Source organism: Benincasa hispida, chromosome 11, assembly GCF_027475165.1.
Source record: "Benincasa hispida cultivar pf3 chromosome 11, pf3_genome.v1.1, whole genome shotgun sequence".
Taxonomy (NCBI): Eukaryota; Viridiplantae; Streptophyta; class Magnoliopsida; order Cucurbitales; family Cucurbitaceae; genus Benincasa; species Benincasa hispida.
In genome coordinates this window covers 40505216-40577304 of record NC_143488.1, presented here as the reverse complement: position 1 = coordinate 40577304, position 72089 = coordinate 40505216, and the positions used below count along the sequence as shown (strand labels likewise).

The 72089-nt window shown below is 31.0% G+C and overlaps 1 protein-coding gene and 1 long non-coding RNA gene across 8 annotated transcripts; one reads left to right on the top strand and one right to left on the bottom strand.

Annotated features, from left to right (window-relative positions):
- Nucleotides 1-28139: 28139 nt before the first annotated feature.
- LOC150032644 (uncharacterized) lies at nt 28140-31722 on the bottom strand. Of its 7 annotated transcripts, XR_016524733.1 has the most exons (8): nt 31431-31584; nt 31154-31330; nt 30732-30909; nt 30326-30527; nt 29281-29589; nt 28981-29177; nt 28644-28743; nt 28141-28562 (listed from the first exon to the last, which is right to left on the bottom strand). It is a non-coding gene; the product is annotated as an uncharacterized LOC150032644 (long non-coding RNA). The 7 variants fall into 7 exon arrangements; XR_016524730.1 differs by adding an exon at nt 31704-31722 and having other exon boundaries at nt 28140-29177; nt 31431-31561; XR_016524729.1 differs by adding an exon at nt 29888-29984 and having other exon boundaries at nt 28140-29177.
- An 18330-nt stretch (nt 31723-50052) lies between these two features.
- On the top strand, nt 50053-50674 carry LOC120091851 (beta-1,4-xylosidase). The gene has a single exon (XM_039050001.2). The coding sequence runs from the start codon at nt 50140-50142 to the stop codon at nt 50473-50475; it is 336 nt and encodes a 111-aa protein (XP_038905929.1). The 5' UTR covers nt 50053-50139; the 3' UTR covers nt 50476-50674.
- Nucleotides 50675-72089: the final 21415 nt, after the last annotated feature.

Here is a 72089-nt window from a genome sequence, read left to right as displayed (position 1 = left end):
TTGATTATATTCATTCAGACTATTGGGGACCTTCCAAAGTTGAATCTATTGAAGGCAGTAGGTATTTTTTGTCTATAATTGATGATTACTCAAGAATGACTTGGGTTTTTATGATGAAACATAAAAGTGAAGCCTTCAAGAATTTCAAGCAATGGAAGATATTAATTGAAAATCAAACTGGGAAGAAGATCAAAAGGCTGCGAACTGATAATGATCTGGAATTCTATGGATCTGAATTTAATGAGTTCTGTAAAGCTGTGGGGACTGTTTGCCATCACTGTTAGGAATACTCCACAACAAAATGGGGTTGCAGAACGTATGAATCAGACATTGTTGGAGAGAACAAGATGCATGCTCTCTAATGCAGGGTTTACTAGAAGATTTTGGGCAGAAGCAGTAAATACATCATGTTATCTGATCAATCGTGGACCTCACACAGCTATTGATTGTAAAACACCTTACGAGGTGTGGTCTGGTAAGCCTGCAGATTATTCTTTATTAAAAGTTTTTGGTTGTACTGTCTACTATCATGTTAATAAGGGTAAATTAGAACTGAGAACTAAAAAGGGTATATTTGTGGGTTTTGGGGATGAAGTTAAGGGTTATAGAGTCTGGTCACCTTCTGAGAATAGAGTCATACATAGTAGGCTGTGATATTTGATGAAAATTCCATGCTAACTCAACTGTAAAGCCTTTTGTGACGTCTACTGATGTAGAAGAAAGTAGTAGTGTTGATAAACAGGTGGAGATGCAATTCACTTCAGCCAAGTATAGCTCGTGATAGAGCTAGAAAGAGTTAGTGTTGGACCTCGTGTGAGGTATGGTTTTGAAGATATGATTACTTCTGCGTTGCAGGTTGCTGAAGAGGTGGATCCTCATGAGCCATCCACCTATAGAGAAATTGTATCATGTGGTGAGTCTGCTCAATGGCTTGTTGCTATGGCGGATGAGATGGAATCTCTCAACAAAAATCAGACTTGGGAATTAGTTAAACGATCTACGAAGAGAAAAGTTATCACTTGTAAATAAGTCTTCAAGAAAAAGGAGGGAATATCACCTTCAGATGGCGTTAAATATAAAGCTTGAGTTATTGCTAGAGGGTTCACACAAAGGAAAGAAGTTGATTATAATGAGATATTCTCACCAATAGTCAGACATATTTCTATCAGGGTGTTACTAGCTATAGTAGCACATTAGAATTTGGAACTTGGACAACTAGATGTGAAGACAACTTTCTTACATGGAGAGTTGGAGGAAGAGATTTATATGACCCTACCAGATGGGTTCCAGTGTCCGGTAAAGAAGATTATGTTTGCAAGTTGAAGAAATCTTTGTATGGGTTAAAGCAATCTCCAAGGCAGTGGTACAAACGATTTGACAGCTATATGATTGGACTTGGCTATAACAGAAGTCCGTATGATTGTTGTGTATATCACAACAAAGCTGATGATGGTTTGATCATTTATCTACTTTTATATGTAGATGGTATGCTCATAGCTGCAAAGTCCAAGTCTGACATTCTGAAATTGAAGAATCTTCTCAGTGTTGAGTTTGATATGAAGGATTTGGGTGCTGCTCAGAAAATTCTGGGTATAGAGATTTATAGGGATAGAGATAAGAATAAGCTCTTCTTATCGTAGAAAGGATATATTCAGAAAATATTGTCCGGGTTTGGTATGTCATCAGCTAAGCCTATAAATACTCCTAGTGCTGTAAATACTCGTTTGTCATCTGTGCTTTCACCACAATCTGAAGCTGAGAAGGAGTACATGTCTCGAGTTCCTTATGCTAGTGTAGTGGGAAATTTGATGTATGTTATGGTCTGTACTAGGCCTGATCTTGCCCATGTTGTTAGTATTGTCAACAGGTTCATGGATCAGCCTGGGAAGGAGCATTGGCAAACCGTTAAAAGGATTTTTTGTTACCTTAGAGGTACGCCTGATATTGGTCTCGTTTATGGGAATTGCATAGAGTGTTTGGTGACCGGTTATTCTGATTCTGACTATGCTGGAGATGTTAACAGTAGGAGGTCTATGACTGGTTATGTGTTCAATTTGGGTGGTTCTGTTGTTAGTTGGAAGGCAACCTTACAGCCTACAGTTACTTTGTCTACTACTGAAGTAAAGTACATGGCCTTGACAGAAGCTGCGAAAAAGGGAATATGACTGAGGAGGTTAGTTGGTGATCTTGGTTTGCATCATGACCAAGCTATTGTATATTGTGATAGTTTGAGTGCAATATGCCTAGTCAAGGATCAAGTTCATCATGAGAGAACTAAGCACATAGATGTAAGATATCACTTCTTAAGAGGTGAGTAGAGAGTTAAAGTGATGAACATTGGTACTCCTGATAACCCTGCTGATATGTTCACCAAACCGGTCCCACAAGGATAGTTTCAACATTGTTTGGACTTACTGAATGTTTTGAATTGTTAGTGGTCCCCTTTGTGGGACACTTTGAGGCATAAGGGAGAAGTCTAGGTACGTCTGGCAATATTAATTTATGTTGCATTTGGTACATCTGTTATCCGGGAGAGAATTCAAGTCAAGGTGGAGATTTATTGGAATGCCTTGAATTTGTTTGTTGGCACTTCGAACAACCAAGTACGAGGTTCTCACAAATTTATTTTTTTGTAGTTATTTACAATTATGACCCTAGGGTTTAGAGTAGTGTGTTATATAAACTCTCTAATCCTAGAGGCGTTGTTTGATGTAATTTTTTGAAAACATTCTCCCTAGTAGTGAACCACGTATATCTGTGTGTCGATCTTCTCTATCTCTATGTTCCTTTTTGTGTTCTTTAATTGTCAATTTCGTAACACCTCTCAACGAAGATGAACGAAGAGGCAAAGGTGGAGAGGGATGCAACTGATGAACGGAGAAGCAAGTAGAAAGGGGGAGATCTCAGTAGAGTGGTACGTGACGGACAAACGGAGAAGCAAGTCGAGAGGGAAGTGACCGAAAAATGGACGAACGGAGAGAACAAAGTGACGGAGATCCTAGTAACAACTTTGATCTGCTAGGGTTTGAAGAAGAAAGCATATTTATAAATCGAATTATAGATCTAGGTTTTTAAAACCCATCTCTCGATAGCCTATTGTGAGCCGTCAGGAGTTTGGACCAAATCTTCAAATGGAATTTCAATAAACTCAAACCTTCAAATGGAATAAACGGAGACCACTACAACTATACACACAAGCATAAAAAAAACATCACAAAAGAAACATTTAAGACATTTATATAATTGAAAACCAATAAGTTGTAATGAGAAAGCTAAATCAACTCATATAAATCATACATACAATATCAAAAGAAACAATTAAGCCTTTTGATGGTGGAATAAGAATATAGAAAAAATTGAGGGTAAAATGGAAATACAAAAAATGAAAATGAAAATCTGAAAACTTTTGCCATATCTACCCAATCTAAAAAACCAAGCTATATTTGTAATTATTCTAATTAATTTTGCCGTCCATTACAATTTCAAAAAATAATAATTAAAACACATAAAAATATAGATCAAAATGAAACAACCCTACTTTTAGAAAACACTGAAGTCGAACTCAAATATTGGTCTATAAGATCAGAATATTTAGACCCCGTTTGGTAATCATTTGATTTTTTGTTTTTATTTTTGAAAGTTAAGCATATTTCATCCACATTTCTAATTGAATTCTTAGCTAAATTCCAAAAACAAAAACAACTTTTTGAAAGCTACTTTTTTAGTTCTCAAAATTTGACTTATTTTTTTCAAACCATTGGTGAAAAGTAGATAACAAAGGAAGAAATTTAGAGGTAGAAGTAATACCCATAAGCTTAATTTTCAAAAATAAAAATAAAAAATAAAATTATTAGGAAATGAGGCCTTGGTTAATTACAACTCTTTTTTTCCCTATTTGATACAACGGATAGGAAGATATTAGGTCAAGACCATTGTCGAAACAAGGAAAAAATGCATCCTTAAAGATTTTGAGAGAACATCTCTAAAAGAACCAAATATTCCATATTCAAAATAGATATTCAAGAGCTTTCGTCCCTAAATTAACTAGCCTTATAGGAAATAAGACAATTAACTAGTTAATTTCAAAATATTAATTAAACATTAATTAATCAAAATTAGTCGATAAATAAATATTAAAATAAAATATATCAACTATTCTATAATTCTCTACGTCACATAATTAGCAAAAATTATCTTTCTAAAAGAAACAAATATGGATAAATGGAAGATAATTAAAAAAAAAGATAATGCAAATGCCATATGTTTATAAATCTCTTGGAAATAAACTCAAAATATATACTGTTACGTTATTTTTTCGAATGTGATATTTCTTGTATATCCATATCCACCTTATAATTATGTTTAAGAAAAATATGAAATTTCTAATTCTAATATATATAGTAGATAGATGTTTTGAACCATGTTACATTCTCCATCTCCTCCTAAGCTTCCAATGCTGCATTAAAACAAATTAGTACGGAAAAAGAAATTACATGTAAGGATTGGAGTTTAAATAAGAAAATGTCACATTTTTACATTATGCCATGACCAGGGCCGCAAGTGAAACCTACGATTTTGATATTGGAAGATCCATTGTAAAGAGATACAATCATCACCTATATCAAAATTAAAAAAATAAAAAGAGAGAAGAAATTAAAATCAATAACAATAATAATTATTATTATTTTTAAGAGTAATAAGAAATTGTTACCAGTTTCCATTATGGAGTTTCGAATAAGAATATTGTTTGATTTAGAAATGTCAATTCCATACGTGTTAAGGCTATCTTCGGGAGTAATAATGTGAATGAAATAATGGCATCATTCTAAGCTTCTATGGAAATATTATTTTTGCCACTGTTAATGTGTTTCGTTTCCTTTTAGGTTGAAGAGCATTGCAATTAAGGAAATATAATGCGCACAAAACCATATACTATAATTAATATCCACATTATAAATAGGAATCTTTTTTAAAATAAAAAATTATTTAAAAATATTTACACTCTATAGTAAAAGTTTTTACTATAAAGTGTAAATAATTTTAGGATCGGCCAATTGACCAGTTCCTGTAAAAGTAACGAGCTAAACAATTACATTTAAATTTCAAAGCTGAAGTTACAATTCATCTATACTTATTACAAGAAAATAGAAAGATGTTACTATTTGTTAAAACAATAAATAATATGAAAAAGTTGGTTTTTTAGCTTACCCATTGTGTAACCTCCTTACAAACATACATGTGTATATAAAACAGATCTGAAAGGAAAAATAGAGATGACATAAGAAATTTGAAAAGATCGGAAACACCTTAAAAAAAATCTTTGGAATAAAAGAAGAAACTCATACCTTTGACTGTGGATGTAAGTCTATTGGACCGAACCACTATAATTCTTGTGCATATCTTCTTCTTCTCTCTTTATCTCATAAGTTGCATGCTCATTTTCTTAAAAAAAGAAAAAAATAAAAAAAAATAAAAAAATCTTTAATCTACATGAAATGACCAAGAACAAGAGAGAGAAGTTAGAGGGCTTTAGAACCGTAAGTGAGAGAATGAAATTGACATAATGGGAGATAAGATTGATTACCTGAAATTTTTACTCGATTTATTTTTCTCTGTTATAGCTGAAGGTTAATCACATATAGAAATTTCTTGTTTTTATTTTAACAGTTCATTTTAACAGTTAATCGGGTCATTTGAGTCATTTGTTTAAAATTTTGTTCTAAAAAGAAGCACAACGTAAATATGGAAAAAATTTATTTAATTATTTTCATATATTGAATTAAGATTAACAACTCAATTTCAATTTAAATAGTGAAAATTTTCTTTTCTAAGAAACTGTTTTTTAGAGTTGTTGAAGAATAAATTATTCAAAAAAATATTGGAATTAAATAAAATTAAAATCAATATATGTATAAATAATTGTGTTATAAATAATAAAAAATATATATTTTAAAAGTAATAATAAATTCAGGTTGGTTTAGGTTGTATTAGGTGAACCCTTGAACTAATCCAACCCATAAAATTTCCATTTATTTGAACCCAACTCAAACTGCATTGGTTGGATTGAGTTGATCGATTTTTTCGGATCATTGGAATTTTTAAACACCCCTAACTATCAAGATGAAGGGGAAGGAAATTGGTGGAGGAGAGGAGTAAACGTTTTTTTTTATAGAAAAACTTGACACGTGTTGCAATCTGGTAAAGACACATTTCTGGTCTGCAGGAACCCTGTAGCCGCAGGCAAGTTTTACTCCTTTATTATTACTAGTTTGTTAATGTAACTCAATTACAAAGGTTTAAACCACAATTTATGTGTGAAAAAGGTTAAATTAAATCGATTAAAGTGAAAAACTATTTACAATTTACTATAAGATTTTTATTAATAAGTATGGGTTGCATATTTTATCAGGGGTGTAAAAAGCTGACCCAAACCAGTAAACCAATTCGATCCAAACCAGTTTGGTTCAGGCCAGTCGATTTTGAAACAAAATGAAAAGGATCCAAACCAAACTGATTCAGGTTGGTTTGGTTGGATCCACTGTTTGCCCGAACCCACAAAAATTAGGTTAGGGTTTTTAACTTTTCCTCTTTTTTGTTTTTATCGTCACAACTTCCTTCCCTCCGAAGGAAATCCATCTCTCTCTTCAACCTGTCTCCCTTCAAATGAAACCCAAAGAAGAGGAAAGCCAAGAAAACCAAATGAAACTCATTGGTGAGTACATTATGACAAAATTATGGAAATACAATTCAACCCTTTCGTAATATAATTCAATTTTAAATTGTACATCGCTAAGAAGAAAGAGTTATAAATTAAATTAGGACTAATTTGATTTAATATCGAATTTGGCTAATTGGTCTATTGAATTTTCTAATAGGTTGAGGAGTTGACAGATTTAGTATAATTAATTGATGTCTAATGAAAGAAGTTGCATAGTAAACTCTCTCTTGTTTTATAAATTAGATAGACTCCTATTCTAGATTATATTTACCTTTTTATTTTAATTTCACGCATATATCTCTTCCACACAAAACCCCCTATTTACCGCTTTAGTTAGAAAATTAACTTAACGAAAAATATCGCACTTCCCTGTGGATCGACTCGGACTTACCACTGTTACTACATCTTTATAGTGATACGAGTAGTTCGGTATTTACAAATTTTCTTTTGATCAAATTTGAAGCTTATTAACGACATAAGTTTCGGACTCTGTCACTGACTGATGTAAAATAATGGTTAGCAGTGCAATTCCAAATGAAAGATTTGGGAGAAGTGCAGTTTGTTCTTGGGATCCAGATCTTAAGAGATCGTAAGAACAAATCTTAATACTATAGGTCATATGAGAGAATAAACTATACATTGTATTATATGTGATATAATATAAACTATAGGTTATGTATTATATGTGATATAACATATATTTTAATATAATATAATATATATATATATATATATATAAGACTTTTTTTTTAATTAAAAAAGGTAACAACTCCCTCAACCCCTTTAACCTCTCATATGTGATAACACAGAGGGACAACTGACATCTTCGTAAGTTTTCAACCTTCGTCATCTCTGTGAATTCTCTCAACCAATTTCTAAAAAAAAAATTACTCTCCCTTCACCAAAATTAAGAAATAGAAAACTCACACCTCTCTATTAATTCTCATCCTTGAGAATAACGAGGAGGATTTGTGGTGGTGTTCATTTTGGACAAGTGTTGTTCGTGTTGTTGAAGAGAAAACGTGAAGATTTTGATTCCTCAAGGGTTAGTCTCTTGATCCCTTTCTCCTCTCTGTAAATCACAATAGAAAAGTATGCTTAATTAATATTAGTTTATCTTAGTTTCCATCACTCTGAATGTTGTGTTCTGTAAAACGAAATCAGGACACAACGACAATCAATTACTTTTGTTTCGAGATATTCCAAACCCTTCAAAAACAAATTGGCTAAAACATCACGAATGTTTTTTATCTTCTTAAAATCTTAAAAAACATCAAGAACACAAAAAATGTATATTAATATAAAACATATTTGTAATACAAATTTGATGATAAAACTGTACTAAAAAAAGAAAAACAAATAGATGAAATACTTTATTTAATGAAATGGATGACACTTGAAAAAAAAAATCTTTGTGATTAAAGAGAAGCACAAAAAATACAAACTTACTGGGTGTTCCAAGATATATATATGAATATACAATGAATTTATTGATTGTATTTCATAATATCCCGATAAACAAATCTTTACTCATCATAAAATTTAGAGAGATGACAAACAATACTTAAAGAAAGAGAAAATAGATGAAACACTTTATTTGATAATGCTGTTGTTGCAGCCAAATCTCGTGGAAAAAATAGAGAGATATCCGAATACAAAAAAATAATAATAAAATGCAAACTTATTAGGTGTTCCTAAATGTATATGAAAATTAAATATATATATATATATATATATAAATTATTGAATTTGTTTCGAAATGTCCCAATAAATAAATTTAGGCACATCATACCTAAGAAAAGAGAAAAAAAAAAAAAATGAAATACTTTATTTGGTATCAAGTTTTTCAGTATCAAAATCTCTTAAAAACCTAGTGATTAAGGACAGACATACATAAAGATACATAAAAACTACAATTATTATATGCTTTATTAAAAAAAATATAGATAATATACCTTCTTTAATAGTTTTTCACGGTCAAATGTGTAGATTCAAAATTGTTCTAATTGTATAATCATCCACTACTGACATTGGTCTTGATGAAAAGACGTGTTTTGTTGGAGAAATCATGCATTGTACCTAAACAAGGGGCAATCACCAAATGGTAGTTAATTTATGCATTTTCTGTAGAGGTAATTTGAAAAGATGCGTTTTAATAATATATGGGTGTAAGGTAAAATGAGGATTTAAACGGGAGAGAGGATTCTTCCTCATTGCCCCTTCTAATATAACAAGTTGGAAGATCATGCAATGCACGTGATTAAAATTTTTATGACATAAAATTTTAAGATATAATTTAAATTTGATTGAATATTCATTGAATTAAATTAGCAAAGGTTAACATGAAATGAAATAATTTAAAATGTAAAATTATATAATTGGAATACAATTTGTAAAGTAAAATTGGTGGAGAGTGACATAAGAATATAAATTACTTTTATTATGGGGGAGTTCTTTGATGGTTATTTTTTTGGGGAAAAAAAGAAAAGGAAAATAATATATTTTATAACAATTAAATACCTTCATTTAATTAAAAAAGGTAAATAAATATTTAATAATTTTAACATTGAATAAAGAAAAATCTCTTTGTAATCAAAATGGAATGTTTTTCCTATTATATTAGGATCGAATCTATTAAATCATTTTTTAAAGAAAATTATAATAACTAAATCTTCTTATGTTTTAAAGATTGTTTTAAAGTTTTTTTTTTATGTTGAAAATATGATTTTTTATGAATCTTTTTTTGCGTATGCGACTAAGATATGAATTTTTGAAAAGAAAACTAAGAAAACAACAAAGTCAAAAGCTATGATTAGACTAAAATGTCTATTGAAAAAAATAAATTCACCTTCATATTTTATTTTATTTATACTAAAATATAAAATTTCAAGAGCTTTTAAAACATTTAAATACAATTAATAAATATATAAAACTATTACAGTAAATAAAGATGCAAGAAGAGATAGATGAATCAAATTAAAATACACAATAATTTAGTTGAATTATTGAATTAGAATAAAATTTTTGAAATATAATTGATATGAAAGTGACATAATAACATAAAATATTATTTTAATTATGGAGTAGTTCTTTGATGATTGCTTTTTGGAAGTAAAAGAAAGAAAAAAAAAATATTTTATAAGAAGTATATATCTCAATGTCCTGATTAAAGGAAAAATCTCATCATAAATTTTTTTTTATATGCATGGAACACAATTTTATGAATCTTCCTGTTTTGACCCTTTTTTCTTTAATGATATAGACAATTTTTGTGAATTTTATCTTGAAATTTGATAAGTGAAATTGAATTTTTTTTTTTTTTTTTTTTTATCATTAAGATCCCAAATCATAATTTTTTTTTTTATAAAAAAAAAAGTATAATAACTAAATAACTAAATCTTCTCCTATTATTGTTTTAGTTTTTGTATTGTTACTCAAAATTAACTTTTTAAGTTGATTGATACATGATTTTAACATATCTTTCTTTGAGTATGCCACTAAGTTAAGAATTTTCAAAAAGAAAAGTATAGACAACAATGCCAAAAACAGTGATTAGGGAAAAAAAAACTACCATCCTATTTTAAATATTTTAATTTATTTTTCTTAAAATACAAAACTTCCTAATGGCCAGTTTAAACAAAGTTTGAGCAACTAAATCAAATATTAAGTTTAAAAAATCAATCAAATAATGCTCATAAAAAGAACTATGTATATGATAATAATATGGAAATAATTGAACTTATTAATTTTAAAAAATCAACAAAAAATTTAGACTAAATCTATAATGGTAGATTGAACTAAAATATCTACAACAATTGATTTTGGACTGAGGGTGGGAAGAATCTATAATACCGCTAGAACCTATAATGCCATAGAAAGAACTATGTGTATACAATAATAATTTGAAAATTTGAACTTACTAATTTAAAATCTTAACAAAAAAAAAAAAAAAAAAAGTTGACTAAATTTATAAGGGTAGATCGAACTTAAACATCTCCAATTCTCCAATAATGGATTTAGAATTGGAAATGAGAAGAATTTGTAATGCTTGTAGAAAGAACCGTGTATACAATAATAATAGGGATATAAATTTAGAAATTATGTTTAGATTACAGATTTCACAAACTATTCAATTTCAAATCACAAAAAGACAATTTACCAGGAAGTGTAGACATACAAGAAGGAGGCTAATGCCATGCTTCACTATCTTTACTATTCATTTGTAGAGATTTGAAGGAAATGTTTGAAACATGTTGTAAATATGGAGAAATCGAGTGGGTTGCCAATATGTATCAAACACAATCGCAACAAACAATTACATGAAAAGGTGAGAGTAAATAGAATATGTGGGATGAGAGGGTAGTAACTAACTAAGAGATGAGAGAGTATAATGGGAATTTGCTTAAATTTGGAGGGCAATATGGGAAGGTAAAGATTCTCTCAATTAAACCCTTTAATATAGTATAGGCATAGATGAACAAAAGTATATTATTATTTCAATTATTTCTGTTATGTTCATATATAATTATAATTTATAATATAGTCATTTAAAATTATATATGATTTAAATTGCAATTAATCTTGTTTAATCTAAACTTTTTTATAAATTTTTTTTTTAAAAAAATAATTGTTATAAGAAATTGAACCAATTAAAATTTGAAATAAATGTGAGAAAATAAATTTATAGAATGAAAAAATTGAGATGAGTGAGGAAGATACAAAATTTTTAGGAAAACTAAAATCTAAAAACTCCATCTCATAGCTTTAGCACTAACTTAAAGTAATTCCAGCTAGATTAATAACTAGGTTGTTTACCAAATTAGCTTATCTAATTGGACAATTAAAAGTTTGAGTCATAAAAAGTTTCAAAATATATCTTGTATAAATTCTTTGTACGGAAGTGATTTTGAAATTGTTAAAATCACCTTTGTCATATTTAAAATTATTAGAAAATACACTTTTAAATACAATTTTCATATTATCAAAATTAATTTAAATAACTAAAAGTATGTTCTAAAATAATTTTAAATATAATAAAGATGATTTTAACTTTTTCATAATCTGTCTCAAAATGTCCTTAAACAAATTAATGAAACAATAATTTAAACACTTGTCCAAAATTCTTATAATTTTATTTTTAATAAAAAAAACTTTTTGTTTTTGTATAGAGATTAGAGACCAAGTTTATTTTGGATAATTGATATCCACACCATTATCAATATTCCACCTCTGCTATAATTGACTATTATATATTGATGACTTTCACTTTAATTGATAAAGATGAATAGTTGAAGAAAGCCACCTTGCAATTTAGTCCCAAGGTCAATAATGTCTGCCAGTGGTTGGTAACTATATTGAGAAGTGTTGAAATCATCTACCAGCATTAATTGACTATGCATCAAGATCTAATACAAGTTTAAAATATTGATTTCCATAAAAATATTAAAATTTTAATAAAAATATCAATAAAACGTTGATTTCGATTGATATTTTATGATTTTCAAATAAATTAATACGTCTTATATTTATATTAGTGACATTTTGATGAATTTTTTTTTTGTGTTTCGTAGATTTTTTCTATGATATAACAGAAATATCGACGTTGTACTCATGGAAACGTAGAAATGTTAATGAAAATATCGACATGTCGATAGAATTATAATATTATGCTATAGATACATTTTTTCTTAGACAATACGTGTAGTAGAACCGAACGTTTGATATCAAATTTTATATTACAAGTTTTAACATGGACTATGGATACATCCTATTATATATTGCTACCTTATATAGTCAAAATAACTCTCAAATTGATTATATATATATGCCCAAGGATTAGTTCAACTAAATCATCATTAGGGATGTTATCTATTTTTATAGTGTCACAAGTTTTTCTTAGTGCAATAATTACGAGATGGAGGATTGAACTTCCGAAGAGGTCGTGTCAATATCACTGAACCAAACTCATTTTAATAATGCAAAAGGTTTTAATAGTTGGTTAAGTAATGTTTTTATTTTGACATCTCTAAGACTTACTTCAAAGTCCCTGTAGCCTTTAAAGTAATTCTTGGCAAGTTTGTTTTTAAAAAATGAAATAAATTACTATTTGGTCCATTTAAGCTTTAAACCTGAATAAATAGGTTACGGTGTGTGCTAAATAGAATAATGAGTTGTTGGAATTAAATAACAAGAATGAGCAAAGTAAATCCACAATTACAATTTCCATAATTTTTTTTTGATAATTTATATTTCTAAACAATTATTTAAATGTAATATCATAAAAGCTTTCAACTTAAATTTATGTTTTATTTGCTTTATGTTACAGTTAAGTATAAGAATATTTGTTAACAAAAGAGAGATAGGTGCAATTTTTTTTTTTAATATGATATTATTAAACAAAAAATTGGTGGTATTGAATTAATCAATTTGAAAATTTTAGGATATAGAATTTGGTTGTATAAGAAATATTATAAATTAAAATTAACATCAAGACCACTATAAAAGTCAATGAGCTTAGTTTTAACTATCATAACTTTGTACTATCAACTTTGAGATCTTAGGTTTGATCTATTCGATCTTAGTCACTGAATTTCGTTTGGTTTATGGATAGTTCTAAAATTTACATTTTAAATCTCTATTATTAATTATTTTTTGACGAGCGAATCCCTAAACTTTTTAAAATAAACTAAAAAGGTACTTGATTAATTTTTTATTATTCTAAATAATAATTAAAAAAAATAAAACTATGAGAAGAGTGTGGAGGGAGGAGGGAGGAGAGAGGAAAGAGTCAAGTAATTTTTTTTATTATTTTAATTATAATTTTAAATTTAAAGACTAAAAAGGCACATTTTGAAATACCAAACATTAAAGTAGGGAGAGATAATGAAAATAAATGGAACCACCATAATTGACATTGAACATGAATAACAATTACAACACAAAACATGACCAAAGATTGTTCCAAAGGTAAGTTTTTATTCTACATTAAAAAAGACAAAAAAAAAAAAAAAAAAAAACCATAGCTGAATAGTTATTGATGGGAACAACTGATTCTTCATGTTGTTTTTTTGTTTTTCAAACACAAGAGCCATCAACACAGTTGCATGGAGAGCACTCAGAGTTAGTTTTGCAAGGCAAAAGTGTAGCAGGACACACTCTGGCTGTGTTTTCTCCACCGTCAGCGCCCGGGAGCTGAATCGCCTCATCCACGGCGGCGGTGGCAATGGCGGATCGAGCCATAACCACCATGATAACAACCATAGCCATCAAAGCAACCTTGTTTTTCATCTCCATATCTCTTTTTCTTTATGCTCTTTTTGTTGCTTTCACAAGCCTGTCTTTATAGAAGAAAGTAGCAGCCAATCATGAAATTTTGAGCCAATGAAAACTTATCCATTTTCATAATTTAAACATTAAAAAAAAAAACAAAAGTCTCTAATGGTGTCCTCACCCTTCAATTTTGTGAGTTTAATAACCCCTTTAATTTATTCCATAATTATTATTTTTTTTCTAATTCACAAAATTTATTATATGTGCATGAAATTTTCAATTTTGTATTTAATAAGATGAGTAATGATCGACGACGGCCTGAAATGACTAGTAAATGATAATGAAAGGAGGGCAGAAAAGGTATTAAAAGTATTTTATAAATATTAATATAAATCTTGTAAAATTAATTATAAGGACAAAATAGTAAAATGTGTTATACGATCTTTTTCATTTTTCGTGGAGCAAAGGTTAGGTGCAACCTCCATACTTCCCTTTCTTCTATACAAAATAAAAAAGATAATGAATAAATAAAACGATTTTTTTAAAAAAATAATTTATTATATGACAATTTTTTATTAGATAGCTCTCTGCACAAAGATAGATTAGTTGTTTTAGTTGGACAAAGATAGATGGAATCAAGAAAGCACCTAATTTTTTCTCTTTTTAATAGTATCAAATTTGAAATGAATTTTGTTCCAAATGTACATCAGGAATTTGAAATTTCTTTCAATATATCACATAAAATTCTAAAATTTGAAATAATTTTTTGTTCAAATTCTAACCCAACATTAAAATCTAATATATATATATATATATTTTTAATTATTATTGTATGATAGATATATATTTTGTCATTTATTATATAACTCTTATTTATCAATAAGATGAGGTTGATGAAAAAGAAAACTCATCTTAAAATAATATTTCCATAGTTTTAGTCTAATCAACTTCTCCAAAGTATAGACTATATTTTCAATTTTTTTTCCGATCTGCTATCCTTTGGTACACCTAGTTTTGAATGTAAGAACAAAATTGTTTGATTGTTTCTATAATATTAAATTTATCACAATCTATCTATTTAAATTTTTGGATTAATTAGTAATTCAAAATTTAATATCGAAAGACGAGTGGTCTTGAATTTGAACACCTAAAAAATCATTTCATCTCTAATTAATACTAAATTAAGTGATATAATTAACTTGATATCAATGTTAGAATATTAATATAATATTAAATTTACTATAATTCATCATCTTTTATATACGCGTTGCTTCGACAAAGTATCGTTTTTTAAAAACGATTTTGTTTGGATTAGTACTCAATTTTTGAGAAGTCTTGAAATGGCTCATACTAACCAACATTGACTTTTAATACATACCAAGTTTGTTGGGCTTATATATATTATGATGTAGACATATATATCATTTTATTTTAACTGATACCTACTCATATCCACGATAATACATCAATAGTAGTTTATTAATAAGAAAGTCAATTTTAACGTAAAATTCTAAATCTACCATTGATGTTAGTAGTTTGTTATATTTAAAGATTATATATATGTAACACTATTTGATTTCGAGTATAATCTCAAAAAGTGTGCTACATAGCTATAGAACTAATAAATTAATCGTATATATAATCACGAAATCATTTAACAGACTAAATAAAAATCAAAATGAGGATAACTCAATTGATACAAATTGTGCAACCTCCATTAATATTATCCTGCTTCGAAAAGCAGGGTATGGGTAGATTTATTGTGGATTAAACATAGAGAAAAGAAAGGGAAAAAAAAAAAAAAACAGAAATACAAGGAAACATGAGTGCTAATGACAAATCTTTCTCCATTCTTCTTCCTCTTCTTTTTGCTTTTCAAATGCAGGAGCCATTAACACAATAGCATGGAGAACACTCAGAGTCAGTTTTGCAAGGCAATATCATAATAGGACAAACTCTCGGAGGCAGCGGTGTATCGTAATAACTCGCTCCGCCGTTGGCCGGGAGCTGAATCACCTCATCCACGGCAGCGGTGGCGGATTGAGCCATAACCACCATCATAACCACCAAAGCCACCAAAGCAAGCTTGTTTTTCATCTCCATATGTATCCCTTTTCTTGTCTAAGTTACTTTTGTGGTTTTTGTTTGCTTTCCCATGCCTTGTATTTATAGCTGACAAAAACAAGACAACTAATGAAGTTTTGGGGGAAATTAAGTATTTATCCATATTTTTCTTAGTATATTACTAAGGTTTGTTCAGACATGTATGTGCTCGAATTTTCCCTATATCTTTCCATGTGAGAAGATAGGGTTAATTAAACGTTGTTGTCAATGGCGGCGATATTGTTTTTATTATATACTTCATCTACACGCCAATTTTGAGGCGGAATTATTTTAAAATGAGCTATGTGATGACTAAGGGGAAACTATCCTTTTTGTCCTTTAGGTTTTGAGTCATACCTTTTGTTTAAATCTTAACTTAAAATATTACATTTTTATGTCTAGATTTTAATTTAATTTATATTTAGTACTTAATGTTTCAAAACATTATAGATAGTAATCATTGACTTTTTTTAGTTAAATTTTCATTTCGTCCATAGATTTCAATATTTTACTCTTATACTTTTAATTTTTGCAAGTATTTGACGTTAGTATTAAGTTAACTTATTTAAAATAATTATGAAGTGAAATTTTAAAACTAATTTTAATTATGATGAAAAATAAATGAAAACTAATTAAAAGTAATTATTTTAGTTCTCTTTAATTAATTAATAGATATTGTCTCTAATGAATGAATGTGTGATTATTTAGTAAAAAATCAAAATCAAAATTGTAAATTTTGAAATTTAGAAATTAAATGGAAACAAAATTCGAAATTTAAGAGGATAAATGCAACATTTTAAAATATAGAAAGCAAATAAAAATAAGTTCTAAACTCAAGGAGATAAGGAAAGATTTTGAAACATAGAGATGAAATGAAAATTAAATCCAAAATTTAAGATAGTAAAGTAAATTTTTTAAAAAAGTTATAAAGAGTATGACGGTGAAAATCCATGAAGAGTATTACTACTTGACCATTTCGATAGTTTGACAAACTTTCGGTTTTGACATTTAATTTTGTAAATAAATACTAACTTTCAAATTTTGATTAGACCAATCGATTATTAAATTTTACCAGGATTGAGGAAATGGATTTTTTCAAAATATACCCATTCAATTGTTAAAAAAGATTATGAAATATAAAAATAAACAATAAAATGTCACGATTAAAATATAAATAATAAATATATAGAAGAATGAGCATAGCTCAATTAACATAGCATTTGTATTATCATCCTCAAAGTCAGATGTTTTATTCTTCCATCCTACATAATGTTAATAATAATAATAATAATAATAATAATAATAATAATAATAATAATAATAATAATATAAACATTTAATGCCAAAATTGAAGGGATTGGAATTCCCACAGTGGAAAAGGGTATGAACACCAGTGTCTTAGAAATTCGTTTGACATCAACTAAATTAAACAGAGGAGACGAAAACAATTTGATGAACATAAACCCTAAGCATGCTTCTATTGGAAATTTAGAGAGAAAAAAAGGTAAGAAAAATATATACCCTTGAAAAAACAATTTCTTCACGTTTCTCTCCACAACAAAAGCACAAACAAGAACTTCTCCCATTTCTCACGATCTCAGGAACACAACGACACCACGAACAGTGTAATAAGGTCTCCACCACAGCACTACCTTATTATTATAAGGTGAGAATCACAAAGAGTTTGATGAGCTTCTCTGTTAATTTTGGTGAAAGGAAAAGTGAAATTCTTAAAGAGAAAGGCAAAGAGAGGAAGAGAAAAAGATATTGTGTAAGCATAACTCTTTTGCGAAATCTCAAATCACGTATATCTCTTCCTTCTATCAAAACCCATGTTTTTAGAGAATATCAGTGAGGGAGTTCAACTCCCTCCAATTAATCAAAATTAACTCCCTTGGGAGTTAATTGTTTGAATTTCAAACATTCGAATATTATTTAATTATATTACATTAATATAATTAAATACCATATATTATATTGCATATAATATATAACTTATAGTTTTTATATGAATCATATTCATTAATATTCGAATCATATTCAAATATTTAATTCTCTCATTAAAATTTTATATTATAATGTATCACATACATTATGCTTTATAATGTAATGTATCTACATACATTATACTAGTTGTATCTCATACAATTAATTTTCTTTAATTAATTTGAAAAATTCAAATAAATCTAAAATTAATTTGATTCTCATTAATCTTTATTGAGCTAATAAGGGAACCTTATGAACCTATAAATTGAAGCTTGAATGGTACGAGATTAATTAATTAAACTCTTTAATTAAATTAATCCTCATTTATTAACTGTCGATCACTCCACTAAAGACCGACAACTGCACTCTTCGCATTATATAGATATATTTCTGTGTCCATTGGATATAACCAATCAACAGTGTGTTGATCCTTCACAAATTGCTAGTAAGTACAGCAAGGTCAAAATTACCGTTTTACCTTTGTAATTACATTTGAAGAGATTGGAATTCCCCACAGTGGAAGAAATTAGATGCATTAATCTCCAATTTTCATTTTACAGAATACAAAAAATTCAAAGTCACAAAAACCATAGAAAAACATAAACCTAAGCATACTTTCTACAACACAAATTAGAGAGGAAGAGATTAAGAAATCACTTACCCATTGAAGACCAATTCTTCACGTTTCTCTTCAATTCATGTTGTCTTCTCCCTATCCCACGAACATTGTAATCGGACACCACCAAGGGTCTTCCCCATTATTCTCTGGGATGAGAACCGTGTGAGTTTTGGGCTTGCACATAAGTTTGGCAAGAGGGAAGAAGAAAAGAATTGAGAGAAAAAAAAAAATCTTCTCTGTAAACAACATAGAGAGAAGGAGAAGAACCAGAGAGAGAATGAGAGGGAGGAAACTTTTCTCTTCTCATTTGTTACGTGAGAGAATGAGAGATTAAGGGGTGGTGAGGGAGTTGTAACTCCCCCCCCAATTAAATTTGAAATAATTAAATTCAAATTCTAAATTTGAATTTAATGCATATATTAACCACTTTAATATATATTTAAACTATATATTATATCATACATAACATATAATCTATAGTTAATATTATATCACATATAACATAAACTATAGTTTATTGTTCTCTTAAATAACCTAAGGTATTAATATGAATCAAATTCATTTTAATTTTAACCTATAGTTTTTATATGAATCACATTCATATAAATAATAATTGAATCATATTCAAACTATAACACCTCTCAATAAAATATATAAATTTAATATGAACCATATTCATATTAATTTTAACATATACTTCCTATATGCATCATATTCATATAATTAATATTTGAATCATATTCAAACATTTATTTCTCTCATAAAATTATATAAATTTAATATGAATCATATTCCCATTAAATTATAACATATAGTTTTTATATGAATCATATTCATATAATTAGTATTTGAATCATATTCAAATATTTATTTCTCTCATAAAATTATATTTAAATTTAATATGAATCATATTCACATTAAATTTTAATATATAGTTTTTATATAAATAAAATTCATATAATTAATATTTGAATCATATTCAAGTATTTATTTCTCTTATAAAAATGTATCAACATACATTATATTATATAATGTATCAATATACACTATTTAATTGTATCTTATATAATTAATTCTCTTTAATTAATTTGAACAATTCAAATCACATCAAAATTAATTTGATTCCCATCAATCATCATAAAGCTAACGAGGGGGCCTTATGGACCTATAGATTAAAGCTCCAATGATACGAGATTAATTGATTAAACTCTTTTAATCAAATTAATCAACATTAATTAACTGTCGGTCACTCCACTAAAGACTGACAGCTGACTCTTCGCACTATAGATATATTTCTATGTCTATTGGATATAACCATTCAACTGTCCATTGATCCTTCACAAATCGCTTGTAAGTACAACTGTGTCAAATTACCGTTTTACCCCTGTAGTTACATCTAACTCCTTAAGTACCACTGATTCCTCTAATGAACGATTAGTCATAGTCTAACTATGACCAAATCCGGGCCAGGAGAGGATGAGGTGTCTCATTGTTCAAGCCTTGAAATCGACCCTTAAGGGATCAATTTATCTTCTTACCCTAACTATAAGGAAGGAATGAATCCTTTCTTGTGTAGTTGTGCTTTCAGATCCCCAATCGGACGAATCCCCAAAATGGTAGGCTTATTGAGTCGAAAAATTTGGCCACTCTCACCCATACAAATTAAAGGATTATCTTCATAGGCAGTAGTTCACAACTCACTCAGGATTAAGGTCAAGTCACCTATGATTATCCTAGCGAAATGTAAGCCTCTTCTAGCAACGATGTTATAAAGAGAGACTTAACATTTCGTAGTCCGATCTTTATACAAACTCTTTTGTATAAGATACCCCCGCTCACATGTCTCCACAAGAATGATCAAGATCAGATCATTTGTAACACTTTACAACAATTGTAACAACTACAAAGCGGGTTGTATCAGTAGTGTTACCAAAATAAGGCACCCAACCTTATCCATATACTATAAACATTTAGGTTATCACTTAAACATGATCCACTTGTATGTCTCCACATATATGTTTAAGTTACATCAAATAACTTTGGATCTTAGGTTAATGGATTATTGCACAAGTAATACAAAATTAATCAACCATTGATTCAACTAACATAAAACAACAAGACTTTAGGGCATACATCCCAACGACATCCAACTCCTTAAATACCACTGATCCCTCTAATGAACAATTAGTCATAGTCCAACTATAATTGTACCCTTCTTTGAGCAGTGAGAGGGTGAAGGTCCTCATTTTTCAAGACCTGGAATCAGCTCTTAAGGGAGCAATTCATCTACTTACATTGACAAAAGGAAGGAGTGAATTCCATCTTGTGTAGTTGGGTTCCTAGTTCCCCACTCAGATGAATCCCCAAAATGGTAAGTGAAGGAATCAAATTTCCGTGGAAGCGTGTGAATGTCTTGCATTTAGATAATCAGTTTTTGTAGAAACAAAAACAGAAAAATAAATCATTCAATTTTGGGATAAACATTCAAAGAAAACATAAGCATGCTAATAAAGAGGAAGAAGAGAAGAAATCAAACTTACCTTTTATGCTGGCCTCTAATCTCCATTATTTCTTAATCAATTAATTAACCGTTAATTAATTAATTAAGTAACTATACTAAATCATATTTAATATGGAGTTAATTAACATATAAATATCATATATTTATATGTATACATCTCTTTATGAATCCAATTCATATGAATCTAATATTTGAATTTTATTCAAATATATCTCTCTTATATAATTTGGATTATAGACCATATCTATAATTAACCATTATATATTAATCTCATTAATATAAAATTTCCTCATTTGATTTGAACAATTCAAATGATTCCTCATTACTATCCTTTAGTGAGCTAGCAAGGAGATCTTATGGACCTACAGATTAGAAGCTCCAATGATATGAGATTAATTTATTAAACTCCTTTAATCCAATTAATCAATATTCATTGACTACCGATCACTCCACTAAGGACTGATAGTTACACTTTTCGCGCTTAGATATATTTTTGTGTCCATGGATATAACCAATCAACAAAACGATGACCCTTCACAAATGCTCACAACTATAGTTAGGTCAAAATATCATTTTACCCCTACAGTTATATCTAACTTCTTTAGTACCATGGAATCCTTTAATGAACAACCAGTTTATAGTCTAACTATAAACTAACACCGCTTGAGCCAGTGATAGGTTGAGGCCTCATTGTTCAAGATGCGAAACCAGCTATTAAGGGAGCATTTAATCTTCTTTCACAAGAAATAGAACGAAGTGAATTCCATCTTGTATAGATGTGTTCCTAGCTCCTTAATCAGACAAACCTCCAAAATGGTAAGCTTATTGAGTCAGCTATCATGAGCACTCTCACCCCTACATATCAAAGGACTACCGTCATAAACAGGATTTCATAACTCACTTAGGATTAAGGTAGAATCTCCTATGGTCATCCTAGTGAAATATTAGTTTCTTCAAGTAATGATGTTATAAAGAGAAACTAATTATTTCGTGGTCCGATTTATGTATAAACTCCTTTATACATGATACCACCACTCACATGTCTCTACATAAACAATATGGTTCATATTGTTTGTAATACTTACATCTCATGTAACAATTACAAAGTGGGTTGTATCCGTAGTATTACCAGGATAAGGCACCTAACCTTCATCCATTTACTATATACATTTTAGGTTATTACTTGAACATGAACCACCTGTATGCCAACTATATATTGTTTAAGTGATATCATATAACCTTGAATCTTAGTTTATTGGATTGAATTAATGTTGTTTAAATGTCAAAAAAATACCTCTAATTTTATTAGATAAATAATTTGTGCTAACAAAACTACAAACCACGAGATATACTAGATTTAGGACATCAATTCCAACAGTAGGCATATTGAGTCGGCGAATCTGGCCATCTCACCCATGCAAATCAAAGGACTGCCCTCATAGATAGAAGTTCACAACTCACTTAGGATTAAAGTCAAGTCACTTATGGTCATCCTAGTGAAATATAAGTCACTTCAAGTAATGGTGTTATAAAGAGGGACCAATCATTTTGTGGCCCGATCTTATACAAACTTTTTGTATAAGATACATCCACTCACATGTCTTGACATGAATGATCAAGACTAGATCATTTGTAACACTTTACAACAATTATAGCAGTTACACAGTGGGCCATATCCGTAGTGTCATCAAGACAAGACACCCAACTTTATCCATATACTACAAACCATTTTGGTTATGTTGGGATTGGTATCCTAAATCTCCTTGTAATCTCGTAGTTTGTAAACTTTGTATAAACATATTGTTGTTAATAAAATAAGTGTTATTTTATAAGCATATACTCAATCTAATAAACTAAGATCCTAGGTTATTTAATGTAATTTAAACAACTATGTAGAGACATACATGTGAATCTTGTTTAAATAATAACCTAAATGGTCTGTAATAGATGGATAAGACTGGGTACCTTATCCTGGTGACACTACGAATATGATCCGCTTTGTAGGTATTACAAGTGCTGTAAAGTGCTACAAATGATTTGATCCTAATCATTCATGTAGAGACATGTGAGTGAGGATATCCTATACAAAGAGTTTATATATGACCGAACCACGAAATGATTAGTCTCTTTATGTAACGCTGTTAATAATAGAGATTTACATTTCATTAGGATGACCATAGGTGACATGGCCTGAATTTTGAGTGTGTTGTGAATTCCTGCTCATAAAGGCGGTCCTTTGATTTGTATGGGTGAGAGTGACCAGATTGCCAACTCAATAAGCCTACCATTTTAGGGATTTGACTGACTTGGGTGTTGGGAACACAGCTACACAAGACGAAATTCACTCCTTCTCCGATGCAGGGGCAAGTAGATAATTTACTCTCTTAAGGGATGATTCCGGGGGTTGAACATAGTGGCCACACCCTCTCCTGGCCTGAGAGAGACTTGATCATAGTTGGACTATGACTTATTGTTTATTAGAGGGATCAGTAATACTTAAGGGTTAGATGTAACGTGTTGCGTTGGAAAATGAGAGGAAAATAAATATGCAACTTATGTTATGCATTGGTCTCCATGCGTCGATGGTCATGCGTTGGATTAGGAAATATATAATATGCATTTAAGAATGTATGTGATGACCTAGCGTTCTTGTCACAAGTTTTCTCGCTTTCTCGCCAAGTATAATGAGAATGCAACTTTCTCGGGATGATCCAAGGTCAAACATAGGGACTTGCAACTCAATGTTTGTGAAGTAATGCGTTTGAGGCAATGAATAAAAATAAAAAGATAAAGGTAAAGGATTATGTGCTACTCCTACTCCTAAGTAAACAGATTGAGCAATGGAAGTTTAACTATGAGAATTGATAGAGATGCAACAGTCGTTTATACATAATAATGTTCATTATGTTAAGTTGCCCGAGTAATCCCAGCTCACCACACTAATGCATCGCGTACCTCTCAGTGGCTGACCGTATGCTTATATCTCTATAATGCATGGTTGCGTCAAACATAAGATCGTGCCTATCTCTAGGAACAATGCATACTTCGCTTTAACTCACCCTCTCAGGCTGTTAGTTGCGGCTAATCAGCTCATAGACAAGCATTGCAATAGCCCACAGACAAGTGTTGCAACAGCCTCACACCAAGCGAAGAGGATTAACTCACTATACTTGCACAACGCATACCTCTCGATGGGTTGCTACATGCGTCCTATCTCTAGGCTACACGATTGAGTATGCGATCACCTTTGATAACTAAACGATGAAGGTAAACAATGACATAGATGAAGAAGATGAAGAAGATGGCGCTGAAGGCATTAAGATATGCATTGATTACAAAATGTCTTAATATCTTAAGCTAAAATGTAATACAATACAGAGACAAAAGGAGAAATGGAAGGCTTGATGAAAATAATCTCTTACTTTTCATCCAAAATGCGTCAAGGCTGCTGGTGGCGCCATGGATGGATGGTGGAGACGTCTCTCTTGAGCTCTATCTCCGGTTGTCACTCAAAATGGTTTGTGGAGGTGAAGAATCCTCAAAGAAAATCTCGCTCATGCTCTCATCTGTGATCGCAAGCATCTGTCTTAAGGCTGAAGCTCAGATGCTTTAAAGTGAAGATCCAAGGTGCTATTTATAGAGCTTAAACACCGACAACGTTCATGATTGTGTTCTGCCTCTCTGCTACCTTTGTCGCGGTATGGGCAATGTCAACATCATTTTATCTTGTTGATATTCCCAAGGTATGCGTTCGAGCTTATTTCTCCTGAATTGCCAACACATTCCATCTACCTTGCGAGCAATCTTTTATCACGATTATCACTCTGTGGACAAAACATTCCATGCAGTGAACTAATCTTTATCACATGCAGTCAACCTTGCGGCAGTCTAGGACCGACGCCTGCGATCAATTGCTGAAATATCTGTAAAAATGGACACTTTGATGCGGAGTAATGCATGGTATAAGGTTAGTGAGGATTTTTGGTGCTGATTGATGCAAGCTCACTTTTCACATGAATTCTTAGTATTATCAACGCATATTTTGCTTGTTAGCCTTCATAATTCTAAGTAAAAAGGTTACAATAGTTTGTATTTCTACGAGCTATCATAATGATAGGGGCAAAACTTTAATTTTGGTTCAGTTGTACTTACGAGCAATTTGTGAAGGGTCATCGCATTGTTGATTGGTTATATTTAATGGACACAGAAATTTATCTGTAGTGCGAAGAGTGTAGCTATCGGTCTTTAGTGGAATGACCAATAGTTAACAGATGTTGGATAATTGAATTAAAGAGTTTAATTAATTATCCGAGTACCGTTGGAGCTTCAATCTACATGTCCATAAGGCCCCCTCTGTAGATCAATAGGGATTTAATTGAGAATTATTTTTGGATTAATTTGAAGTATTCAAATTAATTGAAGGAATTAGTTATATATGATATAATTAATTAAATTAATTTTATGTAAGATATAATTAATATAATATATTTAATACATTATAATTTAAGGTAATATGAGAGGAATTTGAATATGATTCAAATACTAATTATATGAATGAGATTCATGCAATTAAATTTAATATAAATATAATTTATATTAAATACCATAAATAAGTTGGGAGGAAATAAATATTTGAATATGATTTAAATATTAATTATATGAATGAGATTCATATAAGTGAATTTAATATAAATGTGATTTATATTAAATATCATTTTTGTTGAGAGAAAATACATCTATAGGTTATATTGTATTTATTATAATATGTAACTATAGATTATGTGTTAGATGAGATATAACATATAGTTTATATACATATAATAAGGTTGTTATTATATGTATAATTATTATTAATTTAATTTTATTAAATTAATATTAATTAATTAAAGGGAGGAACTTATAACTTCCTCCCCCATTTTCTCTAAATCAATTACGTGGGTTGTGCGAGAGAAGAAGATGAAATTGATTTATCTTCCTAAAAACACTGGAAAAAAAGTTCTATCTGGGAAAAACTTGCAGAGAATTAAAGTTCTCTCCTCCCTCTCTTCCTCTCCATCTCCTTTCCTCTTCCAAAGCCTTAATGCAGAGCCCACAACTCATTTCATTCTCAATCCCTAAGGAGAACACAGGAGGCTCCGTATGGAGAAGGAGATCCGTTCGTGACTTGTTCGAGGGATTCTTGAAGAAAGTGCTCTTCAAAGGTAAGGGTATCTGAAACCCAAAGTTTTCCTTTAGTATTGCATGCTATTATTTATGTAAATACATATCTTATTCTTGTTTAACTATAAAACTTATATTCAATGAAAAATGGAAATTAGAACGATCTTATTTCCACTCACGATTCTCTCCTCATAGAGTTCCTTCAAGTTATTCTTTAACAATAACCACATGTATGTCACCACATATATGTTTAAGCTATATAAAACAGTCTAGGATTTTAGTTTATTGGATTGAGTTAATGAACATATAAAATAACGATTATTTTATTAATAACAATTTATTTATACAAATTTACAAACTACGAGAATATAAGAGATTTAGGACACTAATTCCAATAAAAATAAGCATAGAATATATCAGTATGTTAATAATTAGAGGTGAAATTATACTTTTTTAAATTAATAATATGTTCAGGTTGATTCAGATTATTTTAATTTTTAGAGGAATCATGAACAAACCTAATTCATAAAAGTTCCATTTATTTGAAGTTAACACAATGCAAATCGGGCAGTTAGGGCTGGATTGATTAAGTTTTTCAGGTCATCGAATTTTACACCCTTATTATTGACCAAGAGATCTATACTTCAAATCATCAATTCTCATTAATGTATTTTTAATATATAAAGAGTATAAAACTTTTGTTTATTAATTTAAATATGATTTATCAACACATTTTATCAATATTTTTATTGACATTTTCATAAAATTTAAACTTCATTTTAAATCTAGACTATATCTCGTTATTTGGGGAAAATATGAAACGTGGAAAAATTTTCCTTTCATAAATGTACATATTTAAAGAAATTTTTTAAAAGGAAGAGGCTGCCAATTTAATTTACAAAAAGAGAGGGAAAAATAAAAAGTGTATAACGCAGGTAAAATGAAGAAAGAACGCTAGAAAAAGGGTTCGAACCTTCGACCTTGTGGTTAACAGCCACACGCTCTAACCAACTGAGCTACTCCAGTTGATGTAATATATGAATAAAACGTTTATAGACAAATGTGAAACAATATATGGAGAATAAAATCTTTCTAATTTTAATTTCTAGAATCCACTATGAATTATTATATGCATTCTCCTTTAATTTTATTTTATTTAGAAAATTCTACATTTATTAATTTTCGTTCTCTAATATAAATATTCTTGTATTATTTATTCTTGATAACTTAAATTTATGGCTATAACTAGCCCAATGTCCATTAAAATTCTTTTAACTTTCCTTACATTAATGAAATTGAATAATTTTATAATTTTCTACTTACTTGATTTAGGACACACTAGAAGAAATTCGGGGTTTAAAACAAACCGACATTAAAGATAGTGTTATTAAAGCCCTTTAATGTTGGTTGCCTTTAATGTCAGTTTTAAACCGATTAAGGGGCTTCAATAACACACCTTCAATGTCAGTTGCAACCGACATTGAAGACCTTTAGTGAAATTTCCAACCGATATTAAAGGTCTTTAATGTCGGTTGCAACTGACATTAAAGATCTTTAGTAAAATTTTCAACCGACATTAAAGGTCTTCGGTTGCAACCGATATTAAAGCCTCTGTTTTTTTAATTATTAACCGAAATTGAAGCTCGAATCTGTCTGTTTTTTAAAAATTTCGTTGCCGAATCCATTTTAAAGTATAACATGACACATCATCATTGAACGTTGTGGCTATGACATATTATTCATGTATTGATTGTAAATCTATTACATTTAATCCACAAATTCTGCTATAAAATTATAATTTAAGAGGCTGTACGCCTTGAAAACACAAATTACAAGTAATACAAACATTATGATTTTACAAACATTATGAGATTACTGTCTCTCTCCACTTGGAAAGTATGGATCTCTTCATAATTCTTCTTGAACCAACACCCTAGCTTCATCAGTGTCTGGTTATAGGCATCTTTGTCTGACCACTGTTGTTCAAAGGATCACAAAAGGTTTAAGACAAAGGATTGAAAGTGAAAATGTGATAAGAATTCATATTCAATTAACCGTGTTTATTGGGAATGTGCATAAATGGTACATTCAAGGCAAAATTCTTGTAGTGAATGTATTGGATCTAAAGTTCTCCAAGAAAAAGCATAAAGAGGTTGTGATACCAAATATTTACTCATTTGTTGCATCTGCAAAACAAGAAAACTCAATAGTTGAGTAAATGAGATAATCTTCTTTTTCAAGATCTTGAAGAAGAGAAGCTTGGTTACCTAGATATGAGATACGAAGACGATGAAAAATTTTCGACAGCATAACGATGCTACCCCAACAAAACCAAAAATTTACCTTGAACCTGTTCAAAGAAACACACTTCCAAAAATATTTCACAGTCAGTTGTTCTCAACAAAACTATCAGAATTTCCAAAAAATGAATATTCAAGAACACATACATCAATAAGCAAATTTAGCTCACAATATACTTCAAACCTCACAATTATCACAAAGACTACCATAGTGCATGAATAACCCACAAACTACCATAATGCGACCTACAAACTCTACAGTAAATAGGTAATTGGAAGACCTGATGTTTTTGCATGTTCTTACCATTGTGCTTGAGTTCTTGGAAGGACAAATCACAATACAAAATGCAGTACATCTTGGTGATTTGAATTGACATGTTTGATGCAATGTTTTTGAGTTGAAGACAAAGATTTAACGATAGATGGAAGCCGAATAGGATAGATATTTCATCCAGTTTACGAGCATCGGTAGTGGCAAATAGTTGGGACCCAATGCAAGGCCTGAAATTTGAAGTCAATTACTGAATTTCAGTTGACATAATTGAATTAAAATAAATACTAAAGTGCTAGCCTACGAGGTAAAAGAAAACGCCAGCAAGTATACCTTACACAAAAGAAGCACTTGGACACTCGAAATGGAATGCTTATCCACTGTGTAAGAATATTTGATAAAAACTGCACGTCATCCTTGATAACCTGGAGAAATGTCCCCTCATCCACTCTGTTTGACTTGCTTTGCAAATGGATGAACTCAGAAACAACATACCTATAGAGAGTCAAGATACCTCTTACTTCGTACCCCACATCTAATATTTTGCCTCTTGAAACCAAATGCAAGCAGTTATTCAGTCCTTCATTGATTTCAAATAGTTGTGCAAGCATTCTACTTGTTTCATCATCTACCAACCACAGCCTGCCAATTAGATTTTGAATAAGTATTGCATGTGATTTAGTTCTGAAATCATCCACATTTTCAGTCATTAGAGTTGTAGCCAAGTTTGGAACATGAAAGGAAAAACCAGTACAAAAGGAAAACAGAGAGCAATTCAGTGCAAGGGCTGAAATAATGTTCGAACTCTTGGTCTCCATTCCAATAAAAGTTGTTCCAATGAGATCAAATTCATGGGAAAGCCTCTCTAACGTTAAAGATAATTTACTAAATTTGTTCACGGTTTGATGGATGGCAGTGGTATCGTTTATCCCAAGCTTACCATAGTCAGTACTAATACAATATGAAATGTTTGGCAACAGCTTCAGTATGCTCCCCACAGTTCCTAAAACCTTAGCTTTTAACGATAAAAACCATCTCTGAAAACAAAAAGTAAACTCAATAACTTGTGAACTAAAATATACTTAGTTAATGAAATTCTAACTCATGAACTAAAACTCAATAAGTCAAATAAAACTCAATCAAAAGATGGAACATGAGCTAACATGGTGAACATGAGAGGCGGAGGCATATTTAGATTTATGCAGAGTTTACTTTTGACCAAACAAATACAATCAAAACTCCCAATACCACACCAGCAAAATTATTTTGACCCAAGAACATGAACATACAAATACAAAAGGCTGAGCGAATGTCAAATCCAAGGGGAAAAAGCCTACTTCCTATGCTACAGAGATAGACATAATTTGATGAGCTATACCTAGATTTTGTTGCAAATGCTCCCTCAAGTTGTTCTCAACCTCCACCATCTTGTGCAGATCGGTTGTCATTGAAGATTTAATCTTTTACACCATCTTCAATGTACACCCAGAATTGTTGCAAAAGCTCCCTCAAGTTGATGAGCTATACCTAGATTTTGTTGCAAAAGCTCCCTCAAGTTGTTCTCAACCTCCGCCCCAAGGCTGAGACCCAGAAGACATAAGAATTTTTCCTTATTTAAGCTCACTGTTCAACACTAATTGTGCATTTGACGGACAATTGAATGCTAAATCTAAAAAGCTTATGTCATTATCCAAAATTGTTGTTCAAGGTAACTAGCAAGCACATGAACAGTAACTTTGTCTAATGCCTTGAATAGATATTGAGGCAAGAATCATAACTCCTACCAGCAGGGTCAACTTCATCAGATAGTTTTTTCCTTATTTCAGCCAAACTGCCCTCCTCAAATCGCTCATGGCCTTCAAGAATTATAACAAGATATCCGTACACATTGCTCTGAATCTTCAACTTAATAATTTCACGTTCATCTTTAGAGAAAGGTGCATCCTTATATAGAATTTTGGCCTGCAAAAGCATTTAGAAAATGAGATTGCCAACTTGATTGGACTATTAAAGATTTGCAATCAAGGAGTGCCATGCAGAAAAAATTGAGATTACTAAAGAAATCTACAGAGTACACACATTATCTCAGAGATAAAATAAATGGAGCACCATTTCTCATAATATAACCACTAATGGAACTGTCCAAAGACAATCTAGTGATATTGGTACGATGCACCATATACTCAATTGACCAATTAGAGACTACCTGCTTGAATATAGTACTTGTCCCAGATCCATCATAACCAACTAAAAGGAGCTTTTGAAGAGCAAGGTAGTCAGGAAAAGTTCTGTAAACAAGGTTGCTGTCTGGTTCCTCAGAACAAGTTGAAGATTTAGAAGGAACCGGTAGTGATAACAAAGCACAGACAAGCTTCGTTCCAGCCTAAAATGTAATCAAGAAGTTAAAAACAAGTATATGACTAATTATAGCTATATATGTAAGCTAAAATCAAAATTAACTATCTATTTGCACAAGATAGTACCTTCCCCTATATGTACCCTTTAGTGTTCTTCTGACCCTCCTCTACGGTAGAAAATTTGATTGACAAAAGAATTATAGAAGATGAGGATTCCTTGCTTGTAAATTAGTAAAATAGCCATATCGAATACAGTCCTGCATCCCAAATCCCTAATTCTTCATCTACAGTTACAACCCAAAAAAAAAAAAAAAAAAAAAACCAAAAATAAGAAAAAAAAAAAAGATGGAATGAGACATCCAAAATATGATCATAAATTACAGATTCATCCAACCCCACCTCTGCAATTCAACATTCAAGCCGCCTTCGACGGAAACTTCGCACCCTTCGATGGAGATTTCGGCTCTTTTGTAGCCTTATCCGTCTTCTTTGGCAACAGAACCGGGTTGATATTTGGAAGAACGCTGCCGCTAGCAATAGTTACGCCAGCGAGCAACTTTCCGAGTTCTTCATCGTTCTTAATTGCCAATAGAACGTGCCTTGGAATGATCCTGTTCCTTTTGTTGTCTCTTCGATGGCGAGAGTGAAGAGAGGGGAGTGCAAGTTGAAGAGGCGGCGGATTTAGGGATTTAGGGATTTAGGGATTTAGGGATATATTATTTAATAAAATAAGAAAAAAAAAAACATTAAACCTTTAATGTCGGTTTTAAACCGACATTAAAGCCCATCTTCAATGTCAGTTTAAAATCGACATTATACATCCGATTTCACTTTTTCCAACCGACATTAAAGCCCAAATTTCTTCTAGTGGCATTGATATTAAATAATGAAAAAAAATATTTTGATGGAAGGTTTTATAAATTTTTTTTGAAATAACAAATAAATTTTTTCCTAAAATAGGAAAGAATCATTTATAATAACGGTTACAAAATCGACAATTAAAGAACACAAAAAAGAACGTAGAGATAAAGAAGATCGACACACAGATATACGTGGTTCACTAATGGTGTATTAGTTACGTCCACAGACAGAGGGAGAACAGTATTATTAGAGAGAATGTTTTTAGAAAATTACATTAAAACGGCGCCTCTAGGGTTAGAGAGTTTATATAGTGCACTACTCTAAACCCTAGAATCATAATCGTAAATAATTATAAATAAATAAATATGCTAAATAAATTCAAGCGAGATCCTCGTACTCAGTTGTTCAAAGCTCCAATAAACAAATTCAAGGCATTCCAACAACAATAATAATAGAAACAACAAAGAAGTTTTTTTTTCTTTTCAGAATAAATTTTGATATAAATATATATGTTACTGTTGTTCAGTTGGCTAAGTTTATTGTCTAAATGCAGTTGTCAAGAACATCTTGACTGTCTAAACCATATTTTTCTTCGGAGAATTTTTTTTTTCTTATTTGTTGCAGATTTTCAAAAGATTCGTTCTATATCCGGTCACTAAACGATTCTTTACTCCTACAAAATTGTTTCTTGTTAAGTATATATTTGGTTGTGCTCATGGTGATTTCAAGGGTTATGACTTTTGAAGATCATTAGTAAATGTTTTGAAATCAAATAGTGGATTAAAAAGAATTGTGTGTTCTTGTGAGGTTGCGATTGTTGTTCTTACTACAATGTTCGTTCATTAATAACCTTTAGTATTGGCTTTATACTTAGAAGAGTTAAGTTCTAGCATTAAGAGCGATTCTCGATTGTATGGGAACCCTAAATAATCCTGTTTTAAAGTATGTTCGAAACAAGAAAATGAAAATAGTAACAAAGCAATACAAGAGGGAACCTCAAGTTTATGGGAGCCTAAACTCTTCATTAATCAGGAGTGAGCTATTTGAGAGTACTTTGTAGAGGTTATCTATCAGATAAATACTTCATTGTAATTGTTTAATTCTTACTAATAAAGTTTTTTTTTTTATTAGGCACAAACATACCGATATGGTTATACTGAATTGAATTATCAATCTTTGTCTCTTACATTGTTGACATTGTATTTGAATTATGTAATCATATATTTGATTCACCTAATTTTCAATATATTAAAATCAATATGCTAAAATAGACTCATTTTCTCTCTTAATATACTAACATGTTCATTTAAACAATAATTAGGAGTAGAGGGACTATAATCCTCTAAATTTTTTATTTTTCTTACAACATTTAGGATGGGAGAATCAAACTTCTGATTTCGAGACTGATAGTATAAGGCTACGCGAATTAAACTTTGCTCATTTGAACAAATTTTGGTTTTTTTTTTTTTTTTTTTTTTAAAAAAAAAACTTAGACTAACTAGAGATTAACATACAAGTTGATTACATTTTAAAACTTTAGAGATCGTTAATAAAGTAATGTTGTGAACTTGAGGAGTACAAGGAGAACATGGATACCAATATAATATAATATAATATAAAAATAAAATAAATAAATATTAAAATAAATTAAGCATAATATACAAATTAACAAAATATAAAATAAGAAATTTCTCTAAATTCTCCACTTTCTCCAATTTTCATGGACTTTGCCTAATGTTTGTGTCTTCCAAAACTCACAAGTTGCCACTATTCATAGACAATTTAGCAAGTAGGAGGTAGATTACATGGATACTAACAATATGTAATGTTGAGACACATGGATAACATTTTGGGAAATGAGGGAATGACACATGGTTAATGAACTCTAAGCTTAAGTATCTAATGGGCATCTATTATCATAATATTTATAATACTCCCCCTATGCCCATTATATATATGAAATATGCTTCGTTAAGACCTTATGAGGAAAAAAATCCAATGGAAATAAATCTTAATGAAGGGAAAAGAGTACATATTTCATATAATTTATACTCCTAAAAAGTATTTTATTTCTCCTCATGGAAACATCAGTTGAGATCTCTGAGTCATCACATTCAAATATTGTGTACTAGTTTTTCAAAGATTGCATTAGGTAATACCTTTGTAAATAAGTCTGTCAGGTTATCTTTCGAACAAATTTGTTGTACAGTGATGACATATTTTCTTCAAGATCATGAGTGTAGAAAAGCTTTGGTGAAATATGCTTTGTTCTATCTCCTTTAATATATCCTCCTTTGATTTGAGAAATGAATATTGTGTTGTCTTCGTATAATATTGTAGAAAGATTTTTATTAGAAGATAAACCACATATTTCACGAATATACTGAATCATTGATATTAGTCATATACATTCTCGACTAACCTCGTGAATTGCAAGAATTTTAGCATGATTTGAGGAAGTAGTCGTTATGGTATGTTTTACTGACTGCCACAATACAACAGCTCCTTCACATGTGAATAGATAACTGTGGGGATTGATGTCCTAAATCTAGTGTATCTCGTGGTTTGTAGTTTTGTTAACATAAATTATTTATCTAATAAAATTAGAGGTATTTTATTTGATATTTAGACAGCATTAGTTCAATCCAATAAACTATGATCCAAGGTTATACGATGTCACTTGAACAATATGTGGTTGACATATATGTGGTTCATGTTCAAGTAATAACCTAAAAGGTCTGTAGTAAATGGATGAAGGTTGGGTGCCTTATCCTGGTAACACTGCGGATACGACCCACTTTATATTGTTACATGAGATGTAAAGTACTACAAACAATATGAACCATATTGTTCATGTAAAGACATGTGAGTGGTTGTATCATGTATAAAGGGGTTTATATATAGAATAAACTACGAAATAATTAGTTTCTCTTTATAACACTCTTACTTGAAGAAACTAATATTTCACTAGGATGACCATAGAAGACTTGACTTTAATCCTGAGTGAGTTCTGAACTCTTGAAAGATTGTGAAGTCTGAAGTGGAAGTGGGGATGGATCCCAATTTTCAATTTCACAGTGAATTAGAAAACATAAACATAAAATATGTACTCTAACAAAATTTTATAGCATGCTAAAGAATAAATACAGAGAAGGAAATAGGATTCAAAGATACATATACCTTTAAAGCCAAAAGATCTTCACGAATTCCTCTCAACGAACGATCACGAACAAAAAACCAAAATGGCTACCACCACAAGAGAACCTTCCATATTCTCTATAGGGTATGAGAATTCATAAGAGTGTTGGGCTCTGATGAATTTGAGAGAGAAAAAAGATTTTGGCTAAGAGGAGAAGACATTTTTTTTTTTCTTACACACTGATGTTCTGTGTTGATTTTTGGGAAGAAGAAGATCTTCTAAAACCACCCCCCACTCACCATGAGAGATTGAGAGAGATTTGTGGAGGGAGTTATCCTATTTTATTTTTTTAAAAAACCTTAAAACAGTTTTAATTTAATAAATAAAATATTATATATATATAATAACCAACTTATTATATATATAATTATATGTTATATCAAACATAACACATAATTTATAGTTTATATTATATCAAATACAATAAACCTACAGTTTTAAAACTTCCAATAATTCATGGTATTTAATATAAATCAAATTTATATTAAATTTAAAATACAAATCTAATCTATATAATTAGTATTTGAATAATATTCAAATATTTATTTTTTCTCATAATAAATTTTGTATTATAATGTATCAAATACATTATATTAATTATATCACATATAATTAATCTAAATTATTTATATCACATATAATTAATCTCTCAATTAATTTGAACAATTCAAATTAATTCAAAATTAATTCTCAATAATCATCCCAATTAAGCTATAGAGGGGACCTTATTGACTTGTAGATTGAAATTCCAATGGTACTTGGATAATTAATTATACTCCTTTAATTAAATTACCTAACTTCCATTAATTGTCGGTAACTCTACTAAAACCGTCAGCTATACTCTTTGCACTACAGATATATTTCTGTATCCATTGGATATAATCAATCAACAGTGCGATGACCTCTCACAAATTACTCATAACCAGTCAATTGTAGGGATATATGTTCTCAATCTAGTGTATCTCGTGGTTTGTAGTTTTGTTAACACAAGTTATTTATCTAATAAAATCAAAGGTATTTTATTAGAGGTATTTTATTTGATATTTATACAACATTAATTCAATCCAATAAACTAAGATCCAAGGTTATATAATGCCGCTTGAACAGTATATTGTTGACATATAGGTGGTTCATGTTCAAGTAATAACTTAAAAAGTCTGCAGTAAATGAATGAAGGTTGGGTGCCTTATCTTGGTAACACTGCGGATATGACCCACCTTGTAACTGTTACATGAGATGTAAAGTGTTACAAACAATATGAACCATATTGTTCATGTAAAGACATGTGAGTGGAGGTATCCTGTATCAAGAAGTTTATACATTGATCGAACCACGAAATAATTAGTTTCTCTTTATAACACAGTTACTTTAAGAAAATATTTCACTAGGATGACCATAGAAGACTTGACCTTAATCCTAAGTGAGTTGTGAACTTTTGTTTATGACGAAAGTCCTTTGATCTGTATGGTTGAGAGTAGCCATGATAACCGACTCAATAAACCTACCATTTTGGGGATTTGTATGATTAGGGAGCTGGAAACACAGTTACACAAGATGGAATTCACTCCTTCCCATTTTTTGGAAAAGTAGATAAATTGCTCCCTTAATAGCTGGTTTCGGGTCTTGAACAATGAGGCACTAACCCGAGAGATACTAGTTTATAGTTGGATATAAACTGTTTGTTCATTAGAGGAATCAGTGATACTTAAGGAGTTAGATGTAACTATAGGGGTAAAACGGTATTTTGACCCAACTATAGTTATGAGCATTTGTGAAGGGTCATCGCTTCGTTGATTGGTTATATCCATGGACACTGAAATATATCTACAATGTGAAGAGTGTGATTATCAGTCTTTACTGGAGTGATTGGTAGTTAATGAATATTGATTAATTGGATTAAAAGAGTTTAATCAATTAATCTCATATCATTGAAGCTTCGAATCTGTACGTTCATAAGGTCCCTTTGTTAGCTCACTAAAGGATAGTAATGAGGAATGATTTGAATTGTTTAAATCAAATGAGAAAATTTTATATTAATAAAATTAATATATAATGGTTAATTATAGATATGATCTATAATCTAAATTATGTAAGAGAGATATATTTGAATAAGATTCAAATATTTGATTCATATGAATTAGATTCATAAAGAGATGCATGCATATAAATATATGATATTTATATGTTAATTAACTCCATATTAAATATGATTTAATATAGCAATTTATCTGATTAAGAAATAATGGAGATTGAAGGTTAGTATAAATATATGATATTTATAATAATTAATTAAATGTATATTAAATAGGGTTTAATATATGGACATTTCATTAATGTGGCAATTAATTAAATAATGAATTTTTTTTAATTAATTAGCACTAAGAGTATAAAGAGAAATATTTGGAGAAGGGGTTAATCCTTCTCTATATAAATATATCCTTATAACCCAAATTAGGCACAAGATTTTATTTACACAAAAACTCCTAGCCTCTAAGCCTCCACCTTCTCTCTATCTTCTCTCTAGAAATTCTTTACCTTTTTCCTCCTCAAAGTTCTTGGAGACCACTCTTCCAAATTCTTTGAAATCTTAGAGAACAGCAAGATAACTTTGTTGTGGTAGGGGTGTACATAGTCCGGGTTGGGCCGGATTGGGAGAATTTTGTGGACCAACCTAAAAATTCGGGTTGGCTAATAATGAACCCTATTAGTTCATTTTTGAAGGGTCAACCCAACCCAACCCAATCCAACCCAAACTTTCCAGGTTGGGCTGGGTTGGGTCACCAGTTTTGTTACATGATCGCTGAAACAAAACGCTATACGATCGCCTACCCAATGCTATATGATCGCCTACCAAATGTTATACGATCGCTTACCAAATACTACACGATCGCTAAGCTCGACTATACGATCCCTTAGCTTTACTACACGATCGCTGAGTAGCAAAATAATATACGATCGCCTACCCAATGCTATACGATAGTTTAACAAATGCTACACGATCGCTTACCAAATGCTACATGATCGCTGAGTAACAAAATGCTATACGATCGCCTACCCAATGTTATACGATCACTACCAAATGCTATATGATCGCTTACCAAATGCTACATGATCGCTGAGTTTGGTGACACAATCGCTTAGCTTTGCTACACGATCGCTGAGCTCTACTAGACGATTGCTGAGTAACAAAATGCTATACGATCGCCTATCCAATGCTATACCATCACTTACCAAATGCTACACGATTACTGAGTAACAAAATGTTATACGATCGCCTACCCAATGCTATACGATCGCTTACCAAATGCTACACGATCACTTACCAAATGCTACACGATTGCTGAGTAACAAAATGCTGTACGATCTCTTACCCAATGCTATCTGATCACCTACCAAATGCTATACGATCGCTTATCAAATGCTACACGATCACTGAGCTCGGCTGCATGATCGCTTAGCTCTGCTACACGATCGCCTAGCTCTGCTACACGATCGCCTACTTAAATGGCCCCTGAATCATTCTCTATTGAAGGATTTGATTTTTTGTAGATCAATAAACCTTCATATTTAAAAAAGTGAACTAATTCTAAATATATTATATCAAATCAATTAATAAAAATTTAGTAATAAAAAACATGTAATCTATGTGAAATTTTAGCACTGACATTAAAATACAACCACCATAAATTCAATATAAACTTCAAAAGAAACTTCCTCAAATAATACAATTCAAATGTTCAAGTTCAAAGTCTCTACTCAAAGATACAAAGTTCAATTATAATCATCCCAAGTTCAATAAAAGATACAAGTTTAATAATAACTATTGGTTTCTTCTTCATCTTTGATTCTTTGGTCTCTTCACTTCTCAATTCCTGAAAAAATTACAAATACATTAAACCAAGAAGTTCATTTATAAGTAATAATAATATTTGATCTTATGGTAGTAAAGCTTACTACTAACATCATTATTATGCTCCAAATTCAATTCCTTATTTCAAAACAAAGATGGAATCTCTACAAAACAATTCATGCAAAATTAATTATAATAATTATTTGAGTATTAAACAGGTTAGATATGTACAATAAAAAATTCATTTAATTACCTGACTCAATATTTTCCCAAGTCTCTAACTCTTCAAGTTGTGGATGGAGATCTAGTAACACTAAGTCGCTACGAATCCAATTTTGTATACATATCAAGGTCTCCACGGTTTTTGGAGTCAAAGAACATCGAAAGGAATGAAGAATCCTCCCTCCTGTATTAAACGCAGATTCAGAAGCAACTGTATATATTGGAACTGCCAAAAGTTATCCACGGATCATCTATATGTTCGTCCACCTCATGATCATCTTAATTTATATTGACAGTTTTTTATTGTTGAGAATCATTGGTACTATGACTACCTCGAAGTGAAGTGTTATGTGATTTGTAAAAGTCATATAGACAATATAAATATAATTTCACACTCTCAACCATATCCTTAACCACATCACTGTCATAAACATTGGAAAGACAATAATTCAAATACTTTAACTTGTACCGAGGATCAATCACCATAGCCACAAACATCAATTTATTCATTTTTTCAAGCGAACCCCAATACTTATCAAACTTAGTCTTCATATTCATAGTCATCATACTTAGAACAGAGTTGGTATTGTTGCTCCATTTGTTTAAAGAAAATTGAATTTTATTAATTTCTTTATAACCAACATTAGAAGTCACATATGAAGATCCACTTATTGTTGTGGTGGTATCATAAAACCTCTTTAAAAACTAAATAAACACACCTACAGTCAACCAATCAGATGTACTCGGGGGCCCCAATCTTTTATTTCCACGGTCATCTTCCTCGAAGTAATCGACAAAATCTGAGTCTTCTTTCTCCTCCTCTAAAGTTCTAAAAGCTTTCTCAAATTTAATTGCATGTTCAAGCATTAAATAAGTAGAATTCCACCTAGTTGCTACATCTAAACAAACAAGAGCCTTACACTGAAATTTTTCTTGTTTCATGCAAGCTTTAAAATTTTCCATTCTTCTAGGTGATGATCGAAATATCTCACAACATTACAAACACTAGCAATAGAATCACACATATCTTTCAGTCCATTATTCACAATAAGATTAATAATGTGGGCACAACACCTCATGTGTAATAGTTCTCCATCTAAAACAACCGATTTCCAACTTCTAAGTCTTCTCTTAACATAAGAAATAGCTACATCATTAGAACTTACATTATCAAAGGTGATGGAATTTTTTTTTTCAATCCCCCATTCCAACAAAAAACTCTCAATCATCTTCCCAATAGTCTCCCTCTTATGATTAGCAACTTGACAAAAGCTCAAAATCTTCTTATGCAAAATCCATTCAGAATAAAAAAAAAAGTGCAATGATGACCATGTAGTTCACATTTTGTAGCGAAGCCCATGTGTCGGTAGTAAGACAAACTCTTTGAACTAGAAATGATTTCAACTTTTTTTTCTCCTCAAGATAAAGTTGATATACATCTCTAGCGATTGTAACTCTCGATGGAACATCAAACTTAGGACACGAAATACTACAAAAGTGTCTAAAACCCTCTGTCTCAACAAACTTGAACGATAACTCATTCATAATAATCATCTTAGCGCATGCTAGTCTACACGCTTGTTGGCTAAACAATGTCGTCACAAAGTTATTAGCATTGGCTTCTTTTTTATCATTTGAAGGTATGAGAGTTATTGTGGTTTGTCCTTTTTCTTCTTCTTTATATGGGTACTTTTTACATTGATTTCTTAAGTGCTTCCATAAAGTACTTGTTCCACAAGTATTACTATCACATGCGTAATCTTTACCACAATGGTTACACTTGCACCTAGCTCCATCATTACTATTAGCACTTGCTTCCATTTTTGTGACATGATCCCACACAGACGAGGTTGGTTTATTAGGTCTCTTTCGATTGGACTTGGGAAGTAAAAGTAGTATATTTTTAGGAGTTTGGCTAACATTAGAAGGGGGAGGAGGAGGAGGAGAAAGCATTTCATTATTACCGGTTCCACTTGCATTACCACTACTGCTGTCCATCTATAAAATAAATGAAATAAAAATAGTAAACAACTAATTACACCTACCTATACAATTAAAAAAAAAAACAAACAAACACTAGCTTCTCAATTAACTCATAACAATAAACAAACAACTCAGGTATAAAGATTAATCAGTAATCAATCAACATAAACAGTATATGTACACACTACACGATAAAAATTAAATTAGTTTACTCATGGGGAAGTTTGAAAATGGTGATTCAACAATGTCTGATTTCGTGTCCGTTGTGACAACTTTGAAGAATCTATCTAACTGTTCTCAAGACACTGCGAGATTAAAAAATTAATGTATTAATATATCACGGTTAAAATGTAACAAATGTTATGAATCTACTTGCTTTATTAAAGAAAATACCCTTAATGATGTTGATGAGTCGTTCGTGAAGCTTGAAGTTGGAGTAGTAGGCGAGGTGGAGACTGGATCTAATCTAACGAGGAGAAGATGTGAAGCGTAGGAGTCGACTGGCGAAATAAACCAACCTAGCAGTCGACTTGAGTGGAAGCAGTGGCGATGACGATGGGAGCGACGATGGAAGCAGTAAGAAGAGTGGCGTTCGGCGATTCGATCGGTAATCGACTGGCGAGAGGAGTGGCATGGTGAGGGTTTCAAGTGCAGTTGTGGTCTGGACAACAAAACAAAATTCTTATTTTTATGTTTTATTTCATCAAGCGCAGGCACAGACGGTGAGGGTTTCATTCAACTTTCAAGTGCGTTTTAATTTTTATTTCATATATATATATATATATATATATATATATATATATATATATTTGTCGGGTCGGGTCGGGTCGACCCAACCCTGAAATGTGGTAACCCGAGACACGACCTGAATTTAATATTTTTAAAAATTTTCCCAACCCAACCCAAAATAAAATCTAACCCAATCCAACCCTTGCGGTTTGGGTTGGGTAGTCCGGGTAGGTTGGGTTACCGGGTTTTTTGAAAACCCCTAGTTGGTGGTGTCCATCTTCATTAGAGAAGTTTGAGATCGTTACCAATGGTGGAAGAGGAAAACTAGAAGAATCAACGAAAATGTGTTTTGATTACTTCTCTTCTTCCTCTGTTCTAGCATGCTTATGATTTTCTTTGAATGTTTATACTACAAATGCATATTTCATTTCACTGTTTTTGTTTCCATAAAAATCAATTGTCTAAATGCAAGGTGTTCACACGCTTCCACAAGAATTCGATTCATTCAATAACTTTTTTGATATCTAGCTTTGTGTAAATAAGATAAATTTCTAGAACTTGCATAACCAACTAAATCAAAATTTCATTTATTTCAATAAACAAACCCATATCAATCATTCTTTGAAGATAATAGAGTATATGCTTAATTCCGTTTCAATGTCTTTTTGTTGAAGAAAAACTATATCCTACTAATAAATTTACTGAAAATACAATATCTGGTCTTGTATTACTAGTACGATATATAAGTGTACCAATTGCACTAAGATATGGTAGTTCAGGACCAAGAAGTTCTTCATTATCATCTCGAGGTCGAAATATATCTTTCTTATCATCCAGTGAATGAACTTTTGTTGGTATGTTCAATGGATGTGCTTTGACTATATAAAACTTTTCAAAACTTTTTCTGTATAAGTTGATTAATGAACAAATATCCCATTTGCTAAATGTTCAATTTGCAAACCCCAAGCAAAACTTTATTTTCCCAAGATCTTTCATCTCAAATTCTTTCTTAAGATATTCTATTATCTTTAAAAGCTCTTCAAAGTCTCAATTATATTTAAGTCATCAACATATACAGTTATAATAGCAAATCCTGATTGTGATTTTTTTTTAATAAAAACACATGGAAATATTGGATTGTTTTGATATCATTCTTTCAACAAATATCCACTGAGGCAATTTTACCACATTCGTCCTCATTGTTTCAATCCATATTGCAATTTCTGTAACTTTATTGAATATAATTCCGAGGAATTTGATTTATATGTTCCAGGAACCTTAGACCCTTTTGGGATTCTCATATAAATATCATTATCAAGAGATCCATATAAATATGCTGTGACTACATCCATAAGATACACGTCCAGATTTTCATACACAATCAGACCAATTAAATATCTTAGTATAATTGCATCCACCACTGGAGAATACGTCTCCTCATAATCAATACTAGGTCTTTATGAAAAACCTTATGCAACTAGTCTTACTTTATATCTTGTGACCTCATTATTTTCATTTTTTTTCTTACAAATACCCATTTGTATCTCACAGGTTTGACACCTTCGGTGTTTAGACTACTGGTCCAAAAACCTGACATTTTGAAAGTGAGTTTAATTCTGCTTCGGTTGCTTTTTTCCACTGAAGTCATTCTTTTCTCTATCGAAATTCTTCAAAAAATTTTGGTTTAGAATCCTCATTTTCAGATATAATATCAAGTGCAACATTATATGCAAAAATGTTGCTAATAACTACAAGAGTTTAGTTCCATCTTTTTCCTGTTATGACACGGTTTATTGAAATTTCATTATTATCTTTATGTATTCCACCTTCATCATTAGTCATGTCATGAATTTCTTCATGGCTATTTACAATTTCAAACTAGTCTTCTTGATTATTAGTTATTTTTATTTTTCGAGGATTTTTATCTTTGGAACTCACTTGTCTACTACGCTTCTGGTCTGTTCCAGACTCATTAGTGACAATTCAATTTTCAATGGAATTTTTGCAGCTGGTATATATGATTTAGTTACTTTCTTTGCATCTATAAATGCATCTGGTAATTGATTTGCTATATTTTACAAATGAATTATTTTTTGAACTTCAAGTTTACATTAATCTGTATGGGGATCTAAATGAGATAATAACGATGGATTCCATGTAATTTATTTTTCCAATTTCTTGATTCCTCCCTCTAAGGTTGAAAAATTTGTCTTATTAAAATGAAAATCAACAAATCATGCAGTAAATACATCACCCGTAAAGGGTTCAACATATTTGATAATTGATGGATAATCTTATCCAATATATATTCCTAACCTTCTTTGAGGACCCATTTTGAAAGTGAGTTTAATTCTGCCTCGTTTGCTTTTTTCCACTGAAGCAATTCTTTTCTCTATCGACATTCTTCAAAAAATTTTGGTTTAGAATCCTCATTTTCAGATATAATATCAAGTGCAACATTATATGCAAAAATGTTGCTAATAACTACATGAGTTCAGTTCCATCGTTTTCCTATTATGACAAACTTTATTGAAATTTCATTATTATCTTTATGTATTCCACCTTCATCATTAGTCATGTCATGAATTTCTTCATGGGTATTTACAATTTCAAATAAGTCTTCTTGATTTTTAGTTATTTTTCTTTTTCGAGGATTTTTATCTTTGGAACTCACTGGTCTACCACGCTTCTTGCCTGTTCCAGACTCATTAGTGACAACTTGCTGTGTTGGGATATCAATTTTCAATGAAATTTTTGCAGCTGGTATATATGATTTAGTTACTTTCTTTGCATCTATAAATGCATCTGGTAATTGATTTGCTATATTTTACAAATGAATTATTTTTTGAACTTCAAGTTTACGTTAATCTGTACGGGGATCTAAATGAGACAATAACGATGGATTCCATGTAATTTATTTTTCCAACTTCTTGATTCCTCCCTTTAAGGTTGAAAAATTTTTCTTATTAAAATGAAAATCAACAAGTCATGCAGTAAATACATCACCTGTAAGGGGTTCAAGATATTTGATAATTGATGGAGAATCTTATCCAATATATATTCCTAACCTTCTTTGAGGACCCATCTTAGTACGTTGTGGTAGAGCAATTGGAATATATAATACACATCCAAAAATTCTCAAATGAAAAATATTTGACTCATGGCCGCAAGCTAATTGTAATGACATGTACTTATAATAAGATACTGGCCTAATGCATACAAGTGACGCTGCATGCAAAATAGCATGTCCCTATACAGATGTAGGAAGCTTAACTCTCATAAGCAATGGTCTAGCGCAATTAACTGCAAATGTTTTATGAATGATTCTGCTAAACCATTTTGTGTATGAACATGAGCTACAGAATGTTCAACACCTATCCAATTAACATACAATAACAATCAAAAGCTTATGATGTAAATTCACCAGCATTATCAAGATGGATGATCTTAATTGTATAATCAGGAAATTGTGCTCTTAACTTAATTATTTGAGCAAGTAATCTTCAAATGCAAGATTTCGACTTTATAATAAGCACATGTGTGACCGTCTGCTGGATGCGTCTATTAATACCATAAAATATTGAAATGGTCTACTTGGTGGGTTAATAGGTCCACATATATCACCATGAATTCGTTCTAAAAATACAGGTGATTTAGTCCCCACTTTGACTAGTGATGGTTTAATAATTAATTTGCCTTGAGAGCAAGCATCACATGATAATTCATTAGATTGAAGAATTTTCTAGCTCTTCAATGGATGTCGATTTGAGTTCTCAATAATTCTCCTCATCATTATAGATCCTAGATAGCCCAATCGATTATGTCAATTTGTAAATATGTCTGGATTCATGAATTTTAGGTTCATTATTGCATATGTTTCAATTACTCATATATGAGTATAATATAATCCAGAAGGTAAAGAAAACAATTCTTCCAATATACGTTTTTCATATTAGATAGTATATATGATAAAAAGATACTTCATATTATTCTTTTTATCAGTCTCAATATGATAACCATTACAACTTATATCTTTAAAACTAAGTAGATTTCTTTTTTATTGACTAGAGAACAATACATTGTCAATTGTAAATTTTGTTCCTCTAGTCAAAATAATATTTGTTTTTTCAAAACCTTCAATTAGGTTTGTAAAAGTTGATATTGTATTGACTTTTACTTCCAGCATTGTCAGTTTGAAAAAATATTTTCTGCTTGTAAATATTGTATGCGTAGTTGCACTGTCTGCCAGACATATATTTTCTTTACTCATTTTTTAGTCACCAAACATATGAAAATGATCCAGATATCTTTATTAAAAGAAAATAATTACAATAAGAAAAGCAACATTTGGAATATATAAAGATTAACATCTACTAAGAAGAAAAAAATATAGAGATGAATAAAAAAAAAACATTAAGTCTAGATATTTTCAAAGCTAAGTCAAAAGAAACACTTGATGTTTCATCAATTTTGTCGATTTTCTCTTCAGAAGATTCAAATAAGTTTGCCACATCCAAATATTTCATATGGGATGGGTAAAATATGTCATTACCCCGGTATGCAAAATTTTCTTTCACATTTTTCTTTTTTTACCTTCAGAGATGCTTGATAGAGATCAACTAAGTGTTTTGATGTACAGTAGATACGTGACAATGCCCAGTTATTCAGCATCGAAAGCATTTATTTTTAACACTTTTTGAACTCTTGTCTTGTGGAACTTTTTCTTTGTGATCATAATTTTGTGTGATTCTTTTAAAATTTGAATGAAATTAGTTGAGAATACCGTTTAAAACTTTTTTTTCAATATTGCTGCTACAGGAGCATATTTGAGACATAAAATGTAAAAAATGTCTTATCTAACATATCAACATCAATAATTTTCTCTCTGCATAACAACAATTTTGAACTGATTTTAAATAATGCAGAGTTGTAATCACTTACTGATTTGAAATCTTGTAGCCTCAAGTGCATCCACCCATAATGTGCTTTAGAAAGAATAACTGTTTTTTTTATGATCATACCTCTCTTTCAAAAATTTTTCACAAGATACGGGATATTTTATTATAAGATACTCCATTTTCAATCCCTCATGGAGATGATGACGAAGAAAAATTATAGCTTTTGCTTTGTCTTGATTGGATGTCTTATTTTCTTCTTTAATAATCTCTCCAAGATTCATAGCATCCAGATGGATTTAGGTATCAAGTACCCATGACAAATAAGTATTGTTGTTAATATCAAAGGTAGAAAATTCTAATTTTGTGAGATTTATCACGACAACACTATCATAAAATATTGTATTTATATTAAAATTTAATAGATAATAAATATGCAAAATAACGTTAAATTTATTAATTATAACGAAGAGGGAAAAACTGACATACCTTTAAGAACTACCTTTAACGAGGAAAACGATAGAGGCTCATGCTGATAACGTGTTGTGAACTTAAGGAGCACAATGGGGAACACTATACCAATAAAATCTAATATAATAAATATAATATAATATAATAATAAAATAAATAAATATTAAAATAAATTAAACATAATATAAATAAAAAATTAAAATAAATTAACAAAATATAAAATAAGAAATTGATCTAAATTCTCCACTTTCTCCAATTTTTATGGACTTTATATAATGTGTGTATCTTCCAAAACCCACAAAATATCACTATTTACATGCAATTTGGAAAGTAGGAGAGAATTACATGAATACTGATAATGTGTAATGTTGAGACACATAGAAAATATTTTGGGAAATGAAGGCATGACATATGATTAATGGGCAATAAGCATGAACATCTAATGATATCTATTATCATAATATTTATAATAAAATAAACTTTTATAACATAATTTTATATATAACTAAAAAAGACTTCTTTTGGAATCCCACGACATAAAAATTATAAAATATAAAATAAATAAAGGTTAAAATAATATTCTGGTCTATGTTTGATAAGTTTCATTATATTTTTAAATGTACAATTTTGATTCATGTATTTTGATTAAATTTTATAATAAGTCCATTCCGTTAATTTATTGTTATTTTTTTAAGAAAAAGTCTCCATTAACATTTTCTTTATAAATTGTGAAAATATATACACATAGTACTTTGTCATGCATACAAATTATTGTCGGAATATAAACGAAATTTAAAGATCTAAATTTAAGATTTATCAAAGTTCGACGATAATACACATATGCATGAGGTCCAATAAACATACCTTTCGATATGCAAGGCGTTCAAATATGAAAAAACACAAATCAATTCAAACATATATACAATCATACAATAATTTTTCTAACAAATTCTTAGGCATATATACCAAGAGTTGAATCATTTACACTAATACTGAATTCCAAAATATCTTATGGTTCAACAATTCAAAAGGAAAAAGCATATATATGAGAACGATCCTTAGGGAGTTTATTTATATTTGAAAATATGTTGAAAAAATGTCAAATTATTTATAAAAATAGTAAAAAAGATAATGATAGACTTCTATCGGTCTCTATCAAGGAAGATTACAATTTTACTATTTTATGTAAATAATTTTTCTTATGTTTCTGTTTTTTTTTTTTTTTAAATCTCCCTATTTTTAATAAGAGAAATATTTTAATAGATTATCTATTATCGATAATGTAATTGCTTTTTAAACTAAAATGAAAACTAATTAATTAAATTTCAAAATTACTACATCAGTTAACAAAAGATTCTTATGGAGTTATGACACCTTGTGAAAGGTCAATAAACTTAATTCATTAACCTATATTTAAATATAAAATTACTAAAATTAAGGTGTTACAAAGGGTGATAGAGAAAAATGAGATCATATATGATGGTAGACAACACAATTAAATGTGTGCTGTCTTGATTCTTTTGAGAAAATTAAGGTCGAGTAGAAAATTATCCTTTTACCTCTTCCATTTCCATGTTTCTGCCTAACAGCTTTCAAAATCCTTGACCCCAAATCATTCTAGAAATGGCTGAAAAAGATTTGTTTACTAAATTAAAAAAGAAAATTTTTTATCGATAAAAAAAAAATCAAATTATTTAAAAATATAAAAAGAATATTGATAAACACTGATAAACGTTGATACAAGTCTATTAGTGTCTATCACATAGTATCAATGATAGACTTCTATAATTTTCTATTACTGATAGATACTGATAGACTTATATCAGTCTCTATCAACTTTCATAAAAAAAAATTAAAATATGTTATTTTGAATAAATAGTTTCCCTTAATTATCTATTTTTGAAATTTTTCCTAAAAAAGTAAATATGACTCTCATCTAGGCTACTATAACTCATGAATTTAAGTTTATGAGGTTGATCGATCATTTAACATAATTGAAAATCATGAGATTCAAAAACCATGTATAGTTGAACGAGTAAAATGTATAAAAAATTCGATATCATCAAGACCTACAACCATTTTTTTTAAAAAAATCGATAGTCCAATTTTAATTAAATTGCTACGAACAAATTCTATGGAAATATCAACAAATTTTGTTAAAGATCCATAATGAATAAATTAAAAAACTTGTTATTGTTTATAATTTTTGTAATTTAGCTCAAATTTTGGATATATTTATATAAATGTTCTTTTGACTTTGGCCTAATTTAATTATTTTATGTGGTGAGACAATAGAAGTTGTCCATTTACTTAGTCTTTTGCGTTGAATTGGTAGGCGCCCCCATAGTTGATACCACATTATCCAATTGGCCACTACAATATAAATTTTCCCAAAAACCCCTCAACCAAAATCTCAATACAAAGATATTTCCTTAACAAAATATGAAGGATAGAAATGGAATTTCACATTCATATTAATTCATTATCATCTTCCAATCCACTTCCATAATTTTATTATAAAACCACATTTTGGTATGACTTTTGTGTATATGCTTTCATTTTCTCCTTAACACAAACAAGATTTTGTGCAAGTTTTGAAAGAAGAAGAAGAAAAAAGTTAAGACAATGGAGGGCTTAATTCCTTATCTTTTCCATGCAATGAAGAAGCAAAAGCCACGCCACAACTATAGAAGCCAATCCGTAGGTTCAAGCAGGAGCTACCATCTCTTGATCACCAATGACGAGTCATCGCACCGACGAACACGATCGGATTTTCAGCCACCAGCGTTGGAGTTCTCGGATCAACGATCGACACACGAGTTAATGCATTCCCGGAGCGTTAGCAAGGGTGCCTTTGGATCATCTACTAGACCAAGTTATGGATTTGAATCTGGCTTCTCTTCTTATCCTGGTCAAGTTACAAATAAGCCTACTTATTATGGTAATCCTCCTCCTCGTTGAAAGAAATAACAAAGTGTGTGGAGGATTATTATTTGAATCTTCAAGTGACATACCAATTTATTGATTTGTAAAATGTTCTTATTATTTTTTCATCTTTTAATTTGTTTGATTGTATCGTTGGGCGGTGAAGAATCAATGTGTAAAGTGGTGGATCTCCATGAAATATATGGTGTGAACAGCCATCTTTTATGACTGAAAATTGTACATCGATCTGTTTGAAATATATTCTTTTCTTAATTTAGTTTGAATAATGAAGCTACCATCCAAAATAATAAATATATTGGACAAAAAACTGATCTTTGTAAAATAATTAAATGGATCTCTCCTCCATCACTTCCTGCATATATTTTATATATGCTACATATTATTTGTGAATTTCTTTTGCAATATAACTGCTAGAGGACATTCGAGGGAAGGAATTAGTTATTATAGTGATAGATTATTATAATTGAGTTATAATAATTTATGTTTAGGGGTAGATTATTTTAGTTTGGGTAATAATATTATGTGTTTGAGGTGTAAACTAGTTTAGTTTGAGAAAGAAATAGTAAATAGTATAGCAAAAAATAAAAAAATGATGAATGTAAAATAATAAAAACTGTAATAAATAGTAAATATTGTACCAAATGAGGGTTTTGAAATAGTGTTGACTGTAGCTAATTAGGAGAATACAAAATAGTATTTATTGTAGCAAGAGATGATTATTATAATATTAGAATAGTCTTTGGTCCAAACACAACTTGTGTTGCGCGCTTGCTCATAAGGCATAAACAAAAGCATTATTTTGCATTATTTTGTAGCTTTACTTGTAAAATGTATAGAGGTGTTTGGGATTCAATTTGAAATGGATTGAGTGGACTATAATAGCCCATTCAACGTTTGAGGTGTTTGTTAAGAAAATGGGCATAAGCATTATTTTAACCTTTTGGCAACCCAACTCCACGACCAACTCTGCCGGTCACTCTGACAGCCAACTCTTACTAAGCTCACCTCAGACGTGACTAACTTTGACGACTACCTCTAACGGCGAACTCTATGATCACATATGTGACAAATTCATAGTGTTTAATAGTATTCTTTTATAGGAATTTAACATAAATAGAAAGTGTATAGTAAACCAAACCAACTTGTGTATAATAACACTTTTGAGAAAATGTAAACACGAATATTTTTATTTTAAACCATTTTTACAAAAATATTTAAATGATAATGATTTTTTGAAAAACATTTTTTTCTAACCAATTTAAACGTGCCCAAATTTATAACTTGTTTCATGGGTCTCATCAAAGTTTAAACAAGAAAACTAGTTATATATGAGGAAAAAAGTAATTCATAAAATTGAGCTAGATAATAAGATAAGAAATCCCAAGGAATATTTTACCTAAATTTAATTCATATAATGTCATAACTTATTCTAGTATATTGTGTGATCTCCTTGAGAAACAAGCTTGACTAACCTTTTTTTTTTTAACTGCTTTTGAATGATAACTCTACCATTATTTTAAAATCAGTCTTCCTTATTTGCATTTTATATTTAAAATAAATACTGTCAACTATACACATTAATATTCTTAGTTATTGATGGACATATAGAAAGGGTGTCGAATCCTCCCTTAGTCAATCAAATAGAATTTATAGAATACCAATCACAACTAGCTAGTAGTCTTAGTAGCAAAACTAGGTTGAATCACAGGGAGCCTATGATAAATTCTCTCTAAGATAAATTGACCTTTGGAAAGCAGTAAAAACAGGGGGTTTTGAATTTAGGTTGATAGGAAAACTAAATTGTTGGAAATTAAGATGCAGGAAAGTAGATGGAGAGAGAGAGTGATACATGAGATTATCTTTGCCGATTAAGAGATTGTTGGGTTATCTATAGATTAATTCATCGATTTTTTTATGCAAAGTTCATGGGTAAATTGATTATCAAGTCTACTTGACTATTTGAAAACGATAGATAGATTCTTTCTAGAAAACCAACACAGCGACATTCCTAAATTAACCAAGTATTGTCACGCAAGCCTATTTACTTAGTTAATTGCATTAAGCTCTTGGATTGATTAGAACATTAGATTAAATTGGTCATATCTAACCTAATGCATTCTCATTCCTTAGGTTTCATTATCTTTCTTTACTGGGTGACTTGGAAACGCTAGCAATCAAACCATAACTATAACTAAAACCTAGTTACTACTCAAATTAAGCATGTCGTCGTTATAATTACAGATAACTCTAACATGCATAACGTACAAACACAATCTATGCTTAAGACGACTAGTTTGTCATATTAATTGAACACAATTTGCATATAAATTAAGGCAACAAATATAAAACAAAAGGGAATCAGAAAACTCAAGAACATACATGAAAATCTCATAAATCCATAAAATGTCGCCCAACAAACCCCAACTTCAATGTTTGGACCTTTAGCCATTCATCAAAACATAAATCCTAATGCCATAATGTTCATTACAACTCAGTAATATAAGGAACCTCATGGGTTTTGGCCAAGAAAGCCAAAGTCGAACCAAAAGCTCTAAAAATCACTCAATAATTCACTCTCCACGAAACCCTAAGACTAAAGACTATTTATAAGAATTGCAGCAACGTCGTGGTGCTCTAGACTTGATGCGTGTGTGGTGTCTTTGCACTTTAAAATGATGCGTCTATTGTGAGCTACACAAGATTGAAGATGCGATATCAATATTGTACGTCTAGTTGCAGTAATCATGCGCTAATCACAAGGTTTCTAGTTAACAAGATTACGAGTTTCTCAAGATAAAACAAGATCGAACACGAGGATTTATACAAGAGTGATAGGTGAATGTGCGTATGCAGGGAAACAAATATTTTCAGAATAACTTCAAGTTCATGCGATTAACTAATTTACGTGATCTAATTATTTAAACTAACAAAGACGTCCTTGAGATAGATTATGAGAGTACTTAAGAGAAACAAAGTCTTAATGTGAAGAAAATATATAGAGAAAACAGGGTTTGGGGGAGATGAATACCGCATCACTAAGCTTATCATGAGAGTTTGTCCTGGCTCGCAACTTCCGGTTATTGCACACCTCTTGGTGGCCAGCCATACTTATCATATTTCTATGATGCACGAATGAGATTGTTATGAACACAAGGTTGTCTCTATTTCTAGAAATACTTCTGCTTTGCTTAATAAGATCCACAACTACTTTCCTTCTTAGGTACTTAGTCATAGCTACTTGACTAAATGAGTACTCATAGGCAAGCATTTTAATACTCGTGCATTAAGCAAACATGATAACTTCCACAGATTCTACTTAGATCATGATATTAATTTTCCCCCTTACCCTGTTAGAATTAGTTACTTATGACAACAGATAAAGTAAAAGTGATGATAGAGAAGATGATGAAAGCGGACATGATGATATTAAAATAGAAATATAGTTGTTGAATATACATTTGAGCAATCTCTTAAACAAAATGCAATATAACAACTAAAGAGGTAAAGATATAAGGTGGAGAGCAGTTGTTAGCAATCTCTTGCTTCAAATAGATGAATGTTGAGGCTGCTGGTGATATAATGGTTTGGTAAATGAAGAAGGCCCTCTTAGACTCTTACTCCGGTGAGACTTCGATGAAAAATAGGGGTGAAATACACATGGCTCTCGTGAAAATCTCAGTCCCTGGGTCTAAAAGTCCATCCTTTCTTCATGGCGTTAAGGCTCTATTTATAGAGTCATGCATTGACTATTGTTAGGATTTCCACTTTGATAAGTCATTATCGTCTGACACGGTAGGTACAGATGTTGGCACATAAATCATAATCAACATTCTAGATGCTTGTCAGAAGATTGTTGGTACCGGCATAGAGATCCTAAGCCATGCAGCCAATTGTTTGTTCGTCGGGCAAGGGTTTCGCGCATGCGACGAAGTCCTATGATCAATTTGTAAAATAGACACTTTGGCGCAACATAACTCATGATATGCGGTCAGCGGATATTTCTGAGATACTTTTGTGCAAGTTTAATATTTAGCATGAATTCTTAACAAAATTGATGCATATTCTTCTTATCTATCCTCATTATTCTAAGTAAAATACTATAATAACTTGTATTTCTACAAGTTATCAGGTGTGTCCGTCAATCTTTGGACACGTTGCCCTACAACCTCGTCTTTATCTTAGGTGTCGTACCGTAGCGCTGTTGAGCACTATTGCACTTCATGCTCGTGCATTCTTTGCTTTAGGCACTACGTGGCACCTTGCTGTCAGGGGTATTTTGGGTAATTTGGCCTCTTCTTGCCCAATTGATGTATTTAAGCTCCGTTTTGGCCCATTTCAGCACCATTTTGACTTTAACACCTTATTCTACCTCTTTGATGTCCGATATCTGTAAAATCAATAAATAACACACGTGAAACGAAGGAACGACCTTGAATTAGGCAGTACAAGATAACACATTTTTGGTGCTATCAGGTACATCATAGTTTTTTATTTTAACTTTTCTTATAAAAAGATAACTAAATATAAATTTATAAATCAATATTTATATATAAAAAAATCTTAAATTAATACAGATCATCTTGTTGAGAAAAATAAAAAATAAAAATAATATGAACTATATTAATTTAAAAGAAAATTCAGATGAATAAAAACAAATATATGTTATCCAAACATTTTCAAAAAATACTTGCAAAAAATAAACATGGTTATTTACGGATGTCAGTAGTATTGAACATCTATAATTTTAGGTATCTAAAGATTTCGATTATTTACATTTCCTAAGAACAAATAGCCCTTTAGACCTCGTTTGGTAGAAAATCATTTCGTTTTTTATTTTTAGTTTTTGAAAAGTAAGTTTATTTCTTCTCAATTTCTTATAATGATTTACATCTTACTTAAGTACAAGAATTGTATTCTTAGTAAAATTCTAAAATAAAAACTATATATATATATATATCAAATTTGGCTTCATTGGAAAAAAAATAGGTAAAAAAGTAAGAAATTTAAAGGTAGAAAAAGTATTTTTAAGCTTAATTTTCAAAAACTAAAAATCAAATGATTACCAATCAAGACTCTAGATTTTCGGTTTTTAGGTTTTTGAAAATTAACTCTATAAACACTATTTGCATCCTTATTGGTTTTTCTATTTTATTGTCTACATATTAGAAATGTTTGCAAGATCCGAGCCAAATTTTAAAAACTAAAAATGAAGTAATATTTAGGTCTTGTTTTTAACCATTTAGTTTTTAGATAATAGATTTTTGAAAATAAAGTCCATTAACATTTCATCATCAATTTGTCTTATGTGCTAGAACTTCCATGAATAGTACACATTCTCTCAATTACATAATCCATTTTTTTAAAAAAAATAAAACTTAAATAAATTATAATTTTAGAAGTTGAAAGGACGATAAATTATTTGGTGTTCAAGCCACCACAATAATGTGATGAATAGTTTTTCACTCTTTGATGATGAGAGAAAATTACCTCAAATTATCAAATGTGATTATTAGAAGAGACATACAAATTTTTGAATCCACATCTCACGATTATTACAATACAATCACATAACGACTTGCATGGAATAAACACCAAATAAAATTTTTAAAACCCTAAAATATGAATTTTTTAATCTTCTCCAAAGTTGAAACCACCCACTTGGATGAAAGCTTCCATGCAAAATAATCAAGTGGCAAAAGGAAAACAAAACTAGAGAACGTAAAGATTAGACAAATTGCCATTACCAGCCAGATGGAAGATAGATTCCTACATCATTTTCAAGTTTCAAAACCATAAACTAAAATGTGTACAAAATCTCAAACTTCCACACGAAATTAAAAGCACTGCATTAAATTTTTAGTAAATAAATGCCCTAAAAACAACCTCTTTCTCTTCTATAAATGGGAACCAATTAACAAACCAAACTTGAAACAAACAAAGGTAATAAACAAAAAAAAAAAAAAAAAGCACTAGAATATGAAGAACAAGAAGATTATTGTTGTGGTAGCACTAATGGCAATGATGCTGGTGACAACGTTTGCGGTGGATGACGAGTCGATGGATCTCGTGTCCGATGGCCGAGCTCAAACTGGTCAAGATATCAATAATGGATGCCCAAGAAAGATAAGGATGAAAGGAGGAGTGTTTAAGGAGGAAGAAAGAAGATGTCCAAGGATCTATATGGAATGCAAACATGACTCTGATTGCTTAGCTGATTGTGTTTGCCTACCCCAGGGAATTTGTGGTTAATGTTAATTATAACTCTCAAAACTATGCTGTTTTTGTATATATAAGTCTTTTGTCATAATGAGGATCACTCTCTATGTATGTGATCAGTATCACTTTCAACAATGTGCATAAATAAAATTTGTGTGATGTTCGGATATTATATTTTTGGACATTTTCAAAAGGATCAAAATAGATTGTTCAAAGCATCTCACAGCCACAACAATATGATTAGTCTCTTTATAAACGCGATACAAGTTTAAAATTTGTTTTTGTCATATAATAATTATTTGCTTCATGTTCGAAGTGCAATTTATTTTAATTTCTTCTTTTCTTTTTCTTGCTTTGGCACAACGACTTTTTATTTGTCGCTAAAGGGTTTTTGCGATGAACTTGTGTGTTTTAGGATTTTTTTTTTTTTTGTCGCTAAAACTATGTGTTGTAGTGATAGTGATTGGTATGTTAAGATTTTTATTAATATTTTTTTAGGAAAATTGTATTTTATGACAAATACATTTTCAAAAACCAAAGTCATGATTTCAACCTTTTTGTAATTGCTGGTATGACAATCATATAACAATCATATAGTAATCACATAAAAATCAGATAGCGATCAAATAGCAATAACATAGAAATCAGATAGCAATCAAATTTTCAGATGAAAGTTTTTTTACATGTTTGTAAAAAAGCAAAACCTACGGACACCACCTAATTTTCATATTTTTTTTAATAAAAATTGCAATTGCTCCTATTTTTTATTTATGAGTTCGAAGTTGATATTCTATTGTATTAATAAAGTTGATATAACTTACGATAAAAGTAACAAAATGTCACTGATGTGAATATAATATAAATTATAACAATTCAATAATTAAATGTAAAATTGATTGCTACTTATTCATTAAATATTTTTTTTGATTTTTGAATATTTATTATTTTTTTAAAAGTATCCATCAACATTAACATCAACATTTTATTCTTATATATTTTTATCGATATTTTTATAAAATTGAGACGGTGACATTTTCATTTATGTCATCATTTTAAACCTCGAAAGTAATTAAAGTGAAAACAGACCGTTACACCGCCACATTTTGGTTCTTAAAAATTTTCGCAATGATTTCAATTTCATCTTTTTATTACTAGAAAGGAAATCCCACTTTTATACTTTAAAATAAATTAATAATATTCACTTAACATAAGCCTTTATGATAACTTTTTATTTCAATTAAAAGCTCTCATATCAATAGATTTTTTTTCCTTTATGAAACTTTGTTTGCATGCACTAGATTAGTTGCATATTAATATTTAACTATTTGGATCATAAATTCAAATTTCTTAGCTCTTCATATGTGTGTAATATTTCTTCTTTTTCTCCGTCTAAAAAATTAAACTAAATTTGTTTTTTTAAAGGAAGATTTTCAAAAATAGAAAAATAAAGGAAACTATTTACACAAAATAGCAAAATTTTAATTTTATTTAATAGAGACTAATAGAAGTCTAATAGTGTTTATCAGCGATAGAAACTAATATAAGTCTATCACTAATAGATGCTAACAATATATCTATTAGTGATAGATGCTGATAGAAGTCTATCAGTATCTAACAATATATATATACTTTTTTGCTATTGTTCGCACGAGATTTCAAGAGAAATTTATTTCATTGAACTTAAACTTTGTATTTGTATTAATTTTGTGGAAAGTGAATACAATCTCTAATACATAATATTTTGATGCTTTCAAAATAAACTATAGTATTTAAGTTGGATGATCTTCTTGAATGATCGGCGTTTGGGCTTGTTGATCTTCTTAGATGATCGACTTTTGGGCTTGATAATCTTTTTAGACGATCGGCCTTTGAGCTTGTTGATCTTCTTGGAGGATCAACCTTTGGGTTTGTTGATCTTCTTGGACGCGCGAGGCTTCCGGAGAAACTTGTTTTGTGGAGTTGAACTTGAGTTGGTGTTGATGTTAATGTTGATTTGATGCGATATGGTTCGATCTCTAGTACTTGATCCTCTGATTCTCTCTTAGTTTAGTGGATGTGCTTGCCTTGAAGAAGAAAGACACCGAACGTTTTCGAAGTAGAAGTCTTGGAAGAGTCTTTATGTCTTCAAAAGTCTTCTGTCTTCTAGAAGTACAACTTCAAGAGTCTTGGAAGTCTTCTGCTTGTTGATGAATTCTCTCTGGGCTCTCTGAATGTAGAATTCCTGACACACTTGGAGTAGTCTTTGGGCCCGTTGATTATTTTGGACGGCTTGTGAGCTTTTCCTTAAGTTTGAGGAGTTTGAATCTTCAACTTGTAGGCTGTGAAGATACAGTTAGTTTGTTGAAGTATTCTAATTTTCAAACCTTCAAATAGTTTAGATCTTCAATTCTTTAGAATTTGAGTGTTTTAGTCTTCGAAACTTTGAGAAGCTTCAATCTTCAGGACTTGAGAGCTTGAGAGCTTGAGAGCATTGGTTTCAAGAATTAGGAGCTTCATTACTTGGATCTTGGTAGCGTTGGTTTTCAAGAATTAGGAGCGTTAGTATTTGGATCTTGGGAGCTTAAATCTTTAGAGCTTTAATATGCCTTTTGATATTCAGAGCTTTTGTATGTCTTTTGATCTTCACAACTTTGATATGTCTTCTGATCTTCATAACTTTGATATGTCTTCTAATCTTCACAGCTTTGATATGTCTTCTGATCTCTAGAGTTTTAGTATGTCTTCTAATCTTTAGAGCTTTGAATGAGTTCTGTTCTTCATATCCTCAGAGCTTCAGAACTTCAGAGAGCTTTGCCTTTAATTCTTCCAACATCCCTCTCCAAATGAAGAGATAAAACCTCTATTTATAAAGGTTTCTCATAGGTCTTACATGAGTTTGGACCTAATTACTTTATTGGGCCCAAATTAGGTTTGGGCTAATGTTGGGCTTGAGCCCATTTGTTGTTAGACCAAAATACTGGACTTGAGTTTAATCTTTAATTTAACCAATTTCACCACGGGTTTGAATTGGGTTGGGTCCGAGCGATTTTAATTATTCGGCCCAATCCAACTTATAAATTTTCCAATAGGCTCGGGCTTTTATTGATAATGTGGCAACTCGTGATTCGCCGAAATTTCTCATTCAACAGCTATTTCTATAAATAGTTTGACATTTTTCTATATGTGAATTTTTTTTTTTTTTTTTTTTTTTGTATATATTATTCTTGATAGGAAAAATGAAGATGATACAAATAGACATAACCCATCTCCCATTTATGCAGGAATACAAACTTTGTTACACATATAAATAGATAATTATCATGATAATATGGTGAGAAAGATGATATATAGAGATTTATTTTGCTTATGTCGGGTGAAAATGTAACTTTCAAAACAAGAGGGAACCAGCTTTTTTGGTTAGAGAATCCCACATTGGAAAATTTGGTGTTGGAAGTCTCCTTTATGTATTCCATCTTGTATTTTCATTTTGGGCCCCAAGGGGTACCTATATTTTGGAGGAAGTGAGGAGATAGACCAATGTGGGTTTGGTAGACGTCCCACACGTCAATTTAGAAAAAGTGTATGTTCCGGTCAGTAACAGGCATTTCCGATCCATTTTCATTTGGCTGTTTTATTTTGTCACGAGTCAGCCTATAACGAGTTTCTGTTTTGTAAGTTTTGCTCTTCGCTTGATCGCCGTGCTTTGATGGTTCACTATTCGTCGTTCTGAGGGTCCTGCCATTTCTAAAAATTTTAAGACGTCATGCCACATCACCAATGGCCCTTACTAGCAACAATGATGTTACGATATTTGACCTCAACCGTCCATTCCAATTCGAAGGAGCGAACTTCAAACGCTGGAAGCAAAAGATGCTATTCTTTCTCACCGTCAAGAAAGTTGCCAAAACCTGTACCAGAGCTAAGCCGATCGTCTCTTTAGAAGAACCAATTGAACAACAGATAAAAGAAGCTTCTAACTGTGAGGAGAAAGACTTTCTCTGTAAGAATTTCATTTTAAATGGTTTTACTGATGATCTGTATGACTACTACAGTATAATGAAGACAGCGAAGGAGGTCTGGGATGCCCTACAAAAAAAGTATGACACTGAGGAGGTCGGATCGAAGAAATATGCTGTCAGCCGTTATCTCAAGTTCCAGATGATGGATGACAAATCCGTGGAGGCCCAATCCCATGAACTCCAAAAGATAGCCCACGAGATAATTACTGAAGGTGTGCGTCTAGATGAACAATTCAAGTTGCTGTTATTATTGATAAATTTCCCCCTTTGTGGAAGGACTTTAAGAATACTTTGAGGCATAAGACCAAGAAGTTCTCTTTGGAGAGTCTTATAACTTGGCTAAGGATCAAGGAGGAAGCTCGAAAGCAGGACCAAAGGGAGGAGGTGAACGCAGTACTTGGAAAACCCGCCACCGCCGTGGTAAAACCTGACAAAAAATCTAAGGGCACAAAGAGGAAAGGTCAGAACCATGGCTCCAGCAACTAGAACCAACAGAAAAAATAGAAGCCCCCTTTAGGAGAAACGGTACAATTCCTCTACTTTAATTGTAATAAACCTGGGCACATGGCTAGCAACTGTAGGAACAGGCGTCGTCCTGCTGGTCAGGCGAACCTGACAGAAGAACTGTTAGTCGCCATGATCACGGAAGTAAATGTAATCGGCAGTTGTGAAGGGTGGTGGAAGACACTGGCGCTACGCGCCATGTTTGTCACGACCTTAGTCTATTTAAAACTTATATTGAAACTAAGGATAGGAATATTCTGTTGGGAGATCACCACTCCACGAAAGTTGTTGGAACTGGCAAGGTGGAACTAAAGTTTACCTTTGGGAAGACCCTCACGTTGAAAGACGTTCTGTACACTCCGGAGATAAGAAAGAATTTGGTTTCGGGCTATCTCCTCAACAAAGTCGGGTTTACTCAAACTATAGGGGTAGACATATATATACTTACCAAAAATAATATATTTGTAGGGAAAAGGTATGCAACTGAGAGAATGTTCAAATTAAATTTAGATTTTAATAAAATGAAATCTTCTGTGTATATGTTGTGTTCTATGAATATTTTGCACGCTAGACTCTGTCATGTGAATAAGAATTTAATTAATAATATGATTAGGCTGGAAATAATACCTAAGTTATCCATGAATGATTTTGATAAATGCGAGTAATGTAGTTAGGCTAAAATTACTAAAACTCCGTATAAATCTGTACTTAGGAATTCTGAGCCTCTAGATTTGATTCATTCTGATGTTTGTGAATTTGATGGCATCTTGACTAGGAACAGTAAAATATATTTCATTACTTTTATTGACGATTTCTCTGATTTTACTTTTGTATAATTGCTGAAAAACAAAAGTGATGCTTTTGATGCGTTCAAACTTTTTGTTCCTGAAATAGAGAATCAGTTTAATAGAAAGATTAAAAGACTTCATAGTGATAGGGGAACCGAGTACGACTCGGACAGTTTTAATGAGGATTTTTAACTCACATGGAATAATACACGAAAAGACCGCACCTTATTCTTCTGAAATGAACGGAAAAGCCAAAAGAAAAAATAAAACTTTAGCTGAGCTAGTAGTTGCTATTTTACTTAGTTCAGGAGTCGTGTCTTATTGGTGGGGTGAAATCATCCTTACCATGTGTTATGTCCTAAATAGAATCCCAAAATCTAAAAACAAAACTTCGCCTTATGAAATTCTCAAGAATAAGAAACCAAAATTGTCCTACTTTAGAACTTGGGGTTGTCTAGCCTTTGTAAGAATTCCTGACCCAAAAAGGAGAAAGTTGGCTAGTAAAGCTTATGAGTGTGTCTTTATAGGTTATGACTTAAATAGTCAAGTCTACAGGTTCTATGATCTAGGGAACCAAGTGATCATTGAGTCAAATGTTGCCGACTTCTTTAAAGATAGATTTCTCTTTAAATAAAGGAATAATGGGGGCTTTGGATCAAGTAGTATAACCTTAGTGAGAAAACCTTACCCTAGAAAGGAAACTGACCCATAACCTAGAAGAAGCACAAGAGCTAGAACCACCAAAGATTTCGGAAATGACTTCCTGACCTACAATGTAGAAGAAGACCCTAAAGATCTAAGGGCTGCCCTGTCCTCAGTAGATGCCAACCTATGCCAAAAATCCATAAATGATGAGATGGACTCACTTGAGTCAAATAGGACTTGGAACTTAGTAGATCTACACCCAGGATGTAAGGCAATATGGTGCAAATGGATCTTGAGGAGGAAACTTAGACCTGATAGAACTGTCGATAAATTTAAAGCCAGATTAGTAGCAAAGGAATTTAGACAAAGAGAAAACATAGATTTCTTTGACACCTTCTCCCCATCACTATAATTACCTCTATCTGTGTCCTGTTCTCTCTTGCTGCCCTTTATAACCTCGTAGTACATCAGATGGTTGTAAAAATAGCTTTCTTAGACGGTAAACTTGAATAAGAGATTTACATGGAACAACCTGAGGATTTTTTTTTCCATGGTCAAGAAAATAAGGTGTGCAAATTAGATAAATCTCTTTATGGACTAAAACAAGATCCTAAGTAATGGCATGAAAAATTTGACAACCTTATCCTATCTAAAGGTTTCAAGGTCAATGAAAGTGACAAATGCATCTACTATAATTTTGATAATAATCTTTGCACTATCTTGTGTCTATATGTAGATGATTTATTGATCCTTCGGTCGAACTTGCACATCAAAAATGATGTAAAATCAATATTGAGAGCGAACTTCGACATGAAAGACTTAGGAGAAGTTAGTGTAATCTTAGGTATAAAAGTAAAAAGGTCTGAAAAGGGAATTTCTTTGGATCAATCTCACTATATAGAAAAGATTCTAAAAAAATATAATTACTTTGAGTGTAAACTAGCCTGTACTCCTTATGACCCTAGTGTCAAGTTGTTCAAGAACACTGGTGACAGTGTTAATCAATTTGAGTATGCGAGCATCATAGGTAGTCTTAGATACACTGTCGACTACATTAAGCCTGACATAGCTTATGCTATAGGATTACTTTGCAGGTTTACAAGCAGATCTAGTACAGAGCATTGGAATACTATAGAAAGGGTCATGAGATACTTGAAGAAAACCCAAAACCTAGGATTACATTATCAAAAGTATTCCGCTGTCCTAGAAGGGTCCAGCGATGCTGATTGGAACTCTCTTTCAGATGATTCAAAGTCTACAAGTGGCTATATCTTTAATACACCTGGCGGGGATGTCACTTGGAAGTCCAAGAAATAGACTATTTTAGCCTAATCTATGATGGAGTCAGAAATGATAGCACTAGCGACAACTAGTAAAGAAGTAGGTTGACTTAGAAGTCTGCTATCAGAGATTTCCTTATGGGAAAAGTTGGTACCAGCCATATTGATCCATTGCGATAGTACTGCAACAATCGCAAAATTTCAGAATCCTTACTACAATGGAAAGAGACTTCAAATACGTCGTAAGCATAATACCATTATTGAGTTTCTCACTACTGGTGCAGTTAGAGTGGATCACATACGAACTGATGAAAATTTGGAAGATCTTTTGACGAAAGGACTAGCCAGAGAAAAGGTTTTCAAAACCTCAGAAAGGATGGGACTCATGCTTATCGAAAGATGAATCACAGTGAGGAAAACCCAACTTGTAGACTAGAGATCCCAAGAAACAGGTTCAATGGGTAATAACTGATCATGAGTGATATATAGTGAATCATGCTAAACCAAGCACAAAGTTCCATTCCTATGACATAAAATCTAAGCATGATATCCTGATACGTAAGAAAGGTTGAACTCAGTTCTTAATGAGATCTATAGTTGATGAAAAGTGGGGTACCTAGCTACAGGAGTACTCTTGATAGACTCACCTGTGTGAATGTGGAAGTGAGGGCCGCTTCCTATGGAGTTTTTAGGCAAACTCTTTAGAGCATTCACTAAACCGGGATTCATGTGCTAGGCCTTAAAGCACGGGCTTTCGTACTACACCCTAATAACACTCTGTGTGAGATGCTGTTAGAGATAGAGTTCAAAACTAAGAGTTACTCTAGTATATTCTAAATCATCTACACTATGTAAAGGTTCAAGTCATAAGACACTTTTGCTTATGCACAGTGTTGTATAGACTAAAACTGGTCGATGGAAATCTTTTCTCTTTTTTTCTTTTTTGTTTAAATTTCCAAGTGGGGGATTGAGTGAAAATTTAACTTTCAAAACAAGAGGGAACCAACTTTTTTGGTTGGAGAATCCCACATTGAAAAATTTGGTGTTGGAAGTCTCTTTTATGTACTTCAATCTTGTGTTTTGGGTTTGGGCCCCAAGGGGTACCCATGTTTTGGAGTCTATCCCAATGTAGTTGCTCGAGGTTGACGCAAGTCAACTTTGTTGTAATTGGTGGGCCACAGCTCGTATTCATTTAGTCATTTTACCCCTTCTTCATTCTTGGATCGAAGCTATAAAAGGCGTGGCCTTCAACAGTTCGATAGACATAATTAATTCTTCATTTCCCACTTCATTTTTCCTCTCCTCCTCCATCTTAACCTTCAGAGCAGTGAGTTTAAAAAGGGTGTATGTTTATACTGGGGACGACGTGGCATTTTTTAGACCTGCTTGCACAATTGGACAGAGCCACGAGACATCTTAAAGAGAGCGGGCTCCACGACTCAGCCTATAACGAGTTTCTGTTTTACAGGTTTTGCTCTTCGCTTGACCGCCGTGCCTTGACCATTCACTGTTTGTCATTCTGGGGGTTCTGCCATTTCCAACAGCTTAAATTAAAAAAAAAAAGTGATAGACAAAACAAACACAATAATTTTAGACAACCCAATCCCCACAATGGCCAACGGGGTAACAAGCACAATCGGGAAGGCAATCGTTGTGAGACTTACAAGGCTTATCTTTTACTAGACATACTCCATTTTTTTCCAGTTTTTAGAACACCTTTCCTTGGGAAAGCATGCATCCCCCGGTTCACCACGACTTCGACCGCCACATTCTCGGTCTTCATGATAGGGTCAGCTAGAGTGACGATCATAGAAACCACCATCACCATAACCGCTGCCACCAAACCAATGCTCTTATTCTTGCTCTCCATTTTCTTATGTGCTTTTCCTCTTCCAAGCTTTTCCTCCAACTTAATTTTGTTTGGCCTTAGGGTTTTGGTATTTATAGAGAAGAAATCCTATGTGGTTAGTTTTTTTTTCCAAAGAAATATTAACCAACAATGATATTAATATTCTTTATGTCAAAACTAAAATTCAAAAGTTTTTGGAAAATAGTATATTATTAATAAATCTTATACTTGATAGTTACTAGAATAAATATAGGGTAATTGTTTTAAATGGTAAAACTACTGGAAATATTTTGAAGTATAGCAAAATATCACTGTCTATCAGTGTTAGATTGCAATAGACATCTGTCAACACTGATAAATGTCTATCGTGGTCTGCCGTAGTCTATCACAGAGAGCACTACAAGAATTTGGACTTTTACCGACAATGAAACCGTCGAAAAAAGTTGAAAAAATTGTCGGAAAAACCTATATATCCTGACAGTAACCAATCATCTACAGTATCGTTGGAACAACGTCGTTGAGAAAACTTTTCTCGATCCAAAAAAGCCTTGATGTCATAGTGAGAAAAAAGATATCCCGACGGAACAAGGATGATGGCTTTTGCCGACCCAAAGTTATACCGTCGAAAAATGTTATTTAACCCGATGGTAAGAATAATTTTCCATCATTGGGAGAAGTTAGCTTATGCTCACGGCTCCACTTGGCGTCGGGAGATGATTTCTTATTCCGACGCTTAATCTACGATTCGGCCGTCGACAAAAGTTCTCTTGAGAGCTATTTTAGTGTAAAATTACACTTTTCTTGACCCCTGTACCGTCAGGAAGATGGTTACTTATGGTGACGGTGACCTATTTTAGCATCAGAAAAAAGATAAAAAAAAAAAAAGCATGAAATTACACTTTTTTCCAACCCCTGTACTGTCAAGATTACATATTTAGGCATCGAAAGTATCTTTTTTCTTTATTTACTAAAATATATATATATATAATATATATATATATATATATATATATATATATATATATTTTACAAATTTCATACCTATTTGAATCTTACAAATTTCAAATAAAAATTGCTAAAAATTAATTAAATGTCTAGAAAACATGTTTGAATCTTAAGAATTTGTCAAATAAACAACTACTAATACTATTCGTTTTAAATATAACACATAACATCCACAAATTCTTAACTTCGAAATAACATTACCTAATATCCACAAAGTACCTATAAAACATAATTCTACAACCTAACTTAGCTTGTCCATCTTCAACATAAATCTCGAGATACCTATAAAATAAAAATTTAAATAAGTTTAATGCTTAATATACCATATACCAATCTCAAAATGAATATAGAACTTAAGACTCAACTAAGAACAAAATCAATTGAAACAAACAAACTCAAATTTACATATTTCAATCTTAAACTCAATATAGAACTTAAAACCCAACGTAAACTTAAATATACTTATACATTTACTCCTATACCAACTTTAAACCCAACATAAGAACATTAAAAAATAGAAATGAATTTTATGCAATCCCTTCCCCCCCCCCCCCCCCCCCCACTTTACCCTCAAACCAACTTGTATTTACACATTTTAAACTCAAACTCAATATATACAGTAACAATCTCAACATCGGTATCTAACTTAAAACTCAACTTATGCATTCGTAAATTTATCGATAATTTCGAGTTAAACATTTAATTTATCGATAAAATATTATTGAGTATGTTATTCTATAAAGTTGATTGTTATTGCATTCTATTATGAAAATCCAATAAACATATCCATGACTATAGTATGAATACTTTAACTCTATGTAGTGATATAAACAGGATTAAGTTAATAGTATATAGCCTAAATGGTCTATAAGTATATTGATGAAATTAGGTATCTCATCCTGGTAACACTATTGAATGCGGACCATTTTGTATAGATAACACAAATGATGTGATCCATAGATGATTCATGTAAAGACATTGAGTGAAGGCATCCTATTTAATGAGTTTGCATAAAGACTGGACCACGAAATAGTCACTTTTCTTTATAACATCCGTTTACTATTAAAACTGACTATTTCATACTAAAGTAATATAGGATAACTCGATCTTAATTCTGAGCTAGCTATGAACTCCTGTTTATTTGGGATTGTCCTTTGATCTGCATGGATGAGAGTAGTCCAACAACATTGCTCAACAAGCCTTCCATTTTAGGGATAAGACTGGATAAATAGCTGGGGACATAGCCTTGCAAGATGGAATTCACTTCTATTGTTTTAGAGTTAGCAGATATGATGTTCTCTTAAGTGCTGAATCCTGGTCTTGAACAATCGGGGCCCACCCTCTCATGATAGATAGGAACATAATTCATAAGTGGTATTATGAATCATTTGTTCCTTAAAGGGTCAGTGGAAGCTTAAGGAATAAGATGTATTTACAAGGGTAAACTAGTAATTTTAACCCAGCTGTAAATACGAACGACCTGTAGGATCGACTTATTGATTGTGGTTAACATGGACAGAAATAAATCTATAATGAGGAGAGTGAAACTATCGAGCTATAGTGGTGTGTCTTGATGGTTAACAAAAAGTAATTAATTCGGTTTAAAGAGTTTAACCAATTGATTACAAGTCATGGAGCTCATGATCTGTAGGTCTAGTAGGTTCATCTACTAGCTCATAAATTAGAATAATAAATTAAGTATTGATTGGATGAATTTTGAATTTAGGGTTATGAATTTGAAATGTTCAAATTCGGTTTTAGGATTTTCAATTGATTATATACGATGCAATTAAAATGTTTAATTTAGTTGAAATTAAAACGAGATTGGAGAATCAGTTCATATTTAAATTATGATTTAAATATTGATTATATGAATTTGAATCATATTGGTGGAATTGATGTTTTATTAATTTAATATTAAGATATTAAATTAATGAACTTATTTTTATTTAAATTAATTTTGAATTAAATTATATAAAACTAAATTTTAAATAAAATAGTTTTATTTAAAAAGAAAAATCAATTTCATTGAAATTAATTTGAGTTAGTGGATTTTTCTAAAAGATAGGAAAAATCAACTAACATCTCTTATGGCGTTTTATCACCAAATTCCACCATGAGTTCTTCAATCAATACTAAGTAAGAGCTACCTACATGCAGCCATGTTCTAATGCATGAAATAAGTCTATATAATGAAGCTTCATGCATGAAACCCTAACACCCTCTCTCAAGTTCATCTTCAGATACACCCTCTCCTTCACAGCAAAAACTCCACAGCTTGTTCACATAGTGGAGAAGATCTTATCGGTAGTCTATCTGAAGAATTCAGCTCAAACTTGTGGAGTTTTTGTTGAAATCATGAAGAGAACTACAAAGGTATTGGCTTGTTCAAACCCTCTTAAGAAAACCTCATGACCAGCATGTTTAAACTCAAATTAAGGTATTTTAAGTACTTATTGATTATGAATTCTTCTGTTGCATGTTATAATACTCCTTCAAAACATAATTAGACAATCACTCCTATACGAACGAGAACCCAACATAAGAACATTAACAAATTCAAATGAACTTGATTCAAAATGAATATAAAACTTAAATCTAAACTTAAGAACATTAACAAATTGAAACAAACCAACTCATATTTACACATTTCAATTTCAAACTCAATATAAAACTTATGTGGAAACTTAAACTTCAATATAATTATATATTTACCCCTATAACAATTTTCATCCCAACATAAAAACATTAACAAATATAAATAAACTTTATGCAATCTTTTCCCCTTACACCACCCACATCACAAAATGTTTAGTATTCAATAACCTTCTTTTAGGCCTTTTGTGACTTTGTTTTTAGTTTGGTTTAAATTTTGGTGCCTTGAAATTTTAGGATAAAACTACAATGATTTATAATACTTTTCTAACAAATAAGAAAAGTATTATGAAGAAGCAATGAACAAAGAAAAAGCGTGTTGACGTATCTCTGATAGTCACGCCAATGAATGAGCAATGAACAAAACAGAGAATAAAATTTTATAGGGATCAAACGCCAGTGAACTTGTATGATTTAGACAATTAATTATATTAGAACACATAGTTTCAATTTCTAAGTATTAATTTTTTTTTGTTTTCTTTAAGAACAATATTCTTTCTAGTTTGTGTTTCTTTTCTTTTTTTTTTTTGGTGAATTTTCCTAATCATCCTTCAAAATAAAGTTTTGTTTTAAGGGTCTCTTTCTTTTATTACAAGGGATTGTCATTTCCTTGTCAATTCCTTGTAATCAAATCAAACAAAAAAAAGATCAGAATGAAATAGAAAATGATGATACAAGAAGAAATAGCCAAAGTAAGAAACTTTCAAGTGTTTGAACAATAAACAAGTTCGCAACTATCAATGAATTTAGACACAAAGGAAACATAAACAAATATGGAATTATTGAACTTAAATCTCAATTTAAACTTAAACATAACTATGCATTTACCTTTAACTTTAATATTATGCTTTCCTATAGACTTGTTCACGTTCTTCCTTTCTAATAAATATTAGACTTTAATTAATTACAAACTTAACAATCATCTCAATGTGATAATTACAATGTTAGCTGAAAGAAAACAATATCAAACCATTCTCCAAAGCCATAGGAAATAATAATAAACACAAGTTAGATATTTTCTAAATATTATATAATTAATATAAATTAGTCTCCATAAATATACACAAATCATATCCATAAAGCTCTTTGCTCGATAATAAACCATTAAAATCAATATAATAAACCAGATAAGACATAGTCGATTCATAAGAAGGATATATTCTCAACATAATAGGTTTCCAGACCAGATTATGCCAATCATTCACAAATTATAGTATCATACATACATACATACATACATACATACATACATACATACATACATACATATCTATCTATATATATATATATCACTCATAGATTTAAGCCAACTCTAGTTGGACCATAACCAATAAGCTTTTCTTAAATCCCTAAATAACTACTTTAACTCCAAATAATCCTTAAATAGTCTATTGTTCCAATTGAAATTACCTTAACTTCAATTACCCTAAAATATCCTTAACTTAGGGTTCTTACAGTTTAGTCCCAAATTATCCAAATTTATCCTATACGTATCAACTTCTTCTTAAACTATATCTTCAGACTCCTGAAATCCAACTTACACCAAGCACCATCTTTATGAATCAAAGATAGTTAGGTTATTATAGAGTTCAACTAAAAGTAGGAGTAACCGACTTAAACCTATGATGAAAATTTATAACTAAGACCAAACCAATGTTATAACTTAAAATGATCAACATCCACATCCTTTACCAGCATCAATATCTATGAGTTCATCAACCAAATAACTTCCAACAACAAATTAGCCACCAAAAGTGAAGAAAAAACATAATACCCATTACTTCCGATATATGGGATATTCATTCCAAATATTATACTCACTAAAGAATAAATAGATAAACAAACAATCCTAGAGCTCAAAAAGAGTTCTAGCTGCCATATAAAACTTTATAGTATGAGAATAAAAAGAAAAACCATGATATAGTTCTTAAAGTCGTCTAATTGTGAATTAAATAATCACTTGAAGACACGTTAGCATATGTCAATATGAACCATTTTATTTTTATTATTTTTCAACAAAATGAAGAATATACTTAGTCCGACGATTTTTTTGACCCACCATCGAGATAACTCTAATATAATTTTTCTAACATTTTTTTTTATATTAACCTTCTCTTGACGCTTGTACAACCATCAGGCGAAGTATATAATCTCGATGATAGTTTGGCCCACCGCCAAGATAATTCTAATAAAAAATTTTCAACTTTTTTTAAATCCACGACTCATCTATATCGTAGAATAGACATTACCTCCTGACGCCGCAATTGTAGTGTCAGGAGAGAAACAAATCTATTTTCTAACGAGGTTTATGTTGATGGTCCAAGACAATAGCGTCGAGAGAGCCGACTTATCCTAACGCTATTCAAATTTTTTTTTGGTTGAAAAGAACCAAAATTCTTGTTAGATATTAAAATTGTGTTATATTTATGAATGTGTTGCTCATTCTTTTTTAATTTACAAATAAATCATAAATATAAGTTAGAGTAAAAATGTACGTCCAAACACAAATTTGAAAATCTCCAAAAAGGTAATCATAGAATCAAATATACACTAATTAAATATGTAGCCAATTTGAACTCGTAATTGACATTTATTCTTTATATCGTGGAGGGTTCAAATTTTTAAAACTTGACCTCATCATCAACTCCGTGGTTTATTTGGTTGGAGTGGTATAAAAGGATTTTTAAAG

Bases quoted from the DNA above. Each gene is read 5' to 3' on its own strand.
- LOC120091851 (XM_039050001.2), top strand. From the start codon at position 50,140: ATGGAGGGCTTAATTCCTTATCTTTTCCATGCAATGAAGAAGCAAAAG.